We start from the raw sequence: 61,649 nt of genomic DNA, 5'->3' as shown, positions 1-61,649 counted from the left end.
ACCAGGCAGGGCTGTCCGCTGTCCCCCCTGCTATTTGCATTGGCCATTGAGCCAATTGCCTCTAAATTAAGAACAGAACTGGCAGCGGATGGCAGGGTGGGCAGACTTCAGCCCTGCCTGGTCTCCTTATATGCAGATGACCTTTTAGTAGGGTCGGATAATTGTCAAGAAAAGTTACCAGAAGTAATTAAATGCCTGCGGGAGTTTGGTAGTGTATCAGGTCTCACGATTAATTGTAACAAATCCCATTTACTGGTGTCTCAAAAGCAGGGGGCTGCAGGGGTTAATCTGGATCTGGGGATCCCGGTTACAGAAAGATTTAAATACCTAGGAATAATAATCTCCAATAAACCAGAGGACTTTATAAGAGACAATATTGAGCCATTAATTGTACAACTGAAAATGAAATGTAAAAATTGGTTGAAATTGTCACTTTCTATGATGGGACGCGTAAACCTCATTAAAATGATAATGCTACCCAAATTCCTATATGTTCTGCAAAGGACCCCTGTGTATATTCCCAATGAAGTTTTTAATCGGATCGCTTCTGTGATATCTTCATTTATATGGAAAAATAAGGCTCCCCGAATTAAATATAAAACTCTGACTAGAGACAAAAAAGAGGGTGGAGTTTCACTGCCAGATTTTAAATTGTATTATCTGGCTGCCCAAATGACCCAATTGCGATCTTGGATATATACAGAGGATGCCGAGGTAGAACTGTTGGCATTAATCCATAAGACTACACACGGCTTAACACCGCTTCAAGCGGTGTTAACAAGGGGTAGGATTGTTAAAGAACCCCCCATTTTGAAACAAGCTAGGAAAATATGGCAATGGGGTAATAGGTGCAGGGGGTATGTAGGTATAGATCCCGATACATATATATTCTCCTTAGACTCCTTACAACAAATATCTAAATTCCAAGGGCAGCGGATATGGGCTCACTACGGCATTAAAACAATTGGGCAGGTATATTTAGATACCAGGGTTAAACAGTTCAAACAACTACAGTTAGAAAATCAATTACCTCAAACTATGTTTTATAGGTATCTACAATTGAGGAGTGCATTGAATTATTTTTTCCAACAAAACAAGCTAGATCTTGTTGACTCCCCAGTAAAAATCTTTTTGAGACAATTGAGTAGAGCGAAAGCCATCTCGAAATCCTATAAGTTTTATCACGACTCAGAGCATGGGGAGTGCCTAGAGGGACTACGTCTTAAATGGGCGAATAATATTACTGAGTTGACACCACAATTATGGACGAAGGCACTGTCAATTAGTTGTCTTGTTACCCAGTCTATGAAAGTGCAACAAATACAATTTAACATAATCCATCGTATATATCTGACGCCAGTTAAACTAAATAAATTTTCGTCGGATCATAGTACGATATGTCCAAAGTGTAGGCTCCCAGGGGAAAACAATTTAGGTGATTTTTGGCATTTGTTATGGCAATGCTGTAACCTGCAGAAATTCTGGCGGGAGGTTATTGAGGTATTGGAAGTACTGGGAACCCCTAAGCGGAACATGAATGAACTGGGCCTCTTGTTGGGAGTTTGGCCGGAACAGTTTTTGACCTTAGCTCAGAGACAACTTCTAATTAATTTATGTGGACTTGCAAAAGTCATAATCGCACGTTCATGGATGGCCAGAGAGGGCCCAAACACTCAAGAATGGATAAATTTAATTAAAAGCACGGTTCAGCACGAAAAGAATATATATATTGCTAGAAAACAAGTTTCGAAATTTTATGATATTTGGGGGGAATGGTTAGTCTCACGATATAACACTTAGGATTCTTCAAAAAAAAAAGGAAAAGAAAAAGAAAGGAAAAAAAAAAAAAATGCTAATACTGACACGTACACAAGTAGGTTGAAATAATGATCTATATGGTGATGGCATAAAGGTTAAATAGAAATAGTAAAGTTTGGCACTAGAGTCACGTCTTAAAATATTCTCCCTGAGCTGGGGTCAAAGGGTTTCCAATTAGGAGTAATATAGATAGTAAAATAATTGCTTCAGTACTGAAAACACTCGAAAGTTCTAGTGTATAACAGAACATAACATAGTAGAAATTTAAGAATTAGGGGGTACTTAAAGTACATAGATTGTGGGTAGATTAGACTATATGATAGTGTTTGATGTGCACTTGTAATGTCTTTGTTAAGGATGTCCTAGGAATACAGTGAACATAATGGATAACCAATATTGAAATGTGGGACAATGTTTGTATTGTTATTTGTTGGTGAATTTGTTGTAATGTCGTTTTTTATAATAAGAAAATTTTCAATAAAGATAAATTTAAAAAAAAGTATGTGCTGGAACAGTTCAGTGTAGCCATGTGTGTGTATGTGCTGAAGCAGTTCAGTGTAACCATGTGTGTGTGTGTATGTGTGTGTGTATGTGTGTGTGTGTGTGTGCTGAAGCAGTTCAGTGTAACCATGTGTGTGTGCTGGAGCAGTTCAGTGTAACCATGTGTGTGTATGTGTGTGTGTATGTGTGTGAGTGTGTGTGTGCTGGAGCAGTTCAGTGTAACCATGGGGCCCATTTATCAAAGCATATTTGAGGCTAAATCCCCGAAAACGCACGTTTTCGGGGTTTAGCCGCAAATACTAAGTATCCCCTAAATGTATCATAGGGGGACCGCAGCAGGAATCTCCGATCACCGCTGCGATCCGCCCTGCAGCACCGCCGGCCACATCCCCCATAGGATTCTATGGGGGATGCGAAACTGCCCGTTGTATCATCATCGGGCAGCCCGGCATCACACTCCAAGGCTATCGCCATTCTGGGATGGCGATAGCCCATTGTAGCCTATGGCTACACATCGCACTGCCCGAGCAGGCCAGTGCGGTAAGAGGGGTCGGCGGGGGTCAGCGCATAACCGCGCATGCGCAGACCCCCCGGCTTCCGGCTTAGCACTTCGCTGGGACAGGCTCCTATTGGAGCCCTGTCCCTGCAGTGCCAGGGATGATCATCCCAGTGATCTGATCGCAATTTACAATGCGATCCTGGGCAGTAATATTCCGCCAAGATCGCATTGTAAATGTGATCATGATAAATGTGCCCCCATGTGTGTGCTGGAGCAGTTCAGTGTAACCATCAGTCTGTGTGCTGGAGCACTTTAGTGTAGCAGTGTGTGTGTGTGCTGGAGCAGTTCAGTGTAACCAGGGCCGGCGCCACCACTAGGCAAATCTAGGCATTTGCCTAGGGCGCCGGCCACTGGAGGGCGGCATTTTGTGCCGCCCGGTTACCTGTCCTACGGCGCTGTGTATTTAAATCTGGCGGCGGAGGCAGCGGGGGTCCCTGCAGTCCATTAGAAATCACGAGCGCTATCCGCCGGGCTATGCGGAAGCGCTTCTAGTGTGAAAACTCTGGCAGCACGGCGCAGGCTGATCTCATCCAATCAGCGTGCTGCCAGTGTTTTCACACTAGAAGCGCTTCCGCATAGCCCGGCGGATAGCGCTCGTGATTTCTAATGGACTGCAGGGACCCCCGCTGCCTCCGCCGCCAGATTTAAATACACAGCGCCGCAGGACAGGTACCCCCCCCCCCCCGGTACCGGGGCGCCCCCACCCCGACTCGCCTGGGGCGCTCCGGTGCCTTGCACCGGCCCTGAGTGTAACCATGTGTGTGCTGGAGCAGTTTAGTGTAACCATGTACAGTATGTGTGTGTGTGTGTGCTGAAGCAGTTCAGTGTAACCATGTGTGTGTGCTGGAGCAGTTCAGTGTAACCATGTACAGTATGTGTGTGTGTGTGTGCTGGAGCAGTTCAGTGTAACCATGTGTCTGTGTGCTGGAGCAGTTTTTTGTAGCCATGTGTGTGTATGTGCTGGAATAGTTCAGTGTAACCATGTGTGTGTGTGTGCTGGAGCAGTTCAGTGTAACCATGTGTGTGGGCTGGAGCAGTTCAGTGTAACCATGTATGTGTGTGTGTGTGCTGGAGCAGTTCAGTGTAACCATGTGTGTGCTGGAGCAGTTCAGTGTAACCATGTGTATATGTGCTGGAATAGTTCAGTGTAACCATTTGTGTGTGTGTTGGAGCAGTTCAGTGTAACCATGTGTGTGTGTGTACTGGAGCAGTTCAGTGTAACCATGTGTGTGTGTGCTGTAGCAGTTCAGTGTAACCATGTGTGTGTGTGTGTCATACTTGCCTACTTTTTAAAACTAGTTTCAGGGAGATTATAGTTGGTAGTAGAATTTTGCACAGCGCCCCATTGAGGGGGCGTGTCATGCTCCACCCAAAGGGTGTGTCTAGTTCCATATATGGAGAGATTGTGAAAAGAGATTGTGAACATGGCACCGAGAAGTGTGGGTGTGTACTGCTACATCTGAGAGGAATCTTTGAAAATGACTTCTATCCAAATGTAGATGAGCCCCAAAGCAGTTAGTAAGAGCTACTATACTTGTTATAGTGCTGGGAAATGCTGCTGATGATTCAATGTAAATATATCTGTCTCTCATTCCCTTTTTTCCCAAAAATGTAAAAGTGTAATGTGGGTTAGGTGAAATGAGGGAGATTGCTAGACTAATGAGGGAGAGAGGGAGATTGCTGTTTTTTCAGGGAGTCTCCTGCTGAATGCAGGAGGGTAGGTAACTATGATGTAACAGTGTAATGTGGGCTAGGTGACATGAGGGAGATTGCTAGACTAATGAGGGAGAGAGGGAGTCTCCTGCAGAATGCAGCAGGGTAGGCAACTATGGTGTGTGTGTGTGTGTGTGTGTGTGTGTGTGTGTGGCATTGCAGGAAGGGGGCACCAGAAACCTTTTTGGCATAGGGATCAATATTTATAGTAACACCACTGCAATAAATAGTGTGCTATGTATTCCAAATGTGGCTGCAAAATCCGATTCGCTTGTGATCCGGCAGCACATAGACAGCGCTCCCCACCCTGGTGCAGCTCCGTGATGGAATAGAGAAATATAGGTGAGGGGGAGTTTTGTAGTTCTCTCACCTGCTAACCTTGCTGCCCTGGTCCTCCCTTGGTTTTTGCTGCAGCATTCCCTTCCCTCTTCACAGCGGCCGCCCTGTCCCCCCTGTGGTCAGTGGAGCTATGTTTTCATCATGCTGCCAACATCTGTGCCCCCGAGGCTGGGGCCTGTGTACCCCCGCTGATGGGTATGGGGCCTGTGTGCCCCCGCTGATGGGTATGGGGCCTGTGTACCCCTGCTGATGGGTATGGGGCCAGTGTGCCCCCACTGATGGGTATGGGGCCAGGGTGCCCCCTCTTATGGGTATGGGGCCAGTGTGCCCCCGCTGATGGGTATGGGGCCAGTGTGCCCCCGCTGATGGCTATGCGGCCTGTGTGCCCCCACTGATGGGTATGGGGCCTGTGTGCCCCCGCTGATGGGTACGGGTCCTGTGTGCCCCCATTGATGGGGAGAGGGGCTGTGTGCCCCCGCTGATGGGGAGAAGGGCTGTGTGCCTCCTGCTGATGGGGAGAGGGGCTGTGTGCCTCCTGCTGATGGGGAGAGGTGCTGTGTGCCCCACCGCTGATGGGGAGAGGGACTGTGTGCCCTTAGGGATAGTGGCTGTGTACTCCTGCTGTGGGCAGAGGGGCTCTGTGCTCTTTCTGTGGGGAGATGGGCTGTGAACCCCTGCTGCTGGGAAGGGGGCTGTGTATTCCCCTGGATGTGGAGAGGGGCTATGTTCCCCCGATGATGGGGAGAGGGGCTGTGATCACCTGCTGATGGGGAGAGGGGCTGTGTATCCTTGCTGTGGGGATCAGGAACTGTGTACTCCTGCTGTAGGGAGAGCGGCTGTGTGCCCCCACTGATGGGGAGAGGGTCTGTGATCACCCGCTGATGGGGAGAGGTGCTCTGTGCTCTTTCTGTGGGGAGAGGGGCTGTGTGCCCCCACTGAGGGGGAGAGGGGCTGTGATCACCCGCTGATGGGGAGAAGGCTGTGTATCCTTGCTGTGGGGATCAGGAACTGTGTACTCCTGCTGTGGGGAGAGCAGCTGTGTGCCCCTAGGGATAGTGGCTGTGTACTCCTGCTGTGGGGAGAGGGGGTCTGTGCTCTTGCTGTGGGGAGAGTGTCTGTGTACCCCTGCTGTAGGGAAGCGGGCTGTGTTTCCTTGCTACTATATGTATGGTGCACGATCCCCAGCTTGTAGCTGTCAAGTGGAGGGGGTGAAAGGGATGGTGTGTTTGCAAACAACACAGGGTGTGGGAGGTGTTAAACAGGGAATTGCCAGGAGCATGGGATGAAAGTGGTAACAATGTCAAAGCTACAGGGGGAAAAGGGATGCCAGTGGTACAGCGAGTCATAGGGTTAACAGGGCAATGTGGCAAAAGGGGAGTAACAATTCCACGACCACAGGTGTGATAGTTGTAACAGGGGCTCATGGGGTGTCAGAGGAGTAGCCCCATATACCCTAAGCAATTTTTTAAAATGATATTACTCATTTTTCCCCTTCTGAGCAATATCATTAAACCTCTGAGCGTCTGATGCTCCCGCCATACTTTTACCCTTAAAGAGACTAAGAAACCCCACCCCCTTAAATGTCCCCCATCCCACCCTTCCCTTTCCACCTGCTCCCCATTTTTCTGAAATAACCAAACAGAGACATTTATTTATGGCAAATTAACCCCATGAGTGGTATGCCTGGAAATGTCCCGGGCTCAGCTGTGCTGCCGCAGCGGGCTGTCCAGGAAAATTTCCAGGCATACCACTAACATAGAATAGGTGCGCGCCAGTGGTGTCCAGGTGTGCACCACTGGCGCAGCAACTCTAGAGCCCCCCTTTCCCGGTCACATACTTTCAGTCCCCCCCAGCCATTGCTCCGGCGATCGGTGCGCCGGAGCTCCCTGCCCTGAGCCACCTGCCGTCACTTATTTTACAGTGATGTCGGCAGCACGCCGCGAACATCCCCCAGCCTGCCACCAACGTCACTGCTAAATGTGACAGGCGGCTAAGGCTGGCAGCAGGGACAGCGGCTGCAGGGAAGCTCCGGCGTACTAATGCCGGAGCGGAGGTGAGGGGGGGTTCCAACTTCATGTGGTGGGTTTTGCTGGGGCTGGACAAACCTGCCCTGGTTGGTTTGCCCTGCCCCAGAAAAAACCCACCACCCAAGGAGTTAAAGGTCACATTTATTAATCAGATTACAAAATAATCTTACTCGCTTAGGTGGCAAAGAAAGCACTGCGGTTCACCAGCCCTCGAATGTAACTGAATCAAGTCGACCGTGAGGGGGGGGGTATGGACCCTTTCTCGAAACTGAAACCTATAACCGACCTGGGTCCCCAATTTGCCCCCCCCCCGCATTTTATCTCTTTCTCCGAACACCCTGCTTCGAACGCTGCGGTGGCTGCGCCAATTCTAAACGAGTGCGTACCTTACTCCTTTTCCTGCTGACGGTTAGCCTTCACACATCACTTAAGCAGGAATTTAAATTGGTATACCATGAGTGGGGACTCATCCGCGTGCGCCAAAAAGGCCTCAGACCCTCCGTTACCCTCGTTGACTCTGAGCACCAAGTATTCTTTTACCAACCTAACGGGGCAGGTCTCTGGGTTGCTTCCTTCCCGCAATGCCACCCATTTTCCTTTGCCTTGCTGCTCTGTCGTAGATCTGTGTATTTTGCAGGTCACCACCGTTCTGCTCACTGATACTTTGCCCGCCAATATGCCTGACCCCTTGCAAGCTTTTGATGCAGCCACCAGCTCGCTAACCCTAAATGCCCCATGGAATGCCATTGCGAATGCTGCCCTGAGCAACGCTGTTTTGAAAACCCCTTTGCACACATCCTTAGTTGCCACCATGAGCTGCCCCAGCACATTGTCTCGGTAATGGGCCGCCTAGAATCAGGCTCTGTTGGGCTCCTCCTGCCCCAACCTTTCATCATTTGGCTGATGGTAAAGCTCTTTGTCATGTCATCCTCCCCTGCTACCTTTGTAAAGAAAGCAATGGCTGCCAGCGCTACCCTCGCTTGCGCCCTAGACTTCCCGTCTTTGTACATTCCCCACAGTAATATTTTAGCGCTTTGCTTTCCAGCTTACCCTCCTTCACTGCTGTTTTCTTATGTTACCCCATTCCTCCCAAGCTGCCCTGTAGCTTCTCCATGTAGCAAACGCTAACGAGTCTTTCACTAGCTTGTTCACGCCATCTTGATGACCTTGATACTTGAGGAGGACATGAGGTGCCGCTTCCCTAAAGGCTTCCCACTTTCCCCTTGAGAGGGCATGAGCTATGATGTTATCTACCCCTGGGACGTGCTTGGCGCAAAAGTTAATGAAGTGCCGCAGGCAAACCAATAGCAAATACCTGATCAGAATGATCGCTGGTTGGGAGGAGGCACTCTGCCTGTTGATCACCTGAACCACCCAAGGTTGTCACACCAGAAGTTTATTTCCTTGTTGGCTAACCTGTTACCCCACATCTCCACCACTCCTATGATCGGGAACAGCTCTAGCAGCAGCATGTTCCTGGTCAGCCCTGCTTGAACACAGCTCTGCGGCCACTGGGATGCACACCATTCTCCCTCGAGATATGCCCCAAAACCACAAGACCTTGCCGTATCGGTGTACATCTGCAGCCTCTTGCTCGACACAGGCGGTGCCGGCCAGATGTGAATACCATTGAATTCCCTTAGAACGGTCTCCCACATCAACACGTCTTCTCTGATTTCTGTTGTCAGCTTAATCGATGATGCGGTTTTCTTACCCCTACTGTGGCCCTTTCCAGCTGTCGGCAGAAGATTCTGCCTATTGGGATAACTCTGCATGCGAAATTCAGTGACCCCCATAACGATTGGAGCTGTTTTATGGTAATCTTGTTTTCTCTGGCCTGCTCTCCAATCTGCCTCATAAGGCCGGCAACCTTGTCTTCTGGTAATCTACACAGCCTGTCGGTGGTATCTATTTCTATTCCTAGATACGACAGTTTGTTTATAGGCCCCTCTGTTTTTCCCGTTGCTATGGGAACCCCAAAAGTGTGGAAAAGCGCCTGCGTGCATTTTAACAGCCGCTCGCATGTGTCAGTGTTCGTCTGGCCGACCATTAGAAAGTTATCCAGATAGTGCGCAATTGTCCTGCAGCCCGTCCCCACTTCAACGCACCAGTGCAGGAACGTGCTGAATTTTTCAAAGAATGCGCATGAAATGGCGCAACCCATGGGTAAGCATAGATCCACATAATAACTGCTCTCAAACTTTAGTACTGTGAATCTGTGACTATGTGCGTGAAGGGGGAGGAGCCTAAATGCTGGTTTGATATCTATCTTCCCCAATTGGGCCCTTACCCCGCAGCTGCGCACTATTCTGAGCGCATTTTCAAAAGACTGGTAAGCGATGCTGCACTGTTGCTTTTCCAAGGCATCATTCACTGATTTTCCTGCTGGGTATGACATGTGTTGGATGAGCCTGAATCTCCCATGACCTGGCCTTTTGGCATGCGCTTTGCACTCCCTGCGCTAACACATCTGACCTGCAGCTTCTCCGTGCCGCTGTCACTAATGCTTTCTTCGCTATGGCGAATGTAAGGCTCTTGCTACTTTATGCACATACTAACACAACGTGCGAGGAAATGTATGGGCCAATGGAACCTGGTTATACCATCATTTTTCCACCACACAACTCATTCCTGTCAAGAAAGAGTACGTTTTCATACTACGCTTTTGGCATTGCTGTAGCTCAGCGTCCGTCCAGGTCATCAGCCGGGCCACCCCCCCCCCCATCCTTAGGTATCTGCAGGTGGAAGAGGAAGGGTTGCACTGCGAGGTGACATATTACACGTTAGTTTGTACTGTGTGTAAATACATTGCACCATGCAGCCTCCCAAACCTGAGCAATAATCCTATAATGCCGCCTTCCCTGCATCCTCCTTTTTCAATTTCCTACCCTGCCTCTATCTGATACAAGTGACTGAATAGCTACCCCCATGGAATTTATAACGTCCCATTAAGCCCTGTTGTCATTAGACTTTTCACTAAGCTTGTTCAGTAAATAGTGCATTACCTTTGTTCTAAATGACCGTGAAAAAGAACTTGTACTAAGCTTCAAAAGAAGGGGCTGTTATCCCTTGTATTAGCATAAAGGTTGTAAGATGTTGCCACCACATTGCTGGCAGGTGCACTGCACATAGGTCTCCTTGCACCCTTCTGATTCCTGTACATAATTTGCTCTACACCCTGCTCATGCTATTGCACCTGTGACTGTTTACCACCCAAGTTACACAAAATGACTTAGATTTTGCTGTGATTATTCTGCTTTGCTTATTCCATTTCCAAATTTCCAGCACATTCTGCCTTATTGGCAAGCTAACGTGCACTGAGCGGTTATCTGCCCTGTGTAGTTATCCGTAACCCATTTTTTAAAATGTTTTTTTTTTTTTTTTTTAATGCGTAATCTGTTAAAGGGCCCATCTACTTTGCACCCAGCTTCAGCAATATTACTTCCCTGCTAAGTCAAAGCATGTACCCCTTAAAAACTTAACTTAGTTGCTGTGAGAACTATGGTTCCACCCCTGTGCCCTAATTATATTCATTACTTCTTATACAATTGCATAAATTGACTTTAACAGAATTCTAACAGCAAAAGATTTTGTATAAAGCAGCAGATTACCCCCAGCGCTTTTCAGGAAGTAACGTAAGTTGCTCTGGCCTGAACGTATGGCGATTTTAGATCGGACCCGAATTTTGTAATGTATTCACTGACAGAGAGCAGTGAATAATTTACATAGGAAAATTGCATCTCATTGCATCGCATGTCATACAATACTGTGATTTCACTACATTTGCTTAAGTAGTAATATCGGGCGCCGTGCTAGGAAAAAAGTACCTATAAATACACTGTACTTGTTGTTACTCGCTGTTACGATGTATTCCTAGTTTTATTTGTGTTATAATGATACAAATATTTCTTACAATGACAAGCTGACACATGTTTATGCATATTATTGGTGTTTTTGCTTATACTCATATTGATAGATTTAAAAAAAAATGTGATAAAATTCTAACTGCATTAAAGATTAAATTCATAAAATTACAGAGACATTGGGAGTTTGTGACAACAGACTGTAGCAGGGTGGCCGGGTGCCAAATATGGAATTAAGTAAAAGAATAAGAAGGAATACTTGCAAATAAAATATCCCAAGATACTTATCATAATATTACTGGTTCATTCCTTTGTTGCTTTCTGGGTGTTCTTGCTGGATAAAGACAATCCTTTCTGCATCACCTGTTGCTATTTCTGATCCTCCCCCTATACTGGTCCTGTCCTTAAGTATGGGTATACGCCCCTGGGGAGGGGCCTGCTCCCTATAGCCCTCTCTTACCTTCCCCCATCTCTTCCCTACTATCTCCATTTCCCCATTCCTAATACCAGCAAGACAATTGGGCATACCTCCTGGCCTTGGGCACCCAGACTAATAGTTTATGGTCTCTCCCGGCTAATCGCCACTTGCTCCTATTTCTGGGAATCAGTAGTTCAGTGGTTGCAAACTTAGATTCTTCACGGTGCATTCTCCCCCTATTTGTGGGGATCTACCTGCAGTCTGTCCACTGGCATCTCTCCTGGATGCATTGCTGGGGGCATTTTATGCCTCACGAGGTTTCCTACCACTCACCCAGACCATACTCTCCAAAGACTCACACCTCCTGTCCTGCTTCTAGGGTACCTTGAAAGTGGGGATCTTCCTTGTTTCTTCCACTGCTGCCTCATGCTGTGGCTGCTTACCTTCCACTGATCTCTCCTGCTGCTCTCACACTGTGCTCTCCTTTCCATAAGGCCAGGGGCTATGGAATATAATACTGCCTGTTCTCCACAGCCCCAGCCTGGGCTCTTACCCCTGGACATGCTCTCCTGTGTATTGTATTATCTTCCTCAGTTCACACTCAACTATAGCCTGTCCTTTTTTCTAAAACCGTAACATCCAGTCCTAACCCCCTTCACTTCCTGTCCTATCCCCTTACATGTAGTAGGATCTGGAAGAACTGGTTTGGGGATCATTAACTCCCCCACTCACTGATAAGTCTGCATAGCTATTCTAAAACCCCTGCAATGCCTGCAGTTCAGCTAAAGGCTGGGATGCCACATACACCCCTGCTAAAATCTTGCATGTCCTCATGCAAACCGATCCTTAACATTAAACATGATAAACCAGCATAATTGGAGTATATAAGAGAGACTGCGAACCAAGAATACTGTTACAGCTGCTGTATATGGGAGTGTGTAAGGCTCCCTACTAAGTACGAATCAAGAAAAAGAAGGATATACAGCTCTTGGGTTAGTCTAATCCAAGTGCTGTATATCCTCCTCTTTCATAATTGGAGTATATATTACACAATATAATGAGCACCTGAACAGGAAACATGATAAACCAGCATAATTTCAGTATATATTACACAACATAACGAGCACCTGAATAGGAAACATGACATGCAATACATCACATAAAACACATACTGCTTCCTTTTTACTGTGAATTACAGTCCTGAGTCACAGATTTTAAATGTTTGAACATCTTCTGGCAATTGCACTGAACACTAAAGGCCCCCATACACTATGCTGTTTGGTCCCAATTTCACCCGATTCAGATGGATCGGGCAGTGAAATCAGGCCAAATCGCAGGTTTAGACACCGGGTCCGACCCGATGCACGGTTCCGTGTGCATCGGGTCAGAGACGGCAGGTCGGACCGGCTGCACATAAGATTTGCTAAATCTTATGTGCAGCCAGGCAGGGGACACAGATGTGGTAGGTGGCGGACACCGGCAAGGGAGGGGGCGGGGGATGCCGGATAGGGATTCGGGCAGGGGGAGCCAGAGCAGGGAGCTGTCAATTATCCATCTGGGCAGGTGGATGGAGCAGGGGCCAGGGGACGCTGCTAGTAGTGCAGAGGCAGCTGCCACTGCGGGGCACACAGGCGGTAGTAACATAGAGCCGAGCAGGGGGAGCTGGGAGCTGTCAGTACTGAAAAAAAAGCCCATACAATGAATGGGCAGCCTGTGATTGGCTGAGTGCTCTCTCGCCAGTCAGCAATTGGCTGAGAGAGCGATCTCCCAATCATTGTATGGGATTTTTTCAGTACTGACAGCTCCCGGCTCCAAAAAAAGGCACATTTGTCTTATAGTTTGCCCTCAGCAAACAAACCCCCTCTTATTCAGCTCCCGGCTCCCCCTGCCCGGCTCTATGTTACTGCCGCCTCTGTGTCCCCCGAAGTGTCCACTGCCTCTGCACTACTAGCAGCATCCCCCCCAGCCGCCTCGCAGTGTCCCCCACCCGCCACCTCGATGTCCCCCGCCCCCCTGCTTCCTCCACCTTGCAGCTTCCTGGGAGTTGCAAATGATACATCATTTGCAAAACTTTGCACATCAAGTGCCAAAACGTGTGTCCCCCTCCCGGGGAGCTGCAGGGGGAAATCAGGTCCGACTTGTCCTTAGGACAAGCCGGAATAATGTATGGGGGCTTTTAGAACCTGCCACTGCCGGTCCTTCCTCCCCAGTTCACTAAGTCAAAAGAGATAGGTGGGTTTCATGGGCCACTCCCAATAAAGTTTTCCCCAAATTGTCAAATAAATTGCAATGTTGTTTGCGGATGCCAAATGTGGTTCCCGGGCCGGGGGATTGGAGTGGAGGAAAGATTGGTAACAGCAGGCCATCTAGTCACAATCAGCAAGCAGTTTATTCACAGTACAGACAGAATTATTGTCATGGTTATCACATATTAATCCTTATTCTCTCTCCAGCACAATCTTCATATAGGTTACATCATATTGCAACAGTTCAGCTTTGACTCTCAGTCGCTTCAATGGCAACAGCAGCATAAACAATGATGGGACAGCAATACATTACATCCCAGTGCATTCTGGGAATCAGTACTGCGGCGGTTGCAAACTGAGATTCTTTTTGTTGCATTCTCCCTCTATTCACTGGGAGATCTCTCTGCAGTCTATCTACTGGGATCTCTCCTGGATGCATTGTGGGGGGCCTTTCATACCTCACGTGGTTTCCTTCCACTCACCCAGACCATCCTCTCCCAAGACTCACACCTCCTGTCCTGCATCTAGGGTACCCCTGGGGAAGTACATAGAAGTCTTGGTTGTATTGGTCAGACATTTCTAGCTGTGTGACGTCACATTATCTTGCTGGAAGATCCCAGCCACCCCAGCATGTATGGTTGCATGTTATTTGCTAGGATGGATTCATAACTAAATTGGTTGAGTGCTGCCACATGGATGACTGGGTCCAGAGAATGCCATGATAACACCCCCCAGACCATAACACTGCCGCCACCAGCTTGTGTCCTTCCAGCAATGGTTGCAGGGTGATTGTTCTCAGATGTTTCTCATCTGACATGCCAACGTCCATCCATTTGATGAAGCAGAAAACGTGACTCATCAGAGAAGAAAACCCATAGCCAATCAGCAGAGGTGTAATTCTGCTGGGCACATTGAAGCTTTTTTGCCAAAACACCTACTTCCACATAGATGCAGAGATCGTCATTAGTTGCAGAGCCCACATGCAGCAGGGATTGCTGAGCTGTCTGGTAGCCCTCAGGTTCATGTTGATGGTGAGCTGCTCCACTGTAGCACGTCAGATGTCCCTCATGCACCTTTGGAGCCAACGTTCACCACTTGCATCAACGGCATTTGGGGATTCTCAGTTCTTACATCAATTATTCACAATGGTCCCATCTGCCCAGTCACAATACACAATAACCACAGCGGCATGTTAACAGATCACAATCTGCGCTGTTTCAGAAATACTGCCACCCTTGCCCGAAGGCTGATAATTATCCCTCTTTGCACATCAGATAAATTCCCCCTTTTATTTATGACAGAATTGAGTGAATGACCTTATATACCCACCAAGCCAGTGTATGACACATGAAGTACTTCATGGGCTACATGCTGCTGTCATATGTAGGAGTTCATCATAATTATGTGACTCATTCAGAACATTTATATGGTTTCTCTCCTGTGTGACTCCTCTGATGACGGACAAGATGTGACTTCTGGGGAAAACATTTGCTGCATTCAGAACATTTATATGGTTTCTCTCCTGTGTGACTCCTCTGATGTAGGACAAGATGTGACTTATGGGAAAAACATTTGCTGCATTCAAAACATTTATATGGTTTCTCTCCTGTGTGAATCCTCTGATGTATGACAAGATATGACTTACGGGGAAAACATTTGCTGCATTCAGAACATTTATATGGTTTCTCTCCTGTGTGAATCCTCTGATGTATGACAAGATATGACTTACGGGGAAAACATTTGCTGCATTCAGAACATTTATATGGTTTCTCTCCTGTGTGAATCCTCTGATGTATGGCAAGATCTGACTTAAGGGAAAAACATTTGCTGCATTCAGCACATTTATATGGTTTCTCTCCTGTGTGAATCCTCTGATGATTGACAAGATGTGACTTATTGGGAAAACATTTGCTGCATTCAGAACATTTATATGGTTTCTCTCCTGAGTGACTCCTCTGATGTATAACAAGATATGACTTACGGGGAAAACATTTGCTGCATTCAGAACATTTATATGGTTTCTCTCCTGTGTGACTCCTCTGATGTATAACAAGATGTGACTCCTGGGAAAAACATTTGCTGCATTCAGAACATTTATATGGTTTCTCTCCTGTGTGAATCCTCTGATGATTGACAAGATATGACTTATTGGGAAAACATTTGCTGCATTCAGAACATTTATATGGCTTCTCTCCTGTGTGGCTCCTCTGATGTAGGACAAGTGCTGACTTCTGGGAAAAACACTTGCTGCATTCAGAACATGTAAATGGTTTCTCTCCTGTGTGAATCCTCTGATGTTGGACAAGATGTGACTTGAAGGGAAAACATTTGCTGCATTCAGAGCATTTATATGACTTCTCTCCTGTGTGACTCCTCTGATGTATAACAAGATATGACTCCTGGGAAAAACATTTGCTGCATTCAGAACATGTATATGGTTTCTCTCCTGTGTGACTCCTCTGATGTTGGACAAGATGATGCTTCTGGGAAAAACATTTGCTGCATTCAGAACATTTATATGGTTTCTCTCCTGTGTGTATCCTCTGATGTATGAGAAGCTGTGATATACATGTAAAGCCTTTGTCACACTCAGAACACACATGTGGTTTCTCTCCTGTGAGACTCATCATGTGTGAGACGGGAAAAATTAATTGTTCAATGTTTCTTCTATTCAGAAAATAAAGTCACTTCTGTTAATCCTCCAGGTGTAAGAAGTAATGATGACTTTAGTTGGCTGGATCAGAGAACAATGTCCCTTGAGCAGGATTTGGACTAAGAATATCAGAAGATGTTGTACAATCGTCCTGTAAGAAATGTAAAAAGTAAATAAAAAAAGTTAACATATTCTAACTGTTATGTCTGAGTTATATTGTGTAAGGAACATTATATATATATATATATATATATATATATATATATATATATATATATATATAATATACATACACAAAAATAATGAAAAAGATATGCACCATTAAACAGTTTATAATAAAAAATATTTACTAGAAATAAATGCTCACCTACTGTACATAAATGTAAAGATGAAACAGCTTGCTTGATGTATATAAACATTTACAGTGGAGTGATTTTTTTGGAGGGGGGCACAAGGGCACGTGCCCACATGTTGTTTTATTTAAAAATATCTGGACAGGAGAAACAGGGGGGACAGAGCTGTTTGACCGATCTGTAGACAGAGTTACTGGGAGCCAGCTGATGAAGGGTGGTGGTAAAGCTCCCAGGAGCCAGAAGAGCAGGAGACAGAGCTGCAGCATTCAAAATGGGAGATGCTGCTGGGAGCTGGCTGATGAGGTGCCGGACGAGGTCCCGACAGTCAGGATCCCGACAGCCATTCATCCAACGTTAGGATCCCGACTGTCAAAACACAGACAGACGGGTTCTCGATGGCCGTCGGCTATTTTCCCTCCCATAGAGGGAGAATAGAATAGGTGGCTCGCGTAGTGAACCCACAAGGGGCTTTGTTGTGCTCACCATGCTGTCTTGGTCTGGCCAGTCAGGATCCCAACATTGGGATAATGACTGTCGGGATCCCGACTGTCGGACCCATATACCACACCCTGCTGATGGGGCAGTGCTGGTAGAGCAGGGTACAGAACTGAAGCTGCAGGGAGGTGGGATGGTGCAAGGATCCAGCTGAGGAGGGATGGTGCTGCAGCTCCTGGAGTAGGGACTGATCTGCAGCTACTGAGAGCTGGCTGAGGGGGGGGGGGGGCAGTGCTGAAGCTCCTGGGAGCTGGCATAGCAGGGTTCAGAGCTGAAGCTGCAGGGCCCCAACTAAGGGACGGTGCTGCAGCCACTGGAGATGGGGACTGAGCTGCAGCTCCTGAGAGCTGGCTGAAGAGGGGAGGGGGTGGCGCTGAAGATCCCGGGAGCTGGCAGAGCAGGGGACAGAGCTGAAGCTGCAGGGCCCCAGCTGAGGAGCGATGGTGCTGCAGCTCCTGGAGTTGGGGACTGAGCTGCTGAGATCTGGCTATGGGAGGCAGTGCTGAAGCTCCCGGGTGCTGGCGGAGTGCTGTTGGGGGCAAAGGTGTTCCTGTCAGCAGATGAGTTGATGATCTGTTGATGCCAGGAGGAGCCAGCAGAGGGGGAATGAAGCAGCAGGTGATGGGAGCTGGTGGAGTAAGGGTTAGATATCTGCTGCTGCCTGGAGACAGATAAAGTGGTGGACAGATCTGCCAGCTGCCTGGTGTAGGCCAGGGGGATGGAGTTGCTGCTGGCAGTGCAGAAGTGATACAGCAGAGGAGAGGCTGTTGTTAGAGTGACTGTAACAGGAGAAAGACATCAGCAGGACAGTGCTCAAATTAGTGTCCCAACATGTATTGACAATCCCATAATACCAGCCCAGTGTCTCCCAGCCATCACTCCCCCAGCTACCCCACCTACCTTATCACCCACTTCCTTCAATATGTCCTTCTCCTGTCAACAAGTGTTTCTCCATCCCACTGTGCCTCTTCCTCCCCCTATCCCCTGGGATCACCTACTGCTTTCCCATGTCACCTATCCCCTAGCATCACCCACTGCTTCTCCTCGTCATCCTCTACATCACCTACTGCTTTCCCATGTCACCTATCCCCTAGCATCACCCACTGCTTCTCCTCGTCATCCTCTACATCACCTAATGCTTTCCCATGTCACCTATCCCCTAGCATCACCCACTGCTTCTCCTCATCATCCTCTACATCAGCTAACGCTTTCCCATATGACCTATCCCCTGGCATCACCCACTGCTTCTTCTCATCATCCTCTACATCACCTAATGCTTTTCCATATGACCTATCCCCTGGCATCACCCACTGCTTCTCTTGGCAGCCCTGGTCGGCGCTGCGGTGGTCCCGGCTCCCGAGTCCCGTCCTGGCTTCATTCTGATATGAAAAATGGACTATCACAAAATGTCCGCCCCCATACAGCAGACAGTTTCAGAGAACTTTTACCGTTTAAAAGCCGTTTTTGGCACATTCACACTGCCGTTTAAAAACCCCTTTAACCCATAAAAAATAGGAGGGGGGGATTAAAAATAACAAACGGCGTCGTGTCCCCCCACTGCCGTAACCAGCACCAAGCTGAAAGAGCTGGGCTGGTATTAAAAAATCAGGAAACAAATAGGGCTTCACTGATTTTTTAAAACCAGCCCCAGGCTCAAGGGCCAGGGCTGGTTCCCAAAATATGGGGGACAAAATAAGTAGGGGTCCCCGTATTTTAAGAACCAGCCCCAGGCACAACCAGCCGGCAGGGTAATGCCACAGCCGGGGGACACTTATTATATAAGGTCCCGCGGCCAAAGCATTAACCCTACCGACCATTCAGCCTGGCCTGGGGGAGTGGGGACCCCCCCAATAAAGGGCCACCCCCCCTCCAGGACTTACCTGACCAGGCTGACCACTGGGGGTGGCGTAAGAACCAGCCCCAGGGGGTGGCATAAGAACCATCCCCAGGCACAACCAGCCAGCAGGGTAATGCCACAGCCGGGGGACACTTATTATATAAGTCCCGCGGCCAAATGCCCCTGGGCTGTGGGCATCGAGCTGATCTTTGTGTAAAACAATTGATTAAAAACGATTGTCTTATACCGTGGAACTATGAGTCCCAGCAAGCCGCCCCCGCATGCTGGGACTTGGAAAACCACAAGTCCCAGCATGCGTGGCATTAACGGGCCCGCTGGCACTTTTAGTTCCACAGTACAAGAAATAGTTAAATAAACACACTGACAAGCCAGAAAAAGAAAAGTTTAATATATACATTACACAAACACACTGATACTTACGTATCTTGAGCCCGTCGGTAGGTCCCTGGGTCCGGTCCGGTGGCTTGGTTCCACGGCCTTGGTTTCGGGGCTGGTCCGGGTCCGGGGCTCCAGGGCTGAAGAGTCCGGGGTCCAGGATCCGTAGTAATCCAAAGGGGTACCTGTGGAAGGAAATCCTACTCACCTGGTCCTCTGGCGAAGGATCCCGGCATCTTCTCTTCAAGTCGCGCTTCTCCCGGCTGCTGGTACCCGCTCAGACACTGGAGAGACGCAGAGATCCTTCATCTTCTGCGCCTCTCATCCGAATGATTCTATTGGCCAATCAGGAGCTGACTTTCTTGGCCTAAAGCCATGTTGTCCTAAATTCATATTGACCTGTCGAACTAGCCACTTGTCGACCTTTCAGAATGTTGACCTAATGGTGTCGACCTAATGCTTGTTGACCAACTTGCTGTAGACATAACGATCCCAACCTGCCCGGGGAATGCGCACTCGGCCACCTGAAGCCATTAGGTCTTGGGGGGCTGGGTCTCCAGATTGATTGATTGATTGTTTTTTATATGTATGTGAATAAAACCAACTGTACTTCACTATATACATATATTTTTTTATCCTTTTATGCCCTACTTGAATGATGGAGGTATATCATCATTGTGACTTATCAGCGCAGGCTGAGTGTCATTATTCAAATTTTTATGTCTTGTGTATTTACGGGGAAGGAATAAGGATCCTTTTCTTAGGATATTGCACACAGCGTATATCAGGGTTGCCTACTTTGTTATTCTCCTCTCCGGGAGAAGCCCGGAGAGGTTCAGCAGCCGCTCAGGGGGCGGGGCTTAAGCGTGACATCACTAAGCCCCGCCCCATGATGCTAAACCAGAAAATTTACAGATCTCCGTGGAGGTGGCGGGGCTAAAATGACGCGATTGTGTCATTTTAGCTCCGCCCCCTCCTCTGAGACCCGAGGATTGTGGGGGTGCCCCCTGAATCCGGGAGGGTTGCCCACCCTTCCGGGGGCCGGGAGGGGGGACACGATTTTCGGGAGACTCCCGGAAATTCCAAGAGGGTCGGCAACCCTGGCGTATATATACATTATACACTTTCACCCTTTTTCCCTCTTGCAAAGTATCTCACTCCCTGTATACTGTATATCCCCTGTATTACACTGTATCTCACTCCCTGTATACTGTATACAACCTGTATTACAATGTATCACACTTCCTGTGTACTGTATACCCCCTGTATTACAATGTATCACACTTCCTGTATACTGTATACCCCCTGTATTGCAATGTATCTCACTCCCTGTATACCCCCTGTATTGCAATGTATATCACTCCCTGTATACTGTATACCCCCTGTATATGGCTGTATTCATGTAACACAACTGTCCTGTTACTCTCTGCTGAAGCAGTTACACAGCATATGCCCAGACCTGGGAATTACAAGGTATCTCACTCCCTGTATACTGTATACCCCCTGTATTACACTGTATATCACTCCCTGTATACTGTACACCCCCTGTATTACAATGTATCTCACTCCCTGTATACTGTATACCCCCTGTATTACACTGTATCTCACTCCTGTATACCCCCTGTATTACACTGTATCTCACTCCCTGTATACCCCCTGTATTACACTGTATATCACTCCCTGTATACTGTATACCCCCTGTAATACACTGTATCTCACTCCCTGTATACTATATACCCCCTGTATTACACTGTATCTCACTCCCTGTATACTGTATACCCCCTATATTACACTGTATCTCACTCCCTGTATACTGTATTACACTGTATATCTTTCCCTGTATACTGTATACCCCCTGTATTACACTGTATATCACTCCCTGTATACTGTATACCCCCTGTATATGGCTGTATTCATGTAACACAACTGTCCTGTTACTCTCTGCTGAAGCAGTTACACAGCATATGCCCAGACCTGGGAATTACAAGGTATCTCACTCCCTGTATACTGTATACCCCCTGTATTACACTGTATATCACTCCCTGTATACTGTACACCCCCTGTATTACAATGTATCTCACTCCCTGTATACTGTATACCCCCTGTATTACACTGTATCTCACTCCTGTATACCCCCTGTATTACACTGTATCTCACTCCCTGTATACCCCCTGTATTACACTGTATATCACTCCCTGTATACTGTATACCCCCTGTAATACACTGTATCTCACTCCCTGTATACTATATACCCCCTGTATTACACTGTATCTCACTCCCTGTATACTGTATACCCCCTATATTACACTGTATCTCACTCCCTGTATACTGTATTACACTGTATATCTTTCCCTGTATACTGTATACCCCCTGTATTACACTGTATATCACTCCCTGTATACTGTATACCCCCTGTAATACACTGTATCTCACTCCCTGTATACTATATACCCCCTGTATTACACTGTATCTCACTCCATGTATACCCCCTGTATTACACTGTATCTCACTCCCTGTATACTGTATTACACTGTATATCTCTCCCTGTATACTGTATATCCCCTGTATTACACTGAATATCACTCCCTGTATACTATATACCCCCTGTATTACACTATCTCACTCCCTGTATACTGTATACCCCCTGTATTACACTGTATCTAACTCCCTGTATACTATATACCCCCTTTATTACACTGTATATCACTCCATGTATACTGTATACCCCTGTATTACACTGTATATAACTCCCTGTATACTGTGTACCCCCTGTATTACAATGTATCTCACTTCCTGTATACTGTATACCCCCTGTATTACAATGTATCTCACTCCCTGTATACTGTATACCCCCTGTATTACAATGTATCTCACTCCCTGTATACTGTACACCCCCTGTATTACACTGTATCTCACTCCCTGTATACTATATACCCCTGTATTACAATGTATCTCACTCCTTGTATACCCCCTGTATTACAATGTATCTCACTCCCTGTATACTGTGTACCCCCTGTATTACACTGTATATCACTCCCTGTATACTGTATACCCCTGTATTACAATGTATATCACTCCCTGTATACTGTATACCCCCTGTATTACAATGTATCTCACTCCCTGTATACTGTGTACCCCCTGTATTACACTGTAAATCACTCCCTGTAAACTGAATACCCCCTGTATACCCTTGTATTACAATGTATCTCACTCCCTGTATACCCCTGTATTACACTGTATCTCACTCCCTGTATACTGTATACCCCTGTATTACAATGTATCTCACTCCCTGCATACTGTGTACCCCCTGTATTACACTGTAAATCACTCCCTGTAAACTGTATACCCCCTGTATTACACTGTATATCACTCCCTGTATACTGTATACCCCTGTATTACAATGTATCTCACTCCCTGTATACCCCCTGTATTAAACTGTATCTCACTCCCTGTATACTGTATACCCCCTGTATTACAATGTATCTCACTCCCTGTATACTGTGTACCCCCTGTATTACACTGTAAATCACTCCCTGTAAACTGTATACCCCCTGTATTACACTGTATATCACTCCCTGTATACTGTATACCCCTGTATTACAATGTATCTCACTCCCTGTATACCCCCTGTATTAAACTGTATCTCACTCCCTGTATACTGTATACCCCCTGTATTACAATGTATATCACTCCCTGTATACTGTATACCTCCTGTATTACAATGTATCACACTCCCTGTATACTGTATACCCCCGTATTACAATGTATCTCACACCCTGTATACTGTCTACCTCTGTATTACAATGTATCTCACTCCATGTATACTGTATACCCCCTGTATTACACTGTATATCACTCCCTGTATACTGTATACCCCCTGTATTACAATGTATCTCACTCCCTGTATACTTTATACCCCTGTATTATAATGTATCTCACTCCCTGTATACTGTATACCCCTGTATTACAATGTATCTCACTCCCTGTATACTGTATACCCCCTGTATTACAATGTATATCAATCCCTGCATACTGTATACCCCTGTATTAAAATGTATCACACTCCATGTATACTGTATTACACTGTATATCACTCCCTGTATACCCCCTGTATTACAATGTATCTCACCCTCTGTATACTGTATACCCCCTGTATTACACTGTATCTCACTCCCTGTATACTGTATACCCCCTGTATTACAATGTATCTCACTCCCTGTATACTGTATATCCCCTGTATTACAATGTATCTCACTCCCTGTATACTGCATACCCCTGTCTTACAATGTATCTCACTCCCTGTATACTGTATACCCCTGTATTACACTGTATCTCACTCCCTGTATACCCCCTGTATTACAATGTATCTCACTCCCTGTATACTGTATACCCCCTGTATTACACTGTATATCACTCCCTGTGTAATGTATACCCCCTGTATTACGCTGTATCTCACTCCCTGTATACAGTATACCCCCTGTCTTACAATGTATCTCAATCCCTGTATACTGTATACCCCCTGTATTACAATGTATCTCACTCCCTGTATAACCCCTGTATTACAATGTATCTCACTCCCTGTATACAGTGTATCCCCTGTATTACAATATCACTCCCTGTATACTGTATACCCCCTGTATTACACTGTATATCACTCCCTGTATACTGTATACACCCTGTATTACAATGTATCTCACTCCCTGTACACTGTATACCCCCTGTATTACAATGTTTCTCACTCCCTGTATACTGTATACCACTGTATTACAATGTATATCACTCCCTGTATTCTGTATACCCCCTGTATTACAATGTATCTCACTCCCTGTATACTGTATACCCCCTGTATTACAATGTTTCTCACTCCCTGTATACTGTATACCCCCTGTATTACAATGTATCTCACTCCCTGTATACTGTAAACCCCCTGTATTACAATGTATCTCACTCCCTGTATACTGTATACCCCCTGTATTACAATGTATCTCACTCTCTGTACACTGTATACCCCCTGTATTACAATGTATATCACTCCCTGTATACTGTATACCCCCTGTATTACAATGTATATCACTCCCTGTATTCTGTATACCCCCTGTATTACAATGTATCTCACTCCCTGTATACTGTATACCCCCTGAAGTACAATGTTTCTCACTCCCTGTATACTGTATACCACCTGTATTACAAAGTTTCTCACTCCCTGTATACTGTATACCACCTGTATTACAATGTTTCTCACTCCCTGTATACTGTATACCAGGGTTGCCGTCTTTAAGATTCTCCTCTCCAGGAGAAACCCGAAGAGGAGAGTTTCAGTAGCCGCTCAGGGGCGGGGCTTACGAGTGACATCACTAAGCCCCACCCCCATGCTGTTAAAGTAACAAATTCACGGATCTCTGTGGAGGGGGCGGGGCTAAAATGACGCAATTGTGCCGTTTTAGCTCCGCCCCCTCCTCTGAGACCCGAGGATTGCGGCATTTTAATGCCGCGATCCGGGGGACAGCGGGGGTCCCCCCCTGAATCCGGGAGGGTTGCCCATCCTACCGGGGGGCCGGGAGGGGTGCCCGAATTTGGGAGACTTCCGGAAATTCCGGGAGGGTCGGCAACCCTGCTGTATACCCCCTGTATTACAATGTATCTCACTCCCTGTATACTGTATACCCCCTGTATTACAATGTTTTTCCCTCCCTGTATACCACCTGTATTACACTATATCTCACTCCCTGTATACACTGTATCTCACTCCCTGTATACCCCCTGTATTACACTGTATCTCACTCCCTGTATACTGTATACCCCCTTTATTACAATGTATCTCACACCCTGTATACTGTATACCCCCTGTATTACAATGTATCTCACTCCTGTATACTGTATACCCCTGTATTACAATGTATCTCAATCCCTGTATACTGTATACCCCCTGTATTCCACTGTATCTCACTCCCTGTATACTGTATACCCCCTGTATTACACTGTATCTCACTCCCTGTATACTCCCTGTATTACACTGTATATCACTCCCTGTATACTGTATTCCCTTGTATTACAATGTATATCACTCCCTGAATACTGTATACCCCCTGTATTACACTGTATCTCACTCCCTGTATACTGTATACCCCCTGTATTACAATGTATATCACTCCCTGTATACCCCCTGTATTACAATGTATCTCACTCCCTGTATACTGTATACCCCCTGTATTACACTGTATATCACTTCCTGTATACTGTATACCCCTGTATTACAATGTATCTCACGCCCTGTATACGGTATACCCCCTGTATTACAATGTATCTCACTCCCTGTATACCCCCTGTATTACACTGTATCTCACTCCCTGTATACCCCCTGTATTACACTGTATATCACTCCCTGTATACTGTATACCCCCTGTATTACACTGTATATCACTTCCCTGTATACTGTATACCCCCTGTATTACACTGTATATCACTCCCTGTATACTGTATACCCCCTGTATTACACTGTATCTCACTCCCTGTATACTGTATACCCCCTGTATTACAATGTATCTCACTCCCTGTATACTGTATACCCCTGTATTACACTGTATCTCACTCCCTGTATACTGTATACCCCTGTATTACACTGTTAAACTCCCCATCAGGTATCCCCCAGGTCTACACCTTTCAACTCACCATAAACTTAACCTAAACCTTAATAACTAAACTTATCTAATAAAAAAGAAACAGACACAAGTGCTGGCGTTTCAAAATGAATGTCAATTTATTTTGACAATTAAACTAAACTATATATATAATGGTGGCGGCACCAAAGAACGGTCACTATAGGAAAGTGGGGTTAAAGATGTTTACCATACACACCATCGCTGGTGATCACTCTCCCCGGTCATCCACTCGTGCTAGTGGTGACCACCCCCCGGGCGGAAGCATGGCCGATGACCATAGATGTCAGGGGAGAGCGACACCCCACTATCTACACACACACCTCAAGATCTTACAAGGATGACCGTTCTTTACCGCCAAAGCTAGGCCCTAAGCCGCAGCACCGCCACCGAGTAGGAAACGCTCAGCACTGTGTATCTAACCAGCTAAAAACATCGCCCAAAAACAGAGCCACGCCCTCCGGGCTCAGATGAACACCATCGCTTCTATACAGCGCACTCCGCTGAAAGCTGATGGCGTCATGGCGAATAACACCCCCGCCATTGGTCAGCAGGTACTTCTCAACTGCAGCGTTCACCGTCTTCCGTAAACGCTCCAGGCGGGGGCAGGACACTGCATTTCTCCACACAATCCTCGATATAATGGAGGACCACACCAACTTACATGCTGGCAAATACAGCGAAATAAAATAGAGGTCCCGCACAATCACAGAGCGTAGCTCAAGAGCGTTCACCCGCCCTAAGTCATTGCCACCCAGGTGGAATATAATGACTCTCGGGACCCCAAAATTTCGCAGGGCTCGAATCAGCCCAGCCTGCAGTCCTTTCCACCACATACCTCTCTCACCCGGCCACCTAACCTCCCCAGCCCGACGGAACACACGTACATCAAAGGCGATGTTCGCCCTAGAAGCCCAAAACACAAAGTAACGTCCCATCATCCATATGGACTTAACGTCCTGTCGACCTGAAATATTTATAGAGAATTTAGAAGGATGTCGACAAGCTTGCATACCACACACTCACCCCACTTGTTAGGAGAGAGGAATGAGAAAAACCGTGGCCGACCAGCTCTTGAGGCACAAAACACACCGTCTGGAGTAAACTAACAAGTACGCCATGCCAGATTGTAATTATAGCCGAATTGTGCCCCCAGACGGATGTGAAAACACACCTCAAGGCCCCCACTGGAAGTTGACGAGCGCTTATGCGTCCAGTCGACCATGGTGAAAAGTGACAGATAAGGCTGGCCGAATGTACCTTCGGAATGCTGCCGAGCGCCATCGACCCAAAGATTGAATCTCTGCGTCGGAGCGGCCCTCCGCAGCCGTCGAGGTAGCAGCCCCAATCCGAAAGGAATGCGACCCAAATTCCTTTGGATCGAGACCCGTGGCCTCCAGCGCCTGTCCCAATCCGTGGCAAAACTGATACTTGGTGAGCGGTGACCCATCATCATGCATCAGCCATGCACCCGTTAGGTCTGGGTGCACCTGCACGAAGGCCGTAACCAACGCCACGGGGCACACCCCTTCCACCGCACATGGGAGCAAAGACAGCCACCGCCCCCTACCAGCCTGGCTAGTCTTGGAACGGCGCAGGTGACATAGCACCGAATCCACATGGACCACCAGGTCATCCACGGTCAGTGGTGAGGGCATTCGCTTTGACGGCGCCACCAGCTCCCCAAACCTGAAGGCACCATGATAAGCCATTGCATACGCCATTCGGAACAACAGGACCTCATAGTCAGGCCAGCAAATGTCCCTCAGGGCACCCAGCAAGGCTGGGAGCAATGTCAAATCAATTGGTCGCCTGCAGTCTGGGAGTGCCGGCGAGGCGCACAGCCATCCACGCAACGCACTGGACACCAGAAAGGACCGGGACGGGTCCGCCCTACCATGCAGAGACAAAAAGAAAGACACCCCTGCCAGCATCCTGCGTACTGAGGCAACAACACCCCAAGGAGTACAAACTCCAGACAAAGGCCACCATAGCCGCACCAGGTGTCTTACCTGCATGAGGGGCAGACAGCCTAAACTGTTCCCACTCGTGCCATCCTTCCTGATAGCACCACAGTGTCCTGGGCATGATAGCCCGCATAGCTAACCCCTCCATTCCAGGCTAATCACCTGAAGTGTCTGCCGCCGGCATGAGGCTCACCTCTGTGGACATGCCAGGGGTCCCGACAGCCGAGGTTCCAGGAACAACCGCCAGAGGAGGAGCTGGCCCGCCCTGCGAGGCCTAAGTGGCAAACGGCCTGAGCTCCCGTGCCACGGCACATGTTGGGGACACAATTACGGGCGCCACCTGTGAAGAGGCTGTAACCCCAGGCAGCTCAGCAGGGGCAGGCAAAATAACAGGGTTGGGAGCTGGCAGAGCCCCAGTAGGGGAAAGCCCAGAAATGTGGTCCATGAAGGAATTCAGAAGGGCCATAAACTGCTGTACTCCCTTACCGGAAGTAGGTGGCAGGGGCCCTACACCGCATCAGCCAACAGAGGGGAAGTATTTTCGGGAACTACCCTAGACCCCCCTTTAGCGCTGCACTGAGGGACCAGCCTGGTCCTCCGCAGCCATTGTCGCCTGGCCGGTCCTGCAGGAGGCATGTCCCTGGGGATGGACAGGAGTGAATGGGGGTCCCACAATAGGGGGGGTGGCCGTCCCCAGTAGCCTGCACTACCAGCCCTACATCCCTGTCACACGTCACCCCGCAGGCCAGTCTGGGAATGCCAGAGGGATGTGCAGTGCTCGTGGCAGGAGTACCCCGCCCCCTGCCTCAAACGGCCTCACTATATAATATGGTGGTGCCCCTTATGGAGGTCGAAGCCTGCCTCACAGCATTGACCATCACGCCAAGATGCTGCACCTCCCGCACACAGCGTGCTCATTGAGAGGGAAGCTTGCATTACTAAAGTGAAGCTTGATTACTTAAGTGAGTTGGAAACTGAAGCAGGTGAGTTAGAATACTGAAAAAGGTGAGTTTGAACAGTCTAAATTTTCATATTCTGTTTTATTGTAATATATTCATCTTCTTTCTATCCTATTGTAACCTGTTGCTCAATTTTGACATTTAAATTCATTGTATCTATATTTTTCCAACATTGTATGTCATTTTTACTCATTCACTATTATTTTCTCTTATCTTTGCCACACATTTATCGCACCCTGTTTCCCTCTTCACGCCTGCTCACATTTGCCTCACTTCTGACCTTCTCTGTTCCCTTCATCCTCTCACTTGTTGTTGTTTCATACTTAATTTACCTGATTTTACCCACTGGTCTCCTCTCTGACAGTAGTTCCTTGCCTGTTACCTTCTCTCTCACTCTGTTTTCTACCAAATTTACTACAGACGCTGTCTGTCCTCCCAAATCCCTCTGTCTGCTTTCACTAACCTACCCTCTCACCTTCGGTTCCTCATGGCTGTTAATCTCTCAACTTCACTTTCTCCAACTGCTCCTCCCCCCTCCCATCCCATACCTATCCTGACCACTCGCCCCCGCACCCCCACCCTCCCAATGACCCCCCCTCGCTTCTGCAATCCCAAAAACCTTATCCACATAAATACACAACCCACCCCCCCTCTTTCCTGTGCACTATGGAACGCCAGATCCATCTGCAACAAACTCCCTGCCATCCATGACCTATTCATCTCTAGAGCATTCCACCTCCTTGCTATCACCGAGACCTGGCTCTCCACCTCTGATTCTGTCTCTCCAGCTGCTCTCTCCCACGGTGGCCTCTCTTTCTCTCACACTCCCAGGCCTGACGGTCGCCAAGGTGGCGGTGTGGGTTTTCTCCTCTCAGCCTCATGCACCCACAGTGTCATTCACCCTGAACCCTCTCTCCTTTTCTCCTCCTTTGAGTCTCACTCTATCCGTCTATTCTACCCCTACCACCTCCGTGTCGCTGTAATCTACCGCCCCCCTGGCCCTATCTCATAATTTCTTGACAACTTCGCCGCCTGGCTTCCACACTTCCTCTCCTCTGACCTGCCATCTGTCATTCTTGGTGACTTTAACATCCCCTTGGATAACCCCGCTGATCCTGGCACCTCCAAACTCCTCTCTCTCTGCTCCTCTCTTGGCCTATCTCAGTGGACTACCTCTCCCACCCACATCCAAGGACACTCCCTCGATCTCGTCTTCTCTCGCTCTTGTTCCCTTACTGACTACACTATCTCAGCTTTTCCTCTTTCTGACCATCACCTCATCTCCTTCTCCCTCACTGCTTCCCCCTCTCCCACCCCCCCTCCCAAGCGCATTGTCTCACGGCATAACGTCAACACACTTGATCTTGCTGCCTTCTCAAACACGCTGTGTCCTCTTCTCGCCCCAATCGCCCTCATGTCCTGCCCGAACCTCGCTGCCTCCCTCTATAATGACACCCTATCTTCGGCATTAAACTCTGCCTGCCCTCCCTCCTCTATCCCCCTTCGATGCTCCAACCCCCAACCGTGGCACTCACCTATCACCCGATTCCTTAAAAAGTGCTCTCGCACTGCTGAGCGCTTCTGGAAGAAATCACGCTCCCTTGCGGATTATCTCCATTTCAAATTCATTCTTTCCTCCTTCAGCTCTGCCCTTGCTCTGGCCAAGGAATCCTACTTTAAGTCCCTCATCCTTTCCCAATCATCCAATCCCCGCAGGCTCTTCGCCACCTTCAACTCCTTGCTCTCCCCCCCTCCTCCAGCTCTTCCGTCCTCCATCGTAGCCGCTGATTTTGCTACCTACTTTTCAACCAAAATCTCCTCTCTCAGGACTGCCATCACTGCTGCCATGACCTCACCCTCTCCCTCCTCCCCTCCTACATCTCAACTCCCCTCCTTCCAACCCCTGTCCTCATTTTACCCCACCACTGCTGCTGAAGTCCACTCTATCCTTCAATCCGCTTCTCCCTCCACCTGCCCGCTTGATCCAATCCCCTCCAATATTATCCGTCGTCTCAGTCCATCAGTCTGCTCTCACCTGGCTCACCTCTTTAATCTTTCCCTATCCTCTGGGATCTTCCCTTCCTCCTTCAAACACGCTCTTGTCTCCCCAATTCTCAAAAAAACAAATCTGGACCCCAACTCTCCATCCAACTACAGGCCCATCTCCCTCCTCCCTTTTGCCTCCAAACTCCTAGAACGTCTGACCTATAATCGTCTCCTAAGCCACCTTACTGCTAACTCCATTCTAGCCCCCTCCAATCCGGGTTCCGCCCTTTACATTCCACTGAAACTGCCCTGACCAAAGTCACTAACGATCTACTATCGGCTAAATCCAAAGGCCTCTTCTCTATCCTCATCCAGCTTGATCTGTCGGCTGCCTTTGACACTGTTGACCACCCTCTCCTGCTCAACACCCTCCGCTCCTTTGGCATCACTGGCACGGTCTTCTCCTGGTTCACCTCATACCTCTCCGATCGCTCCTTCTCCGTCTCCACTCCGAGCTCCTCCTCTCCTACTACCCCCCAGCCAGTCGGTGTTCCCCAAGGGTCAGTCCTTGGCCCTCTCCTCTTTTCCCTCTACACCACCTCTCTGGGCACCCTCATCAGCTCCTATGGTTTTCATTACCACCTTTATGCTGATGATACCCTAATCTATCTCTCCTCCCCCGACTTATCCCCATCACTTCTGTCCAAGGTCTCCGAATGCCTCACGGCCATCTCAGCCTGGATGACCCAACGCTTCCTGAAACTAAACATGGCTAAAACTGAACTTCTAATCTTCCATCCCCCGAACATCCCCTCTTCTCCCACTATCTCCATCAGCATTGGTGAAACCGAGATCACGTCCACCGACCAAACGCGCTGCCTCGGTGTCATCATTGACTCCTCCCTCTCTTTCACCCCCCACATTCGTGCTCTCTCACAGTCTTGCCGCTTTCACCTACGCAACATCTCACGCATCAGACCATTCCTCTCCACTGACGCGACCAAAATTCTCATTCACTCTCTTGTCATCTCCCGCCTTGACTACTGCAACATCCTTCTCTCTGGGCTACCTCTCACCCGCCTCGCACCTCTCCAATCCATTCTTAACGCTGCTGCTAGGCTCATCTTCCTCTCCCGCCGCTCTACCTCCGCCTCCCCCCTCTGTTTATCTCTTCACTGGCTCCCCATTCCTTTCCGAGTTCTCTTTAAACTCCTCACCACCACCTACAAGGCTCTCTCCTCCTCCACAGCTCCCTACCTCTCTTCACTGATCTCTATCCACACTCCCTCCCGTCCTCTTCGCTCCATCGCTGACCGCCGACTGACCTCTCACCTAATCACCTCCTCCCACTCCCGTGTCCAAGATTTCTCTCGCGCTGCCCCCCTGCACTGGAACAACCTCCCGCCACCCATCAGGCTATCTGATTCCCTTACCTCCTTCAAGCGCTCCCTCAAAACCCACTTTTTTCGACTAGCCTATCCCTCCTCCTAACCTCTTTTGATCCTCCTATCCTGCCTCCGTTCCCCTCCGTTCCTACTTATCCTATTGTATTTCGTTCGTCCACCCACCTATTTTTAGTATGTTAACTCTTATGAGCAGGGCCCTCCTTCCTCACGTACTCACCCTACCTCATTACCTCACCTGTGCTCCTGTCCTGTTCTTCCCTTCCTCTACTTCATCTTCGGTCTCCTTGACTATTTTGACACCTACTTCTGAACTGATGCTGATTTTAGTTCTACCAGCTATACCCCTATTTATACTGTATCTTTCTACACACCCTGTACGTTACCTTGTAATTAGTTTTTTTTTTTTGCTATGTACGGCGCTGCGGACACTTTGAGGCGCCTTATAAATAAACGTACTACTACTACCCGGTGTCTGCAATGGCGGGGACTGGGCAGTGGTATCATCCAGGCGGCCCTGCCGCACCCCGGGGTAGTTGCGCCATGGGCACTAGCTCTGCCTAACCCCCCAGGCTGCCAGGAGGTCCTGGCGCCATTGCCATGGCCTACCCCTTAGTGATGGGAAATCTAGTTAATTTTGTGACTATTTCATTATGATCTAGTTCACCCAAAAGATGAGCTCAGAAGACTACCATATATATATATATACTCAAGTATAAGCCCACTTTTTGAGAACATTTTTTTTATGCTGAAAATGCCCGTCTCGGCTTATACTCAAGTGAGGGTCCCACTCGAGTCAATAAGCTTTCCCAGTTTTTGATGTAGACTTAGGTGCTTAGGCTTTTATTCGTGACGACCTACACTCGAGCATACATACGGCAGTCTGTCCGGCTCACTATTCCATCAGAGACTGAGAGGAGTGATTAGAACTAGATGAACCAAACTACATTATTACACGCAGAGCAGGGATTTCTAATACTAGCTCATTGGAGGAGTAATATTCTTGTTAGAATGATCAGATGGGAAATAATCTGATTTATTAAACCTATTTTAGAAGCAGTAAATTATACAGCAACCTTATACCCCCTTCACACTGCACTTGTAAAACGGTATATTGCCGTTGTTTCACAATTTAAACACGTTTAAGGCAAACAGAAAGTGCCAGAGTTGATTTACCGGTGAAAGATAACCGATATTCCAAAACGGTCCTACACGTTTTAGGGCCATTTTTTATGCAGTGAGAATGGCTCGAAACGGTATTTAGCAAAAAAAAAAAACATCAGACTACAGACCCGTCCCCTGCCTTCTGCCTTGAAACGTGTTGAGGGGATCAAACGGGTTGATTGATGTGAATGGTATTCAAATGGCATTCAAAGCGGCAATCTACTGCAATGTTAAGGCTCAGACCCGTCTTGAATACCGCCTTAAAATACAGCTTTGTAAAAACGTTTAGGCAGTGCGAAAGCGCACTATAGGGACCTATTCATTGTTTAGCTCTGCAATATTTATCCCATTTTGGTTATTATTTTAACTTCCATAATATGCAAGTAAAATACCCAAATTCAGAGTTATATACTGTCACTATTTTGCTTTTAAAATACAGTATTTAACATGTCCCTTTTCCCCAATGTAACTGACTTTAGAGAGAGATAAAGTAAAGAGTTTGCAAAATATCCAGTCAGTTTCTGTCATTTATCTTCCACAGTCTAAAATGTGACCTAAGCCGATCGGCTGCTAGGGGAAACTGCTCCACTTTATGTATTATTAGGTTCATACATATCCCTCTTTGTCCTGTGGAGTAAACAGAGCTACAGTATATAACATACTATACATGATTGGGAGTGTAGCTCGTGACCTAATATGAAGGCAGCATGGCAGTGCATACTATAGTTCTGCTCCATACACACAATACATGTGCCTGAGCACGGCAGTACCACACATGGCAGCCCAGAGGCACTGTACAGTCTCATTATGGCTGTATGCGTCAGAGATTAGTTTAGGGATCTGTAGGAAGTGAACTAACTGAACTACTGAACTATTTGCAGGACTCATGAGTCATCAGCACAATGTAGATCCGCAGAGTCCAGACCATGTCTGAGCTCAGCACTGCCACCTGTGGCAGCAATCATCAGTGTTGCCAACTCTGAAACGTAAAACAAGCAACTGATGACCAAAAAACAAGCCCAAAACAAGCCCAATCTAATCCTAAAAAGTCCCAAAACAAGCCCAACTTACATTTGACTATATTTTACGTATTATTTATACAATCTACATGTAATGTCTTTACAATGATATTTTATCAGCACAAAACTGATTTTTAAAGAATACTATAACACTTCCTGCTTCGCCTCATTGATGAGGCAAAGCAGGAAGGGACATCGACAAGATGTATTAACATCTTGTCTGCCGAAGCGGGCGAACACAAACTTGCGCGCTGACTTCTTCCCCATGGCCGGCTGTACTGGGCATGCGCGAGACCTCACTACTCACGTGAGATCCCAGCGCAGCCTGAAGCCAGCAGCAGGGACAGTGATGTCACTGTTTTGGGTATAGGGCTTTGTCACCCTGCAGCTGTTGAAGCGGATAGCGGCAGGGGGCGGGACAGTCAGCGCTGTGGACCGTTCATACATTTACCTTACATAGCGGCCTGTGCACACCGGCTCCTTCTTACATGGGGGAGAAGCGGTATCGGTGCACATAACATGCACTGATTTCCCCTTCTCCCCCATAGCGCGCCATCATACATCTGCCCCAATATGAGATATTTTACTTTCATTTTTTTCTCTAAAGAAAAATCTCAAGTGAACATTGTCCTTTGTACACACTGAGAAATATTTACCATACACGGTGCAACAGGCGATGTACATTTTGTACTAGATCGCATGCGTTTTGAATGCGCTGCAATGCAATCTAGTGAGCACATACTTTTTGTGCTGTGCGATGTGAGCGGGATAAATTGTACCATGTGTGGACATCTTAAGAAAAGATAGAACAATCTTACTACAAGCATCATTGCTAAAATCAGATTAGCCTTACTGAATACACACAAGCAGCAACATGGATAATGGGAGTCATTACCATTTCTATAAGCCTAGTTCTCACCTGTGTTTGTCCCTTATCTCTGTGCTGAATAACTGAATTACAGAGAAGCCCAAAATAAAACAAGCCCAAAACAAGCTACTAAAAAAAATTATAAGCCCAAAAACAAGCAACAAGCAACCATCAAAAAAATAAGCAACTCACGAAAAAAACAAGCCCAAATCCGCTTGTTTCAAGCTGACTTGGCAACTATGGCAATCATGTACTGCCTCCTGTGTACTGCATGAGAGCTTAATAACATGGCTGCTGCAGGAGCACCTACCCAGATCCCAGCAGAAGATTTAGCACAGCAGTATGCTCAGGACTCAGTAACAGCAGCAGCAGCAGTAAATGTTTGGGCATCTGGACTAATAGTATAGTGATAGTATCACAGAAAGGTGAGCAGCATGCTCACTCACAGACACCCCACACATAGACTTTGGCTAGGCAGTGCATACTTTCATTTCATTAGATCTGTATTTGATGGGCTTTGCTGTACTTTTAATTATAGATTCAGTAATTAAAGATGCAGTAAATTAGCCTTATGTAGCTGTCTGTGTGCTACACTGGGCTCTGTCTGTCTGTGTGTTAAACTGGGCTCTGACTGTGTGCTACACTGGGCTCTGACTGTCTGTGTGTTACACTGGGCTCTGACTGTCTGTGTGTTACACTGGGCTCTAACTGTCTCTATGTTACACTGACTTGTACACAGATAGAAAGAGAGGGACAGAAAAGGGAGAGAGAAGGTGAAAAGATTTTAGAAAGATTTAGCAATGATAGAGAGACAGTATAAGATCCAGCTTGTGCCTTACTTACCAGCTTTTCCAGACAGAGGAAGCAGAAGGACTTCCTGTAAGCATATTCCTTTTCTTCCCTGTCTGCAGTGCACCCTCCCACTGCTCTGATAGGCCTTGTGCCCATCCTATTAGCATATCAGCTGACCTTCCAGCGTAACCTGGGGAACCCATCAGGGGTTTATGCTCTCTTATTGCTTATTCAGCATTCGTGGTTCTATCTCACTCCCTGTATACTGTATACCCCCTGTATTACAATGTATATCACTCCCTGTATACTGTATACCCCCTGTATTACAATGTATCTCACTCCCTGTATACTGTATACCCCTGTATTACAATGTATCTCACTCCCTGTATACTGTACACCCCCTGTATTACAATGTATCTCACTCCCTGTATACTGTATACCGCCTGTATTACACTGTATCTCACTCCCTGTATACTATATACCCCTGTATTATACTGTGTCTCACTCCCTGTATACTGTATACCCCCTGTATTACAATGTATCTCACTCCCTGTATACTGTATACCCCCTGTATTACACTGTATCTCACTCCCTGTATACTGTATACCCCCTGTATTACAATGTATCTCACTCCCTGTGTACTGTATACCCCCTGTATTACACTGTATCTCACTCCCTGTATACCCCCTGTATTACACTGTATATCACTTCCTGCATACTGTACACCCCTGTATTACACTGTATATCACTCCCTGTATACTGTATACCCCCTGTATTACAATGTATCTCACTCCCTGTATACTGTATACCCCCTGTATTACACTGTATATCACTCCCTGTATACTGTATACCCCCTGTATTACAATGTTTCTCACTCCCTGTATACTGTATACCCCCTGTATTACAATGTTTCTCACTCCCTGTATACTGTATACCCCCTGTATTACAATGTATATCACTCCCTGCAGTGGCAAACGCAGGATTTTCAGATCTCACTCCCTGTATACTGTATACCCCTGTATTACACTGTATCTCACTCCCTGTATACTGTATACCCCCTGTATTACAATGTATCTCACTCCCTGTATACTGTATACCCCCTGTATTACACTGTATCTCACTCCCTGTATACTGTATACCCCCTGTATTACAATGTATCTCACTCCCTGTTTACTGTATACCCCCTGTATTACACTGTATATCACTTCCTGCATACTGTACACCCCTGTATTACACTGTATCTCACTCCCTGTATACTGTATACCCCCTGTATTACAATGTATCTCACTCCCTGTATACTGTATACCAGTGTATTACACTGTATCTCACTCCCTGTATATTGTATACCCCCTGTATTACAATATATCTCACTCCCTGTATACTGTATACCCCTGTATTACAATGTATATCTCTCCCTGTATACTGTATACCCCTGTATTACACTGTATCTCACTCCCTGTATACTGTATACCCCCTGTATTACAATGTATCTCACTCCCTGTATACTGTAAACCCCCTGTATTACAATGTATCTCACTCCCTGTATACTGTATACCCCCTGTATTACAATTTTTCTCACTCCCTGTATACTGTATACCCCCTGTATTACAATGTATCTCACTCCCTGTATACTGTATACCCCCTGTAGTACACTGTATATCACTCCCTGTATACTGTATACCCCCTGTATTACAATGTATCTCACTCCCTGTATACTGTAAACCCCCTGTATTACAATGTATCTCACTCCCTGTATACTGTATACCCCCTGTATTACAATGTTTCTCACTCCCTGTATACTGTATACCCCCTGTATTACAGTGTATCTCACTCCCTGTATACTGTATACCCCCTGTATTACAATGTATCTCACTCTCTGTACACTGTATACCCCCTGTATTACAATGTATATCACTCCCTGTATTCTGTATACCCCCTGTATTACAATGTATCTCACTCCCTGTATACTGTATACCCCCTGAATTACAATGTTTCTCACTCCCTGTATCAGTGGCGTAACTATAAATTTTGCTCCCCCCTGCCAAAAATAATTGGAGCGCCCCCCCCCCCCCCCCCCTCATCTGAGTGCCAAAACAGGGAAATTTAACAAATTAAATAAAAAATGAAATATAGATATCTATACATTTGAAAAAATGACACCTGGGTTTTGCATAGTTAATGGGATATACACACACACTGTGACACACTTTGTGTGACACTCACCCCTTCTTAAACACCCGTTATGCTCCATGCTAGTGTGCTACAGGCTCCAGAGAGTCCACCCTGTAAGAAAAGTCTCAGAAGTCACGCTGGAAGTAAGGGACAGTCTGCAAACTACTTGCCGCTATACACGTGTAATCAAGAGTGTATGAATACACTTGTAAAGTGGAAAATAGTTTACAGACTATCCCTTAATCCAGTGTGTGACTGTGTGAGCTCTAGCAGACCTGAGAGGACTGGGAGGACGGGACTGCATACAGAAGAAATAAATCAGTGCAGCTCCGTGACCCCAGTGCCCTCTCTTATCCTGCACAGCAGCAGAGAACTGAAGGCAAGTCAGGGAGAGCGCCCCGCAGACCCCCGGCTCCTCCAAGCCACTGCGGGGGTTGCTGTATGCTAGTTACGCCACTGCCCTGTATACTGTATACCACCTGTATTACAATGTTTCTCACTCCCTGTATACTGTATACCAGGGTTGCCGTCTTTAAGATTCTCCTCTCCAGGAGAAACCCGAAGAGGAGAGTTTCAGTAGCCGCTCAGGGGGCGGGGCTTACGAGTGACATCACTAAGCCCCACCCCCATGCTGTTAACGCAACAAATTCACGGATCTCTGTGGAGGGGGCGGGGCTAAAATGACGCAATTGTGCCGTTTTAGCTCCGCCCCCTCCTCTGAGACCCGAGGATTGCGGCATTTTAATGCCGCGATCCGGGGGACAGCGGGGGTCCCCCCCTGAATCCGGGAGGGTTGCCCATCCTACCGGGGGGCCGGGAGGGGTGCCAGAATTTGGGAGACTTCCGGAAATTCCGGGAGGGTCGGAAACCCTGCTGTATACCCCCTGTATTACAATGTATCTCACTCCCTGTATACTGTATACCCCCTGTATTACAATGTTTCTCCCTCCCTGTATACTGTATACCCCCTGTATTACAATGTATCTCTCTCCCTTTATACTGTATACCCCCTGTATTACAATGTTTCTCCCTCCCTGTATACTGTATACCACCTGTATTACACTGTATCTCACTCCCTGTATACTGTATACCCCCTGTATTACACTGTATCTCACTCCCTGTATACTGTATACCCCCTGTATTACACTGTATCTCACTCCCTGTATACTGTATACCCCCTTTATTACAATGTATCTCACACCCTGTATACTGTATACCCCCTGTATTACAATATATCTCACTCCCTGTATACTGTATACCCCTGTATTACAATGTATCTCACTCCCTGTATACTGTACACCCCCTGTATTACACTGTATCTCACTCCCTGTATACTATATACCCCTGTATTACAATGTATCTCACTCCTGTATACTGTATACCCCTGTATTACAATGTATCTCAATCCCTGTATACTGTATACCCCCTGTATTCCACTGTATCTCACTCCCTGTATACTGTATACCCCCTGTGTTACACTGTATCTCACTCCCTGTATACTGTATACCCCCTGTATTACAATGTATCTCACTCCCTGTAAACTGTATACCCCCTGTATTACACTGTATCTCACTCCCTGTATACTGTATACCCCCTGTATTACAATGTATCTCAATCCCTGTATACTGTATACCCCCTGTATTACACTGTATCTCACTCCCTGTATACTGTATACCCCCTGTATTACACTGTATATCACTCCCTGTATACTGTATTCCCTTGTATTACACTGTATTTCACTCCCTGTATTCTGTATTCCCCCTGTATTACACTGTATCTCACTCACTGTATACTGTATACCCCCTGTATTACACTGTATATAACTCCCTGTATACTATATACCCCCTGTATTACACTGTATATCACTCCCTGTATACTGTATACCCCCTGTATTACACTGTATCTCACTCCCTGTATACTGTATACCCCCTGTATTACAATGTATCTCACTCCCTGTATACTGTATACCCCTGTATTACAATGTATATCACTCCCTGTATACTGTATACCCCTGTATTACACTGTATCTCACTCCCTGTATACTGTATACCCCTGTATTACACTGTATCTCACTCCCTGTATACTGTATACCCCCTGTATTACAATGTATCTCACTCCCTGTATACTGTATACCCCCTGTATTACAATGTATCTCACTCCCTGTGTACTGTATACCCCCTGTATTACACTGTATCTCACTCCCTGTATACCCCCTGTATTACACTGTATATCACTTCCTGCATACTGTACACCCCTGTATTACACTGTATATCACTCCCTGTATACTGTATACCCCCTGTATTACAATGTATCTCACTCCCTGTATACTGTATACCCCCTGTATTACATTGTATATCACTCCCTGTATACTGTATACCCCCTGTATTACAATGTTTCTCACTCCCTGTATACTGTATACCCCCTGTATTACAATGTATATCACTCCCTGTATACTGTATACCCCCTGTATTACAATGTTTCTCCCTCCCTGTATACTGTATACCCCCTGTATTACAATGTATCTCTCTCCCTGTATACTGTATACCCCCTGTATTACAATGTTTCTCCCTCCCTGTATACTGTATACCACCTGTATTACACTGTATCTCACTCCCTGTATACTGTATACCCCCTGTATTACACTGTATCTCACTCCCTGTATACTGTATACCCCCTGTATTACACTGTATCTCACTCCCTGTATACTGTATACCCCCTGTATTACAATATATCTCACTCCCTGTATACTGTATACCCCTGTATTACAATGTATCTCACTCCCTGTATACTGTACACCCCCTGTATTACACTGTATCTCACTCCCTGTATACTATATACCCCTGTATTACAATGTATCTCACTCCTGTATACTGTATACCCCTGTATTACAATGTATCTCAATCCCTGTATACTGTATACCCCCTGTATTCCACTGTATCTCACTCCCTGTATACTGTATACCCCCTGTGTTACACTGTATCTCACTCCCTGTATACTGTATACCCCCTGTATTACAATGTATCTCACTCCCTGTAAACTGTATACCCCCTGTATTACACTGTATCTCACTCCCTGTATACTGTATACCCCCTGTATTACAATGTATCTCAATCCCTGTATACTGTATACCCCCTGTATTACACTGTATCTCACTCCCTGTATACTGTATACCCCCTGTATTACACTGTATATCACTCCCTGTATACTGTATTCCCTTGTATTACACTGTATCTCACTCCCTGTATTACACTGTATCTCACTCACTGTATACTGTATACCCCCTGTATTACACTGTATATAACTCCCTGTATACTATATACCCCCTGTATTACACTGTATATCACTCCCTGTATACTGTATACCCCCTGTATTACACTGTATCTCACTCCCTGTATACTGTATACCCCCTGTATTACAATGTATCTCACTCCCTGTATACTGTATACCCCTGTATTACACTGTATCTCACTCCCTGTATACTGTATACCCCCTGTATTACAATGTATCTCACTCCCTGTATACTGTATACCCCTGTATTACAATGTATATCACTCCCTGTATACTGTATACCCCTGTATTACACTGTATCTCACTCCCTGTATACTGTATACCCCTGTATTACACTGTATCTCACTCCCTGTATACTGTATACCCCCTGTATTACAATGTATCTCACTCCCTGTATACTGTATACCCCTGTATTACAATGTATATCACTCCCTGTATACTGTACACCCCTGTATTACACTGTATCTCACTCCCTGTATACTGTATACCCCTGTATTACAATGTATCTCACTCCCTGTATACTGTATACCCCCTGTATTACAATGTATCTCACTCCCTGTATACTGTATACCCCCTGTATTACACTGTATCTCACTCCCTGTATACTGTATACCCCTGTATTATACTGTGTCTCACTCCCTGTATACTGTATACCCCCTGTATTACAATGTATCTCACTCCCTGTATACCCCCTGTATTACACTGTATCTCACTCCCTGTATACTGTATACCCCCTGTATTACAATGTGTCTCACTCCCTGTATACTGTATACCCCCTGTATTACAATGTATCTCACTCCCTGTATACCCCCTGTATTACACTGTATCTCACTCCCTGTATACTGTATACCCCCTGTATTACAATGTATCTCACTCCCTGTGTACTGTATACCCCCTGTATTACACTGTATCTCACTCCCTGTATACTGTATACCCCCTGTATTACAATGTATCTCAATCCCTGTATACTGTATACCCCCTGTATTACACTGTATCTCACTCCCTGTATACTGTATACCCCCTGTATTACACTGTATATCACTCCCTGTATACTGTATTCCCTTGTATTACACTGTATCTCACTCCCTGTATTCCCCCTGTATTACACTGTATCTCACTCACTGTATACTGTATACCCCCTGTATTACACTGTATATAACTCCCTGTATACTATATACCCCCTGTATTACACTGTATATCACTCCCTGTATACTGTATACCCCCTGTATTACACTGTATCTCACTCCCTGTATACTGTATACCCCCTGTATTACAATGTATCTCACTCCCTGTATACTGTATACCCCTGTATTACACTGTATCTCACTCCCTGTATACTGTATACCCCCTGTATTACAATGTATCTCACTCCCTGTATACTGTATACCCCTGTATTACAATGTATATCACTCCCTGTATACTGTATACCCCTGTATTACACTGTATCTCACTCCCTGTATACTGTATACCCCTGTATTACACTGTATCTCACTCCCTGTATACTGTATACCCCCTGTATTACAATGTATCTCACTCCCTGTATACTGTATACCCCTGTATTACAATGTATATCACTCCCTGTATACTGTACACCCCTGTATTACACTGTATCTCACTCCCTGTATACTGTATACCCCTGTATTACAATGTATCTCACTCCCTGTATACTGTATACCCCCTGTATTACAATGTATCTCACTCCCTGTATACTGTATACCCCCTGTATTACACTGTATCTCACTCCCTGTATACTGTATACCCCTGTATTATACTGTGTCTCACTCCCTGTATACTGTATACCCCCTGTATTACAATGTATCTCACTCCCTGTATACTGTATATCCCCTGTATTACACTGTATCTCACTCCCTGTATACTGTATACCCCCTGTATTACAATGTATCTCACTCCCTGTGTACTGTATACCCCCTGTATTACACTGTATCTCACTCCCTGTATACCCCCTGTATTACACTGTATATCACTTCCTGCATACTGTACACCCCTGTATTACACTGTATATCACTCCCTGTATACTGTATACCCCCTGTATTGTGAGGACTCCCGGGCTCATGGGTGCATGGAGGGGCCTATCGCTCGTATCCGCCTTGAGAAAGGCAGTGTTTACAGCATTTGCACAGTCCCGGGAGAACCTCGGTTCGCGGATCACACAGTAAGGCCACAAAAGCAAGGTACAAAACGCACCTTTATTTCATATTAACAGTACATGAAAACCATAACCACACCACTAACACTACACAATACAGGTAGCCTACAATATACACAGCACACACTAACTATATCAGAACCACACAAAGGTGAACACCTCCCCTTCCCTTCCACAGTCAATAGTCACCTTGGGCAGTCTCTGAGCTGAGGCTGGTGGGGCCTTGGTGAGGGGGGAATGCAGAACCCCAGCGGAGGTACGGGCTCCACTGAGCCAAGGCCGATGCCCGCTGCCGGTCCTGCAGGTGATGAATCCCAGCCGCTTGGCCTGTGGGTGCCGTCGGGGTGCTGGCACGCTGGATGCAACCGCTGGCTGTGGTATGGGGTCCACTGCGCCAGGGCCGACTGCCCACTGCTGGTCCTGCAGGTGATGAATCCCAGCCGCTTGGCCTGTGGGTGCCGTCGGGGTGCTGGCACGCTGGATGCAACCGCTGGCTGTGGTATGGGGTCCACTGCGCCAGGGCCGACTGCCCACTGCTGATGTTCTGGTGGGGTCTGGAGGGAACTCAGCTTCCTCCCCTGGGATCCTGCCTCGCCGGGTCAGGGATCCTGGATGGATGCAGAAAGTCACCCAGAGCTGTTGTTTCAGCCCATTTTATCCTTGAGTTCTGCGACCGGATTGGTTGTTGCTTGAAGCCTGAGATGTAAATGCCCCTGAGTCCTGTGTAGGGATTGGCTGCTGCTGTAGCCCTGCCAACTTGCTGTTCTCTGGGACTCTCTGGCCCCCTGCTGGTCTGGTGCCGGCCAGTCTATAACAAGTCCCCGGGGAGAACAAAAGGCCAGGAACCATTGCTGATAAGGGGGCGGCCCAGGTGTGAAGTCAAAACAGACCCTGTTGTTGGTTGTGAAGTCTCAGCCTATTCAGCTTGCTGATGCTTCCTGTGAGGGGGATGAGATAGGGGGGTGTCGGCTGTCCGCATTAGCCAACAAGATATTACACACATGCAATAAACCATACATTACTGTGATAGACACATATCAGGCTCAGGAGTATATGCCCTGATGGGCGCAATATTTATAAACACGCGGTACTATTTCCCATCGCAGGCAGACATCTGGTATGTAATAAAGTCCTGTCCTAGTACTATAGAACACACAGTCCTGTGGAAGGCTCTATTAGTGTGAGAGGCACGGCTCCCATGAGATGGCAGGCAGGGAATTGTATTGGAAAAATGTTGTTAATTCAGGTAAGAGAGTGTCTGGGTCTCTGGGCTATATTTAGGAATCTTGGGGTGCCTACCCCCTCATGATCCAGGTGGGGGTGCCCAAAGGGGGATCATGACATACCTCCCCCTTCCTAAATCCGGTCCGAGGGGCTGGCTCCCAGATCGGAGCCAGTCAGGATGACCGGGCCCAGTGATCTCCTGGAGGCGTGATTCCGCTCCTCCTGCTCTGGATGAGGGGGGTCTGAGGTCAGCAGTTCACCACATGTAACCCGCATTCCAGTACCCCAGTTACAGGGTTTGCCCCTGTCATGTGGAAATCTTTCCTTCTCTCCTGCCTGTGTGGTTGTCCCCCCTCCCTCCGCCTCTGGCGCAACTGGGAGGGGTCCGATCTGCGCACACAGGCTACAATCCGGAAACCTGGCTGTGGATTCTGCTCTTAACAACGGAGCCAACGTTGGCTGCAGGGGAGCAGTGGGTAACAACGATGCTCCTCCCAAAACCTCAAAAGCCTTCACAGTCACCTCCCCCAGCCCCTTAAACTGCTGGTCCTCCCATGGGCCACCTTCCATCCATGTCTGTTCATCCACCTTGCAGGGCCTCAGCACACTCTGCCCCCACCTGCCCTCAGCAGTAGGCAGTGGGCCAGGGAATTCTCCTTTACACCATGGCTGCAGGAGAGCAGGGGGTATCCGCAATCCTTCCCCGGCTCTTCCCTCAGAAGCCCCCACAACCACCTCCCCCAGTTCTAGATGGTTCTCTGGACCCTTACGCGATGATTGAAGGGCCTTGCTGGTGGGATCCTTCTCCCCCACCTCCCAGGGCCTGAGCACACCCAGCCCCCACCTGCCCTCAGCAGCAGGCAGCGGTCCTGGGGATTCTCCTTTACACAATGGCTGCAGGGAAGCAGGGGGTATCCGCAAGTCTCCCCCTGATTTACCCACAATCCCCCCCCTTGGGTCGAACACCTCCCCCAGCCCGGCTATGAGAGGGACTGGTGGGGTGGCATTGTACGGCAGCACTGCTGGCATCTCCCTTACAGCCCCAGGTGCAAACTCACATTCTCTTGCTCGTGCCATGCTGGGTGGTGAGGTGTCTTCCTCTGAGGCGCAGGGGGGTGATGAGCTATGTCTCTGACCATCCCCTCCATGTTTGCTTGCTTGGCTGCCTGATTGCTGCAGCGGCTCCCCGGGCACATAATTACAGTCAGTCACTCTTGCAGGGGACTCACAGAAGCGCTGCACCCCAGCCTCTACTCCCTGCTCTGGCACCCCGGTCACATACCTGCCTTTTGACTTCAGATCCTCCTGGCTCTGATGGCTAAGTGGGAACAGTCCTGGATAATCCTCCTGGGGTGGTAGAGTGGCAGAGCACACACCAGACACATTTCCTTCCATCTCCCCCAGCTGAATATGCTGGGGCTCCTGGGGCAAGATGCCCTCATTCGCTGGGCCGCTGGTGGTCATGTAGGGGAGAAGTACTGCCCCCTCTGCTGGGGCACAATCATTGTAGACCCCCTGGCCGCTAGTTTCAAAGTCTCCATCTCCCACATCTGCAAAAGGGAAGATGTACTGCCATTCTTCCTGGGGTGCCATTTTTGGGTGCACCCCCATCCTTTGGCTAGCTGCTTGGAGCAGTGGCTGACCACTGCTTTGTACCTCCTGTGGCGAGGACTCCGCCATCACAGTCCCAGCCTCCAAGATATGCTCTGCTCTGGGGCTATTCTCTGGGGCAGCCCCTGCACTGTATACTGGCACTGCTCCATCTATGACAGGCTCCGTGTGCACCAGTCTATCATCACCATGTGGGGCCACAGTGTCCAGCTCCGCCACACTACTTGGCACAATGCAGGGGGAATAAATATCCCCTCCCCGATATCCATCTGCCACAATCACAGTCCATGATGTTAGGGCTCCTTTAGAGTCCGGGGTCCCTGGTGCGATATCACAGGGACACTCCACAGCTAGTTCCTCATTTCCCAACTCACTGAATGGGAACAGTTCTGTGATTTCTCCCTGTGTCAGTGGGGAATCTAGTTCTGTGGCTCTCTGAGGATGCACAAGCTGCAGCAGCCGACGTTCCTCTGCCTCCCCCCGCTGACACTGGTCCAGCCACTCTGGTGAATTCAGCTGTCCCTGTGCCAGGGCGACCCTCTCTGCATTATCATAACAGTGCAGGAGACACTGTAACTGCTCCTGGACACTTCTCAGTTCTCCTGGACACAGGACACAGTTCCTATACACGCTGAATGCATGTAGGGGGTTCTCTTGTTGCTCATACACCCACCGAATAAGGGTTCGGTGGGAACAGCCGTCGGTGGGGAGGCTGCATCGTAGCTTCCATTCTGCAAGTAAATCCTCCAGACTCATTCTCGCTAATGGAGCTTCCCATTCTGCATGCTGCAGTCCTAGTGTAGTGGACCCCTCGGTCATCCACCCAGGTGGCACCATCAGCTCCTCTTCCCTCTGGGTTCTCTTCATGGGTTCCTTCCCAGGACCCAGATCACCAGGTGCTGGCGCGCTGGCCTCAGCTACCTGGCTTCTCTGCATTATCTGCGACATGGAGTTACTCACTTCCATAACAAATGTTCTCCATTCCAGAGTTCCTGGCAGATTTCTCACGTCAGCATCACTTTTACACTGCACAAATTCATCTATTAGATAGGCAATTTTCTCCCCTATAGTAGCTCCAGTCCACAAGCTAGTCCACAGGCACGCTGCCTCCCAGTGCTCCCAGAAAGGCTGCATCTTTGTGGATGGACTCTTCAGGTGCCAGTCCTCAGCCCTGAGCTTCACTGCTCTAGGAGACTTGGGGCACTGCTTGCCTCTCCTCAGGCGCTTCTCTCCCATTCCTGGCACCATTCTCCAAAACGTGCTGCACAAGTAGGGCTTGGTCAGCGTCACTTGCTGGACCCCTCACTTCCGCTTCCGTTCCCGGGCCACGGCACACTCCGCCGTTCCCTCGCTTGCAGGGATTGTCCCCCTGGACAAGCCGGCACTTAAGCGGAATTCTTCCCTCGCTTACTGCCCTCACACATTATCCTTTTTCTTCTCCCCGGCATCCCTGCTAGGGTTACAAGAGCTCACCTCTGTGTGGTTCTATACTACTGGTTATGGGCTATTGCGCCAACAGAACCTGGCCGTATAACGATACGGGCCCCTGGTTCTGCCTGGTCTACAGGACTGTGTGATCCCCACTGCTTGCCACCAATTGTAAGGACTCCCGGGCTCATGGGTGCATGGGGGGGCCTATCGCTCGTATCCGCCTTGAGAAAGGCAGTGTTTACAGCATTTGCACAGTCCCGGGAGAACCTCGGTTCGCGGATCACACAGTAAGGCCACAAAAGCAAGGTACAAAACGCACCTTTATTTCATATTAACAGTACATGAAAACCATAACCACACCACTAACACTACACAATACAGGTAGCCTACAATATACACAGCACACACTAACTATATCAGAACCACACAAAGGTGAACACCTCCCCTTCCCTTCCACAGTCAATAGTCACCTTGGGCAGTCTCTGAGCTGAGGCTGGTGGGGCCTTGGTGAGGGGGGAATGCAGAACCCCAGCGGAGGTACGGGCTCCACTGAGCCAAGGCCGATGCCCGCTGCCGGTCCTGCAGGTGATGAATCCCAGCCGCTTGGCCTGTGGGTGCCGTCGGGGTGCTGGCACGCTGGATGCAACCGCTGGCTGTGGTATGGGGTCCACTGCGCCAGGGCCGACTGCCCACTGCTGGTCCTGCAGGTGATGAATCCCAGCCGCTTGGCCTGTGGGTGCCGTCGGGGTGCTGGCACGCTGGATGCAACCGCTGGCTGTGGTATGGGGTCCACTGCGCCAGGGCCGACTGCCCACTGCTGATGTTCTGGTGGGGTCTGGAGGGAACTCAGCTTCCTCCCCTGGGATCCTGCCTCGCCGGGTCAGGGATCCTGGATGGATGCAGAAAGTCACCCAGAGCTGTTGTTTCAGCCCATTTTATCCTTGAGTTCTGCGACCGGATTGGTTGTTGCTTGAAGCCTGAGATGTAAATGCCCCTGAGTCCTGTGTAGGGATTGGCTGCTGCTGTAGCCCTGCCAACTTGCTGTTCTCTGGGACTCTCTGGCCCCCTGCTGGTCTGGTGCCGGCCAGTCTATAACAAGTCCCCGGGGAGAACAAAAGGCCAGGAACCATTGCTGATAAGGGGGCGGCCCAGGTGTGAAGTCAAAACAGACCCTGTTGTTGGTTGTGAAGTCTCAGCCTATTCAGCTTGCTGATGCTTCCTGTGAGGGGGATGAGATAGGGGGGTGTCGGCTGTCCGCATTAGCCAACAAGATATTACACACATGCAATAAACCATACATTACTGTGATAGACACATATCAGGCTCAGGAGTATATGCCCTGATGGGCGCAATATTTATAAACACGCGGTACTATTTCCCATCGCAGGCAGACATCTGGTATGTAATAAAGTCCTGTCCTAGTACTATAGAACACACAGTCCTGTGGAAGGCTCTATTAGTGTGAGAGGCACGGCTCCCATGAGATGGCAGGCAGGGAATTGTATTGGAAAAATGTTGTTAATTCAGGTAAGAGAGTGTCTGGGTCTCTGGGCTATATTTAGGAATCTTGGGGTGCCTACCCCCTCATGATCCAGGTGGGGGTGCCCAAAGGGGGATCATGACATATACAATGTATCTCACTCCCTGTATACTGTATACCCCCTGTATTACATTGTATATCACTCCCTGTATACTGTATACCCCCTGTATTACAATGTTTCTCACTCCCTGTATACTGTATACCCCCTGTATTACAATGTATATCACTCCCTGCAGTGGCAAACGCAGGATTTTCAGATCTCACTCCCTGTATACTGTATACCCCTGTATTACACTGTATCTCACTCCCTGTATACTGTGTACCCCCTGTATTACAATGTATCTCACTCCCTGTATACTGTATACCCCCTGTATTACACTGTATCTCACTCCCTGTATACTGTATACCCCCTGTATTACAATGTATCTCACTCCCTGTATACTGTATACCCCTGTATTACAATGTATATCACTCCCTGTATACTGTATACCCCTGTATTACACTGTATCTCACTCCCTGTATACTGTATACCCCTGTATTACAATGTATATCACTCCCTGTATACTGTATACCCCTGTATTACACTGTATCTCACTCCCTGTATACTGTATACCCATACCTCCCAACTTCTGGCCGGAGGAAATAGGGACACTCGCGCGGCAAAGGGGGCGGGGCGTATGCAAATGAGGGCGCGGCTTATGCTAATTAGCCGCAACCTCATTTTCATACGAGAATAGACGCTGTGCGCATGCGCACAGCGTCTATTCTACTAGATTGGGGGGTCTCCCAACTGCCACCCCCCGCAGCGGGACAATGCCTGCCGCGGGTGGGACGTCGGGACAGGACCCGAAAATCGGGACTGTCCCGACGGAAACGTGACAGTTGGGAGGTATGTATACCCCCTGTATTACACTGTATATCACTTCCTGCATACTGTACACCCCTGTATTACACTGTATATCACTCCCTGTATACTGTATACCCCCTGTTTTACAATGTATCTCACTCCCTGTATACTGTATACCCCTGTATTACTCTGTATCTCACTCCCTGTATACTGTATACCCCCTGTATTACAATGTATCTCACTCCCTGTATACTGTATACCCCTGTATTACAATGTATATCACTCCCTGTATACTGTATACCCCCTGTATTACAATGTATCTCACTGTGTACTGTATACCCCCTGTATTACACTGTATATCACTTCCTGCATACTGTACACCCCTGTATTACACTGTATATCACTCCCTGTATACTGTATACCCCCTGTATTACAATGTATCTCACTCCCTGTATACTGTATACCCCCTGTATTACAATGTATCTCACTCCCTGTATACTGTATACCCCTGTATTACAATTTATATCACTCCCTGTATACTGTATACCCCTGTATTACACTGTATCTCACTCCCTGTATACTGTATACCCCTGTATTACACTGTATCTCACTCCCTGTATACTGTATACCCCCTGTATTACAATGTATCTCACTCCCTGTATACTGTATACCCCTGTATTACAATGTATATCACTCCCTGTATACTGTACACCCCTGTATTACACTGTATCTCACTCCCTGTATACTGTATACCCCCTGTATTACAATGTATCTCACTCCCTGTATACTGTATACCCCTGAATTACACTGTGTCTCACTCCCTGTATACTGTATACCCCCTGTATTACAATGTAACTCACTCCCTGTATACTGTATACCCCTGTATTACAATGTATATCACTCCCTGTATACTGTATACCCCTGTATTACACTGTATCTACTCCCTCTATACTGTATACCCCCTGTATTACACTGTATCTCACTCCCTGTATACTGTATACCCCTGTATTACACTGTATTTCATTCCCTGTATACTGTATACCCCCTGTATTACAATGTATCTCACTCCCTGTATACTGTATACCCCCTGTATTACACTGTATCTCACTCCCTGTATACTGTATACCCCCTGTATTACAATGTATCTCACTCCCTGTGTACTGTATACCCCCTGTATTACACTGTATATCACTTCCTGCATACTGTACACCCCTGTATTACACTGTATATCACTCCCTGTATACTGTATACCCCCTGTATTACAATGTATCTCACTCCCTGTATACTGTATACCCCTGTATTACACTGTATCTCACTCCCTGTATACTGTATACCCCCTGTATTACAATGTATCTCACACCCTGTATACTGTATACCCCTGTATTACAATGTATATCACTCCCTGTATACTGTATACCCTGTATTACACTGTATCTCACTCCCTGTATACTGTATACCCCTGTATTACACTGTATCTCACTCCCTGTATACTGTATACCCCCTGTATTACAATGTATCTCACTCCCTGTATACTGTATACCCCTGTATTACAATGTATATCACTCCCTGTATACTGTATACCACTGTATTACAATGTATCTCACTCCCTGTATACTGTATACCGCCTGTATTACAATGTATATCACTCCCTGTATACTGTAAACCCCCTGTATTACAATGTTTCTCACTCCCTGTATACTGTATACCGCCTGTATTACAATGTATATCACTCCCTGTATACTGTATACCGCCTGTATTACACTGTATATCACTCCCTGTATACTGTATACCGCCTGTATTACACTGTATATCACTCCTTGTATACTGTACACCCCCTATATTACAATGTATCTCACTCCCTCTATTCTGTATTCCCCTGTATTACACTGTATCTCACTCCCTGTATACCCCCTGTATTACAATGTATCTCAGTCCCTGTATACTGTATACCCCCTGTATTACAATGTATCTCACTCCCTGTATACTGTATACCCCCCTGTATTACAATGTATCTCACTCCCTGTATACTGTATACCCCCTGTATTACAATGTATCTCACTCCCTGTATACTGTATACCCCTGTATTACAATGTATCTCACTCCCTGTATACTCTATACCCCCTGTATTACACTGTATCTCACTCCCTGTATACCCCCTGTATTACAATGTATCTCTATCACTGTATACTGTATACCCCCTGTATTACAATGTATCTCACTCCCTGTATACTGTATACCCCCTGTATTACACTGTATATCACTCCCTGTATACTGTATACCCCCTGTATTACAATGTATCTCACTCCCTGTATATAAACATTTGCTGGGATCTGTGTAGTAAATCAGTCAGCAGCTGTCTCCTTGTATCCTTATTTAGTCTGCCTGGTTATAGGACACAGATGCAGCCCTACAGTGACCAGCAGCTGTTACCTAATGTAAATGACCTTTTTAAAATCTAATACTAGATTTTGGATGCATGTAGAATACAGGGGGCAATTCAGAACAGCTCATATGTCCCAGATGTACAGGGGGCAATTCAGAACAGCTCATATGTCCCAGACATACAGGGGGTAATTCAGAACCGTTCAAATGCCCCAGACATATGGAAGCAGCAGCATGTCAGTGTGATGCATACTGTATAAAGCACTCCCTAACTATTCCCTACACTCCAGCTCTGGGTCCTCTCATCTCCCCATACCAGATATGACCCTGCAATGGTGATTACACTGACCAGGACATTCCCATAGGAGTGTAATAAAGCAGATATCCTACCTTATTTCTGCCCTCATAGAACCGTGCAGCCTCACTCGCTTCTCCGCTGGACACTGCCACAGGGAACAGCCAACAGTCCAAGTAGGACGTATGATGGGAAGCAGCAGCTGCAGTCTGTGTGGGTCTATAGCACCTCCTCCCCCTACCCTTTTCATCTTACCCTACCACAGCTTTATCTCACAAGGGACTGTATAATACCTTGTACCATGGTTCTCCTGGTGCCAACTCATTAATAACAATATTGTTAAATAATAAATAATGAAATAAATAATAAATATTATGGGTGTCTAAATACACAGAGATATTGTTTTTCCATATGTGTGACAATCTACAGAAAGAGCATTAATGACATGAATCCATTCTCGGATTCAGGGTCTGTGATGCGCATGGAATCTAGGTGTCAGGGTCTGTGATGCGCATGTAACCTAGGTGTCAGGGTCTGTGATGCGCATGTGTGACGGAACCAGGCCACGCCCCTTTCCGTCATATGTTGTTCTCCCGCCTCTTTCTGCGCTTCAGCAAAGAGAATTGCAAAATGCCGGCGATAACCGGATATTATCACTGACTGTATTCATATCTGAGCTGTGTTCCCCAGACTGCTGTATACAGGGGACATCACAGGGCTGTATGTCGGACAATAATAGGATGTTATACTGACTGTATTCATATCTCAGCTGTGTTCCCCAGACTGCTGTATACAGGGGACATCACAGGGCTGTATGTCGGACAATAATAATATGTTATACTGACTGTATTCATATCTGAGCTGTGTTCCCCAGACTGCTGTATACAGGGGACATCACAGGGCGGTATGTCAGACAATAATAATATGTTATACTGAATAATCCAAACAGGTTATTCCATTAGGCTGAGTATGTGTGCTACTGGAGGGAAATATTCCCTCATGTTATGTAAATGACTGTAATATGTTCCCAAAGCTTTGTATACTGTATCCCATACTGTTACATATGCATATAAAGACAAGAAGATAGTTTCTGGGCACAGGAGAAACTGGGAGGGAGGATCAGCGTTGCCCGTGGTTACGTCACTGCCTCCAGGTAATGTTCTTAGTAAACTGCGATGGTATCATGAATAAGGGATTTGTGACTATGAAGTTAATTATGGCAGTCTTCCCAAATGCGTATTACTTAAATATTGTAACTGTATATGTGGAGACAAATGGTCCGGGTAGAAGTGACCAAACGCTTAGATTAGAATCTGGTCAGTTTGTTTATAGTTTTTGGTTCAGGGATCAAAGGGCCTCTTTATAGGCTGTTTAGTAACAGAGACTAGTCTACAGGTAGTGGCAGAGACATACACTTCCCCCCCCCCAAATAACAAGAGGCTAAGGATGGATAACACCAGGGTCAGTCTCCAGAGAAGAGATCTGTTCACATGAAGGTGTGAAATCCCTCACGTACACAAGCTTCAAAGCTAGATGAACGGAGTGAGTTAATCAGCCAATGGACAGGTAATAGGAGACCCTGTTACATTCATGCAATTGCACCCAGCATAGGAAGGGTTAAGAATTCCTGAGGGAGGGGGAGAGGGGTGCTTTTGGGATGTAAGTGGGTGTTTGGAGGGAGAGAAGGGAGAGAAGTGACTGAGCGTCAGCGCTGGAAGTTGTGGACTTGCGGGTCCTGTCCATCTGAAGCTAACCTGAGTGGTGTCGTGGTAAGGTTCTGATAACGTGACTAATACTGATGGCCTTTCTGTATATATTGTATATAGACTGTAATTGCTGATTTTACATGTATAACCCATGTGTAAAATAAAGGTAATACTTTTGTACCTTTGCTATTGTGTATTCCTGTGCGATCTTTGGAACTCGGAGTGACCCTGGGGGCTCTGCGTGAGGCATAAGTCGCGCTGCGCTGCTGCAAGATCCCGGGATCATCACAGCATGTAACCTAGGTGTCGGGGCCAGTGATGCTCATGTAACAAAGGTGTCAGGGTCTGGGATGCGCATGTAACCTAGGTGTCAGGGTCTGGTATGCGCATGTAACCTAGGTGTCAGGGTCTGTGATGCGCATGTAACCTAGGTGTCAGGGTCTGTGGTGTGCATGTAACCTAGGTGTCAGGGTCTGTGATGTGCATGTAACCTAGGTGTAAGGGTCTGTGATGTGCATGTAACCTAGGTGTCAGGGTATGTGATGCGCATGTAACCTAGGTGTCAGGGTCTGTGAGGCACATGTAACCTAGGTGTCAGGGTCTGTGATGCGCATGTAACCTAGGTGTAAGGGTCTGTGATGTGCATGTAACCTAGGTGTCAGGGTCTGTGATGTGCATGTAACCTAGCTGTCTGGGTCTGTGATGCGCATGTAAACTAGGTGTCAGGGTCTGTGATGTGCATGTAACCTAGGTGTCATGGTCTGTGATGTGCATGTAACATAGGTGTCAGGATCTGTGATGTGCATGTAACCTAGTGTCAGGGTCTGTGATGCGCATGTAACCTAGGTGTCAGGGTCTCTGATGCGCATGTAACCTAGGTGTCAGGGTCTGTGATGCGCATGTAACCTAGGTATCAGGGTCTTTGGTGTGCATGTAACCTAGTTGTCAGGGTATGTGATGCGCATGTAACCTAGGTGTAAGGGTCTGTGATGTGCATGTAACCTAGGTGTCAGGGTCTGTGATGCGCATGTAACCTAGGTGTCAGGGTCTGTGATGCGCATGTAACCTAGGTGTCGGGGCCAGTGATGCTCATGTAACAAAGGTGTCAGGGTCTGGGATGCGCATGTAACCTAGGTGTCAGGGTCTGTGATGCGCATGTAACCTAGGTGTCAGGGTCTGTGATGCGCATGTAACCTAGGTATCAGGGTCTGTGGTGTGCATGTAACCTAGGTGTAAGGGTCTGTGATGTGCATGTAACCTAGGTGTCAGGGTCTGTGATGTGCAGGTAACCTAGCTGTCTGGGTCTGTGATGCGCATGTAACCTAGGTGTCAGGGTCTGTGATGTGCATGTAACATAGGTGTCATGGTCTGTGATGTGCATGTAACCTAGGTGTCAAGATCTGTGATGTGCATGTAACCTAGGTGTCAGGGTCTGTGATGCACATGTAACCTAGGTGTCAGGGTCTCTGATGCGCATGTAACCTAGGTGTCGGGGCCAGTGATGCTCATGTAACAAAGGTGTCAGGGTCTGGGATGCGCATGTAACCTCGGTGTCAGGGTCTGTGATGCGCATGTAACCTAGGTGTCAGGGTCTGTGATGCGCATGTAACCTAGGTATCAGGGTCTGTGGTGTGCATGTAACCTAGTTGTCAGGGTATGTGATGCGCATGTAACCTAGGTGTCAGGGTATGTGATGCGCATGTAACCTAGGTGTCAGGGTCTGTGAGGCACATGTAACAAAGGTGTCAGGGTCTGGGATGCGCATGTAACCTCGGTGTCAGGGTCTGTGATGCGCATGTAACCTAGGTGTCTGGGTCTGTGATGTGCATGTAACCTAGGTGTCATGGTCTGTGATGTGCATGTAACGTTGGTTTCAGGATCTGTGATGTGCATGTAACCTAGGTGTCAGAATCTGTGATGTGCATGTAACCTAGGTGTCAGGGTCTGTGATGCGCATGTAACCTAGGTGTCAGGGCCTGTGATGCGCATGTAACCTAGGTGTCAGGGCCTGTGATGCACATGTAACCTAGGTGTCAGGGTCTGTGATGTGCATGTATCCTAGGTGTCAGGGCCTGTGATGCGCATATAACCTAGGTGTCAGGGCCTGTGATGCACATGTAACCTAGGTGTAAGGGTCTGTGATGCGCATGTAACCTAGGTGTCAGGGTCTGTGGTGTGCATGTAACCTAGGTGTCAGGGTCTGTGATGTGCATGTATCCTAGGTGTCAGGGCCTGTGATGCGCATGTAACCTAGGTGTCAGGGCCTGTGATGCACATGTAACCTAGGTGTAAGGGTCTGTGATGCGCATGTAACCTAGGTGTCAGGGCCTGTGATGCACATGTAACCTAGGTGTAAGGGTCTGTGATGCGCATGTAAGCTAGGTGTCAGGGCCTGTGATGCACATTTGACCTAGGTGTCAGGGTCTGTGATGCGCATGTAACCTAGGTGTCAGGGCCTGTGTTGCGCATGTAACCTAGGTGTCAGGGTCTGTGATGCGCATGTAACCTAGGTGTCAGGGCAAGTGATGTGCATGTAACCTAGGTGTCAGGGTCTGTGATGCGCATGTAACCTAGGTGTCTGGGTCTGTGATGCGCATGTAACCTAGGTGTCAGGGTCTGTGATGCGCATGTAACCGAGGTATCAGGGTCTGTGATGCGCATGTAACCTAGGTGTCAGGGTCTGTGATGCGCATGTAACCTAGGTGTCAGGGCCAGTTATGTGCATGTAACCTAGGTGTCAGGGTCTGTGATGCGCATGTAACCTAGGTGTCAGGGCCTGTGATGTGCATGTAACCTAGGTATCAGGGTCTGTGATGCGCATGTAACCTAGGTGTCAGGGTCTGTGATGCGCATGTAACCTAGGTGTCAGGGCCAGTGATGTGCATGTAACCTAGGTGTCAGGATCTGTGATGCGCATGTAAACTAGGTGTCAGGGTCTGTGATGCGCATGTAACCTCGGTGTCAGGGTCTGTGATGCGCATGTAACCTAGGTGTCAGGGTCTGTGATGCGCATGTAAACTAGGTGTCAGGGCCTTTGATGCGCATGTAACCTAGGTGTAAGGGTCTGTGATGCGCATGTAACCTAGGTGTAAGGGTCTGTGATGCGCATGTAACCTATGTGTAATGGTCTGTGATGCGCATGTAACCTATGTGTAAGGGTCTGTGATGCGCATGTAACCTAGGTGTCAGGGCCTGTGATGCACATGTAACCTAGGTGTAAGGGTCTGTGATGCGCATGTAACCTAGGTGTAAGAGTCTGTGATGCGCATGTAACCTAGGTGTCAGGGTCTGTGATGCACATGTAACCTAGGTGTAAGGGTCTGTGATGCACATGTAACCTAGGTGTAAGGGTCTGTGATGCGCATGTAACCTAGGTGTCAGGGTCTGTGATGCGCATGTAACCTAGGTGTCAGGGTCTGTGATGCGCATGTAACCTAGGTGTAAGGGTCTGTGATGCGCATGTAACCTAGGTGTCAGGGCCAGTGATGCGCATGTAACCTAGGTGTCAGGATCTGTGATGCGCATGTAACCTAGGTGTCAGGGTCTGTGATGCGCATGTAACCTAGGTGTCAGGGCCTGTGATGTGCATGTAACCTAGGTGTCAGGGTCTGTGATGTGCATGTAACCTAGCTGTCTGGGTCTGTGATGTGCATGTTACCTAGGTGTCATGGTCTGTGATGTGCATGTAACCTAGGTGTCAGGATCTGTGATGCGCATGTAACCTAGGTGTCAGGATCTGTGATGCGCATGTAACCTAGGTGTCAGGGTCTGTGATGCGCATGTAACCTAGGTGTCAGGGCCTGTGATGCACATGTAACCTAGGTGTCAGGGTCTGTGATGCGCATGTATCCTAGGTGTCAGGGTCTGTGATGCGCATGTATCCTAGGTGTCAGGGCCTGTGATGCGCATGTAACCTAGGTGTCAGGGCCTGTGATGCGCATGTAACCTAGGTGTAATGGTCTGTGATGCGCATGTAACCTAGGTGTCAGGGTCTGTGGTGCGCATGTAACCTAGGTGTCAGGGTCTGTGATGCGCATGTATCCTAGGTGTCAGGGCCTGTGATGCGCATGTAACCTAGGTGTCAGGGCCTGTGATGCACATGTAACCTAGGTGTAAGGGTCTGTGATGCGCATGTAACCTAGGTGTCAGGGCCTGTGATGCACATGTAACCTAGGTGTAAGGGTCTGTGATGCGCATGTAAGCTAGGTGTCAGGGCCTGTGATGCACATGTGACCTAGGTGTCAGGATCTGTGATGTGCATGTAACCTAAGTGTCAGGGTCTGTGATGCGCATGTAACCTAGGTGTCAGGGCCTGTGATGCACATGTAACCTAGGTGTCAGGGTCTGTGATACGCATGTAACCTAGGTGTCAGGGCAAGTGATGCGCATGTAACCTAGGTGTCAGGGTATGTGATGCGCATGTAACCTAGGTGTCAGGGTCTGTGAGGCACATGTAACCTAGGTGTCAGGGTCTGTGATGCGCATGTAACCTAGGTGTAAGGGTCTGTGATGTGCATGTAACCTAGGTGTCAGGGTCTGTGATGTGCATGTAACCTAGCTGTCTGGGTCTGTGATGCGCATGTAAACTAGGTGTCAGGGTCTGTGATGTGCATGTAACCTAGGTGTCATGGTCTGTGATGTGCATGTAACCTAGGTGTCAGGATCTGTGATGTGCATGTAACCTAGTGTCAGGGTCTGTGATGCGCATGTAACCTAGGTGTCAGGGTCTGTGATGCGCATGTAACCTAGGTGTCAGGGTCTGTGATGCGCATGTAACCTAGGTATCAGGGTCTTTGGTGTGCATGTAACCTAGTTGTCAGGGTATGTGATGCGCATGTAACCTAGGTGTAAGGGTCTGTGATGTGCATGTAACCTAGGTGTCAGGGTCTGTGATGCGCATGTAACCTAGGTGTCAGGGTCTGTGATGCGCATGTAACCTAGGTGTCGGGGCCAGTGATGCTCATGTAACAAAGGTGTCAGGGTCTGGGATGCGCATGTAACCTAGGTGTCAGGGTCTGTGATGCGCATGTAACCTAGGTGTCAGGGTCTGTGATGCGCATGTAACCTAGGTATCAGGGTCTGTGGTGTGCATGTAACCTAGGTGTAAGGGTCTGTGATGTGCATGTAACCTAGGTGTCAGGGTCTGTGATGTGCAGGTAACCTAGCTGTCTGGGTCTGTGATGCGCATGTAACCTAGGTGTCAGGGTCTGTGATGTGCATGTAACATAGGTGTCATGGTCTGTGATGTGCATGTAACCTAGGTGTCAAGATCTGTGATGTGCATGTAACCTAGGTGTCAGGGTCTGTGATGCGCATGTAACCTAGGTGTCAGGGTCTCTGATGCGCATGTAACCTAGGTGTCGGGGCCAGTGATGCTCATGTAACAAAGGTGTCAGGGTCTGGGATGCGCATGTAACCTCGGTGTCAGGGTCTGTGATGCGCATGTAACCTAGGTGTCAGGGTCTGTGATGCGCATGTAACCTAGGTATCAGGGTCTGTGGTGTGCATGTAACCTAGTTGTCAGGGTATGTGATGCGCATGTAACCTAGGTGTCAGGGTATGTGATGCGCATGTAACCTAGGTGTCAGGGTCTGTGAGGCACATGTAACAAAGGTGTCAGGGTCTGGGATGCGCATGTAACCTCGGTGTCAGGGTCTGTGATGCGCATGTAACCTAGGTGTCTGGGTCTGTGATGTGCATGTAACCTAGGTGTCATGGTCTGTGATGTGCATGTAACGTTGGTGTCAGGATCTGTGATGTGCATGTAACCTAGGTGTCAGGATCTGTGATGCGCATGTAACCTAGGTGTCAGGGTCTGTGATGCGCATGTAACCTAGGTGTCAGGGCCTGTGATGCGCATGTAACCTAGGTGTCAGGGCCTGTGATGCACATGTAACCTAGGTGTCAGGGTCTGTGATGTGCATGTATCCTAGGTGTCAGGGCCTGTGATGCGCATATAACCTAGGTGTCAGGGTCTGTGATGCGCATGTAACCTAGGTGTCAGGGTCTGTGATGCGCATGTAACCTAGGTATCAGGGTCTTTGGTGTGCATGTAACCTAGTTGTCAGGGTATGTGATGCGCATGTATCCTAGGTGTCAGGGCCTGTGATGCGCATGTAACCTAGGTGTCAGGGCCTGTGATGCACATGTAACCTAGGTGTAAGGGTCTGTGATGTGCATGTAACCTAGGTGTCAGGGCCTGTGATGCACATGTAACCTAGGTGTAAGGGTCTGTGATGCGCATGTAAGCTAGGTGTCAGGGCCTGTGATGCACATTTGACCTAGGTGTCAGGGTCTGTGATGTGCATGTAACCTAGGTGTCAGGGCCTGTGTTGCACATGTAACTTAGGTGTCAGGGTCTGTGATGCGCATGTAACCTAGGTGTCAGGGCAAGTGATGTGCATGTAACCTAGGTGTCAGGGTCTGTGATGCGCATGTAACCTAGCTGTCTGGGTCTGTGATGCACATGTAACCTAGGTGTCAGGGTCTGTGATGCGCATGTAACCGAGGTATCAGGGTCTGTGATGCGCATGTAACCTAGGTGTCAGGGTCTGTGATGCGCATGTAACCTAGGTGTCAGGGCCAGTTATGCGCATGTAACCTAGGTGTCAGGGCCAGTTATGTGCATGTAACCTAGGTGTCAGGGTCTGTGATGTGCATGTAACCTAGGTGTCAGGGCCTGTGATGCGCATGTAACCTAGGTGTCAGGGTCTGTGATGCGCATGTAACCTAGGTGTCAGGGTCTGTGATGAGCATGTAACCTAGGTGTCAGGGCCAGTGATGTGCATGTAACCTAGGTGTCAGGATCTGTGATGCGCATGTAAACTAGGTGTCAGGGTCTGTGATGCGCATGTAACCTAGGTGTCAGGGTCTGTGATGCGCATGTAACCTAGGTGTCAGGGTCTGTGATGCGCATGTAACCTAGGTGTCAGGGCCTTTGATGCGCATGTAACC

The 61,649-nt window shown here is 47.7% G+C and overlaps 2 protein-coding genes across 2 annotated transcripts; both read right to left on the bottom strand.

Annotated features, from left to right (window-relative positions):
- Window positions 1-13,605: 13,605 nt before the first annotated feature.
- LOC146075873 (uncharacterized) lies at window positions 13,606-36,262 on the bottom strand. The gene is made up of 2 exons (XM_083185542.1): window positions 36,084-36,262; window positions 13,606-16,288 (listed from the first exon to the last, which is right to left on the bottom strand). The coding sequence occupies exon 2, from the start codon at window positions 16,112-16,114 to the stop codon at window positions 14,894-14,896; it is 1,221 nt and encodes a 406-aa protein (XP_083041668.1). The 5' UTR covers window positions 16,115-16,288; window positions 36,084-36,262; the 3' UTR covers window positions 13,606-14,893.
- A 7,302-nt stretch (window positions 36,263-43,564) lies between these two features.
- On the bottom strand, window positions 43,565-47,263 carry LOC146075874 (uncharacterized). Its single transcript, XM_083185543.1, has 2 exons — window positions 46,166-47,263; window positions 43,565-44,597 (listed from the first exon to the last, which is right to left on the bottom strand). Exons 1-2 carry the CDS (start codon window positions 47,248-47,250, stop codon window positions 44,576-44,578), a joined length of 1,107 nt encoding a protein of 368 aa, XP_083041669.1. The 5' UTR covers window positions 47,251-47,263; the 3' UTR covers window positions 43,565-44,575.
- Window positions 47,264-61,649: the final 14,386 nt, after the last annotated feature.

The sequence above is a fragment of the Crinia signifera genome, chromosome 4, assembly GCF_055691185.1.
Source record: "Crinia signifera chromosome 4, ASM5569118v1, whole genome shotgun sequence".
NCBI lineage: Eukaryota > Metazoa > Chordata > Amphibia > Anura > Myobatrachidae > Crinia > Crinia signifera.
This window is presented reverse-complemented; position numbering and strand designations above follow the sequence as displayed.

What these genes read in the sequence shown, in the direction of transcription:
- LOC146075874 (XM_083185543.1), bottom strand. Translation starts at nt 47,250, where the DNA reads ATGAGTCTGGAGGATTTACTTGCAGAATGGAAGCTACGATGCAGCCTC. An exon ending in GATCTGAAGTCAAAAGGCAG is followed by an intron (nt 44,598 to 46,165) that starts GTATGTGACCGG and finishes TCCCCCTCACAG; the next exon opens with GAAGCATCAGCAAGCTGAAT.
- LOC146075873 (XM_083185542.1), bottom strand. Translation starts at nt 16,114, where the DNA reads ATGATGAGTCTCACAGGAGAGAAACCACATGTGTGTTCTGAGTGTGAC.